The sequence below is a fragment of the Colossoma macropomum genome, unplaced genomic scaffold (genome assembly GCF_904425465.1).
Source record: "Colossoma macropomum unplaced genomic scaffold, Colossoma_macropomum, whole genome shotgun sequence".
NCBI classification, from domain to species: Eukaryota; Metazoa; Chordata; class Actinopteri; order Characiformes; family Serrasalmidae; genus Colossoma; species Colossoma macropomum.
In genome coordinates, this window is record NW_023494807.1 from 31,171,486 (window position 1) to 31,243,574 (window position 72,089).

Here is a 72,089-nt window from a genome sequence, read left to right on the forward strand (position 1 = left end):
ACTGACTATTAATGCCAGTTAATTTCAGAAGAAACTGGCGTCTACAAACTTTTGGACATGATATTTTTTCTCCAGATAAACCTTCTAAATTAAAATGCATTCAGGGTCTCACTTTGCCTTTGAGCCCACCCCTGCAAGTGTTTTATTAGTGACCCAAAGCAGGCCAGTCGGGTTCCTTGACGGCGTCAACTAAAATGATTGATCTATAAATGATTTATCACACGACGTGATACGCTAATCCAGATACTCTCCAACAGAAAAATCTCTCCAAAATAAAATCTTTAGTAACAAAAACATGCGTCTTCATGGCTGCTGGGGACCTAAAGTCCAATGTGTCTCACTTAGTGGATCATTTCTGGAAGCAGTTTTAAACCAGTGCACTCAGAGCATTCGCCAGTCACATTTCTGACTCATATCTCAATGGATAACATGCAAATTTTATTATTTATATTTATTTATGGTCAGAACAGTAATATCACATTTCCGCTCTAGTAAGATCAAATAAAGTTTATGTAAAAAACATTTTAGCAAAGATTTTGACTATTTGGACGAGAAAATACAAGCTAGCTTGCTGAGGCTTCAACCATTCAAGCCTAGATGCTACATTTAAGCACTTCAGTTTAAAGTGCTGTGATTTCCTTCATCGTATCCATTTAATAGAACAGGCTGTGGGAATGTAAAAAAACGTAAAATCCTGAACAAAGACCCAACATCGGTACCTGACCTCCCTGATGCTCTTGTAGATGAATGCAATCAAATCCTCACCGCAATTTAGTGGTCAGGATGCTCATAGGACATTTTAAACACAGTAGTAGATTTCCTTGAACTTAGATATAATTCAGCTGACAAATTAAAAAGTGTGTATATATACAAAATACAAATAATATATAATATATGCATATATACATTTAAATAATATGATACAAATATAAGTAATAAAAAATATGTAAAATCCATCCATCATCTAAACCGCTTATCCTTCTGGGTCGTGGTGGGGTGCTGGAGCCTATCCCAGCTGTCATTGGGCGGAAGGCAGGATACACCCTGGACAGGTCGCCAGTCCATCACAGGGCAATATGTAAAATTGTAAATAATAAAAATAAATAAGATCAGCTGTGTTGTAGTTCACAACGGAAAACTAGTAAACAGAGTTGCACCATTTTAGCTAATCACATTATGACCCGATCCCATTTCTTATTTTTACCCCTTCCCCTTGTTTTTAAGTGTCTTCTTGCCCCTTGGAACTGAGTTACAAGGGGTAGTGGTTGAAATCTTCCCCATGAAATTTAATTTATTTAATATTTATTATTTTTTATATACTAAACATATAAAAATTAATAAATATAAAATAAATTAGATGAGTTTGGGCACTTAGGGAGGGGCAGCAGTGCACACTCAGATGACTGGCATGTGTTCAGAGGTCACTCATACGGTGGCGCAGTGGGTAGCGCTGTCTCCTCACAGCAAGAATGGCCTGGGTTCGATTCCCGGCCAGGTGACCAGGGTCATTTCTGTGTGGAGTTTGTCTGTTCTCCCCGTGTCTGCGTGGGTTTCCTCCAGGTACTCCGGTTTCCTCCCACAGTCCAGACATGCAGTCAGGCTGATTGGACATGCTGAATTGCCCCTAGGTGTGAATGTGTATGTATGTCTGTCTGCCCTGCGATGGACTGGCGACCTGTCCAGGGTGTATCCTGCCTTCTGCCCAATGACAGCTGGGATAGGCTCCAGCACCCCACCGCGACCCAGAAGGATAAGCGGTTTAGATGATGTATGTATGTCTGTATGATCTGTGTAGTGTAGATTTGGAGCTCTGTAGCTATTTAAACACACAAAATGTCCAAATTTGAAACAAGTCTTGACCTCAGAACTGACAATCAGATCAAACATGATTATATGTGGATCATTGCGCCGCTTATGTGTTACGCAGGCCTCGCCTAAACTCTGAGCTCTATTCTGGAGAAAATGGTTCCAGTAAGGAATTTGTAAGACAAAGTATGGCCCTTCGTTTTTAATGGCCCAGAGTGGTTTTTACCTGCTGTACTGGAGGAATTACTCTCAACCTTTGCTCATAAAAAAGTTAGGTAAATCATTGCGGATGATGTAGTGGAGGGGATTATATGGTGGGTCGTAGAATGCAATAAGGTGGTATCACACAGCGCTAATGTTGGCGTGGGAGCTACGCTGAGGTTGTGGTTCTTTTACGTTCCCCATTCATCTTCATTCTCCTTCCTGGGTAACGGCTCCTCCCTGCGATATTGCTGTGCGGGCTTTTGGTTGGGGACCAGCCGAATGTCTAGACGGAGGGATTGAGAGAGGCTAGAAGGAGAAAGGGAGGCTTTAAAACAGTGACAGCGGCCTCTATAAAAGCTCCCTCACAGGCAACCATGATTACCAGTGTAGGGGAGGGGAGAGTGCCAATTTGCGTAATGCTAACCAGCCTGCTGTGTGGTGTTATGCCAGAGGATCTGGGTTGAAGCTTTGGTGGGTTTAGAGAATATATGATCTGTTTACACGTCTGCGTGAGCGCGGCGTATTTTTGCAATAAGGCTAATTCAGTTTTTGGTCCCAAAATATAGTGGGTAGGAGGCTTCTAGCTGTTTTTTTGGAGGGGTGGATCACCCTTCATGCCTTTCTCCTTCAGTAGTTAAACAATCACATTATGACCCGATCCCATTTCTTATTTTTACCCCTTCCTCTTGTTTTCGAGTGTTGCCCTTGGAACTGAGTTACAGGGTAGTGGTTGAAATCTTCCCTCTGAAATGGGACCCTCAAATAAAAAGAGCATCACTTCATTAACAGCTACCAGCGCTGCTCTGTAGGCGACCCTGCCAGTCTGCAGTGACAGCAGAGGAGGGTAAAGTTCAGCTCCTCACTGCTGGGCTTTAGTTACATTTAGGGCATCATATGCCTTCAAAGAGGGGGGTGATTATTTATTATCACCTACCACTAATTCTTCAGTGATATGAAGCTGAAGTCAGATATTCCCCAGCTTCTTGTTCAGATTTTCCTGTTCCACCTTAAATGGAGCAGTAGTTCTGATGCCTGAGGTGCCATTTAAGGTGGAACAGGAAATTTAGCTGGCTAGCTACTGAGACATTAGCAAACGACTAGTGATTTTATATGCTTGTTTTGAGGAAAAGGACCATAAAAGGACATTAAACTAAGATAATACAATGGTTATCATATTTTTAACAGAGAAAATTCTCACATTTGTGTGTTTCTTTGGTCTCTTGTTCTCCATCTTGCCTCCTCATAACTCTCTGTTTGGAGTCTCTGTAAAACCTCCGTTTGGAGGGTCATGTATCCCTAACACTTCGCCCTACCCCCTCTATCTCAACAAGAATCGGGACACCCTACCCCTAGACGTGAATATACAAAACGGAGGGGTAGGGCACAGTGTTAGGGGAGAGGGGTGAAATGGGACTAGGCCTATATGTCCAAGACAGCCCTTCTTCTAAGAGAATTCAGCTTGTATAATCCCCTTAGAAAAGCCAGTAGGATGGGATGCGCTGGAGCAGCACATGAGCCTAAGGTCACCGTGCTCAGTGCCAAGTATAAAGCCCCCCAGCATTGGGCTGAGTGATGGAGCTCCATCCAATACCTTTGGGATGAGTTGGAGTGATCCAGAACTGACCATCCAACGTCAGCACCTGACCTCACTAATGCTCAATCAAATCCTCACAGCAGTGTTCCAACATCTAGTATAAAGCCTTCCCAGAAGAGTAGAGGCTGTTACTGCAGCGAAGGAGGACAAGCTCACTATTATACTCTTCATTTGAGAAGAAACTGGCGTCTACAAACTTTTGGACATCGTTTTTTCTCCAGATAAACCTTCTAAATTAAAATGCATTCAGGGTCTCACTTTGCACTTGAGCCCACCCCTGCAAGTGTTTTATTAGTGACCCAAAGCAGGCCAGTCGGATTCCTTTGCCGTTATAGACGGCGTCAGCCTGCTTCCAGTTGGCCTGTGGGAAAAGTGGGCACCCCCCCACCCCCACCACCCCCCCCACAATTATGCGCGAGCTGCGAGCGCATTTGTATCCCGCATGTTTCACTCTGCGTCCTCCGTTTCAGGAAATAACTCCGGATGAGTTTAGGCAGATGCGACTGTCCTCGCTATATTATCGGCCCATGCTGGATTGGTTGGTCACGCTCCGTGGAGAAAGGGCAGCAGTAACGAGACTCCTCTCATGCCAGGAATTCGCACATGTATTGTAGTGTCCCCTCGACGCAGCTTCACGGATTCCTGTACAGATTTGGACACATTTAGGGGTTTATGCGCCGTGTCCAGTCATCCGCTGGCTCACGACTCTGCCCGAGCGCCAGTCCGCCTCCTGTTTTCGTTGCGGGCTGAGATAGCAAAAGGCATTGTTGATAAAATTCAGTGCATGTTTTCCAAATGTATTGTGGAATCACTGGAAAAGACACAGAGGCTTCAGGAAATGTTGCCATGCTTGATAATATGTAACATTTAATGTGTTGGGAAATCAAAATGCCAAACAAACTAATTTTAATTGAGTTTAAATGGATGATTGAAAGACTGTCAAGTCTTTTAAATGAGAGTGAGTTTCAGATTCTTTGCAGACGCCTGCAGGTTTGCATCCAGAATGCTTTTGTGCTCTTCTGAGTTCCTGATCTATTAATGGACACAAGCTCCAGACTTGCCACCTTTACAGCAGCCTTAGTTCAGTCCAACCAGGTCAATTAACTCACGAACAGTGGGCCCCAAAAGTATATGGACACTTTAACCACAGGTAAACTTTAATCAAGTTTACATGCAGCCTGGTAATCCGTTAATAATCCGACTAATAGCTCATTCGGAATAGAATACGTCCATGTTTACACCTCAGTCGGAATAGGCTAGTCCGATTGAGGCCATTCGGAATACAGTCTCTATCCGACTGATCGAGGTGGGTAATCCTGTAAATAATCTGTTAAATAGAAGAATAATATCCGTGTATCCAGCCACCTCCTCACCAGGATTTCTCCACACAGAGAGTCCACTGTGGATGCAGGACGCTCACAGGACACTGTAAACATATTGTGATTGGTCAGAGGGCTCAGCTTTCTGCAGTAAGAGCTTTGCAAAGACCAATTTTGTAGTAACATTTACAGCTGATGTCAAGGTATAATGAAAGACACATTCTAAGGCCGCTTGATTTAATGCAAAAATCATAATCACGATTATTTTGGTCAATATTGACATCTCGTTTATTTAACGATTACTCACTGGCTGTGTTTACATGCAGAGATTTTTGCCGATCCGATCAAATACAGTCCAATTATAGATTAAGGCTTAGGTGTTTATATTCTCACTCTACTCAACAATGTGATGGAAAGTCTCTGTTTACATGCTGACTGCAACCAGTCCAATCCAAAATTACCACTGAGTGTAGACGTTACCATGACAACCAGCATCACGTGAGTCCAGTCAGAGTGAGATGAGCAGCAGTGAGCAGTGCTTGTGTTTTTAATTGCTTTAAAATGATGTCAGACTCAGGAAAACGTCCTTCACATGTCCTTATTAAAGAAGGCCGAGAGGAAGACGTCGTGTTCTGATCAGATCAGAGCATAAACTTCGTCTCCTCTGCAGACCAGTTTCTGCTCCGCCATGTTGAACGGTATAAACTTTCACTATGACGCGACGAACATGATCAGAACGGACTTAAACCTTCCGATAGGGAATGTAATCAGATACAGGCGTTTACACGGATATTATTCTTCTATTTAACGATTATTTACAGAATTACACACCTCGTTCAGTCGGATAGAGACTGTATTCCGAATGGCCTCAATCAGACTAGACTATTCCGATTGAGGTGTAAACATGAACATATTCTGTTCCGAATTAGCTATTAGTCGGATTATTAACGGATTACCAGGCTGCATGTAAACTTGATTAAAGTTTACCTGTGGTTAAAGTGTCCATATACTTTTGGGGCCCACTGTTCGTGAGTTAATTGAACCCACAATAAAAGAATGTGTTACAAATCTGATATAGCTTATGTTGTTTGGACTGTTTTGTTTTCTTTTCTTAAAATTGCACTAAAAGGAACCATAAACAGCGTAACAAATATCACCCAGTCAGGATTTTTTAGTTTTAGTTAGTTATTTTTTTTGTTTTTTTAACCGATTATTTTCAAACAATCTAAAGCATCCAGCAAATAACAACCAGCAGACTTTATTACCTTTTAATATCGCTAAAATCAAAAATATGACCACAGTTCCCTTATATACAACATATATGATATGCTGCCCAGCAAGATGAGCTAATTTAACTGCTTCCGAGTCGCTTCCTCAGCAACTTTCTGTGTCCCTTCAAATCAAATTGTCGGAGCCTTTTTTGAGCCGGGCTTGGGGGACATATTTAGAGGGCTACACCGTGTGTGGAAACTCTTTACGGTCCCTCAGAGAAAGTGAAAGTGCCTCCTCAGCAGTTACGCCGTCCTTCCAGCATCAGCACTGTCAGCCTATCAGTCAGCAGGTATTTGTGTCAAGCACGAAACCGTGTCAACAGGAAAATAGCCCAGGTGTAGCTCACGCCTATCACTACACTGAGGTTCTATTTTTGGTTCTGAGTTCTGGATTTTTCATTGTTGTTATACTTTTTTTTGCATTATTTATCTTCGGTTCCACAGCGGGGCTGAACGGTCACCACGGCTGTGCTGCGCCATTTATTTTTCCATCTGTTCTGCCGCTAAATCAGGATTAAATCTGAGGAAAAAGCTTCAGTCACAACAGCGGCTCAGTGCTGACATGCTGTATATACACCGGTCAGTCATAACATTCTGACCACCTCCTTGTTTCTGCGCTCATTGTCCATTTTATCAGCTCCACTTACTATATAGGTGCACTTTGTAGTTCTACAGTTACAGACTGTAGTCCATCTGTTTCTCTGATACTTTGTTAGCCCCCTTTTACCCTGTTCTTCAGTGGTCAGGACCCCCATGGACCCTCACAGAGCAGGTACTATTGGGGTGGTGGATCATTCTCAGCACTGCAGTAACACTGACGTGGTGGTGGTGTGTTAGTGTGTGTTGTGCTGGTACGAGTGGGTCAGACACAGCAGTGCTGCTGGAGTTTTTCGAAGTCTTGTTCGAAGTTAGATATTCACGTTCACCAGATTCGAACAAGAAGCTGGTGAATATCTGACCTCAGCTTCATATCACTGAAGAATTTGGGGTGGGTGATAATAAATAATTGCCCCCCTCTTTGAAGGCATATGATGCCCTAAATGTAACTAAAGCCCAGCAGTGAGGAGCTGAACTTTTCCCTCCTCTGCTGTCACTGCAGACTGGCAGGGTCGCCTACAGAGCAGCACTGGTAGCTGTTAATGAAGTGATGCTCTTTTTATTTGAGGGTCCCATTTCAGAGGGAAGATTTCAACCACTACCCTGTAACTCAGTTCTAAGGGGCAAAGAGACACTTGAAAACAGGGGGTAGGGGTCAAATGGGATTGGGCCCATGTCTAAGATTGGTACTCTCCATGCTCCGAACCGCTTGGCCCTCGCTAAAGAGGCTTTTGCCACCGAAGCGCGAGTGCTAACACTGACAGTCATCTAGGTCAGCCGGAACTGTACTGTGGGCTAATTTAGCTATGAAAACCTGTAAGATCGCCTTTCTCACAGGGCCGCGTCGGTCCATGCCGGTTGAGTGGCAGATGAAAGGGACGTCCTGAGGGTGTGTTCTCAGTAGCATGGGTCTCGCTCTGTTTGAGCTCTGCTGAACTGACATTGTTTCTCGCGCTCTCTGGGCCTCCAGTCTCGCTTTGATCTCTCTCATAACCAGGCAGAGGAAGCGTTGTATGTATCTCTTTTTATCCTGTAATATAATCCATCAAATGTGTTTGTCTCAGCATTAAGCAACGTCTCCATCTCGGAGCCGGAGCCGCAGCGAAATATCACCAGCCCCATTTCCTCAAGCTCGCGCTGCTCGAGATGGCGTGAGGATGAGCCTCTGAAGTTGCTAGACTGCATTAATTCAGAAATTGCTTGACCTGCATCTCAAGATGCGGTTTGAGTCAGTGAAGATCTCCCAGAGGCTTTTTAGGCTTTGTACTGAATCTGATTTTGTGTTGTCTGTGTGAAATATTGCATTTGGCCATTTTATTTCCACTTCTGAAACAAAATAGCCTACATTATTGCGCTATGACATATTTAGGCTACCTTGTGCACTGGAGGAGTACAATAACCAGCGTCCTGGTGCTTGAAATTGTTGGACGCAGTGCAGTCTGGGAGTAATTGAACGTTGTCGAAGTGTCTTGTTTTGGCTCCGTATTCCTGTACAATGAAGTCACCCTGTATAGATGTGAATTCTCTGGAATTAAGTCTGACTTTCTGCACTTTTTCCTCAGTCATTTCATTGCTAATCTACATCGCTGGAGGACAGAGCCAACAATAAAAACCGTGTCAGTGTCCAGTCACATATGGACTGCATTTTAAATGCGTGTTAGAAGAGCAGGTGCAGGATGTTCTCAGCTGCACCAGATGTTTGTGTTAATACATCTGTAGACTCCAGCGAAACGAAGGGTATTAATAGTGAGTTTGTCCCTCTTTGCTGCAGTAACAGCCTCTAGTCGTCTGGGAAGGCTTTACTGTAGATCAGCGGTCGCAACCCAAATGTTAAGACAAGCCGTTTTGTCCTTTTAGCAAAAATGAAACCATCTTGGGAGCCACAACATTTAATGTTGATTTTAACATATTGGCTGTAAATATGTCTCAGTATGTGATGATGTCCTAGTATAGGCTAAAAAAATCTAAACAAAAATGCAGAATTATTTTGCTGTGCTTTAAGCTTAGCTCAGCTGTAGCTGCTTTTCTCGCATCTCCAGCAGGAAACTTTCCCGCGGAAGTAGAAAAATTTCTCGTAAAATGTCTCTAAATGTTCGATTTTTTTTTACAAGGCTCAAGTCGGCTTCTCATTCACCAGCTTCTTGTTAGAATTTTGTCACGGTCAACAATTTTTAATGTGGTATATGAAGGTAAAAAGCCATATTTTAAGTGTGGTATATAAAGGCCCCCCTGCGACCTGGAAGGATAAGCGGCTTAGAAAGTGCGTGTGTGTGTGTGTGTGTGTGTGTGTGTGTATATATATATATATATATATATATATATAAAGGCAAAAAGAGAAATATTTAATAAAGACTCACAAGGGTTATCTGAATTTAGTGAAGTACAGTTTGCAAAACATTGAATAAAATCATTGCAGTTGTAGGTTTATTATTATTATTATTATTATTATTATTATTAAGTATCAGTGGCTCTACAGGTTCTATTCGTTCCAACTTATTTAAATCTCTCTAAAACTAAATATTGTGATGCATATTATGTATCATAAAAATGTCTTGGAGTATCACGATATGATATTTTTCATATCGCGCACCTGCATGTAGGCTCATGTGCAGCTGAGCATCCCATTCTGTCAGTCAGTGCTTTTCTATGGAGATTATACAAGCTGTATCAGGAACGAGTGACCATAAAGTAGCTGAATTCACTCTTTAGATGGACTGTATGAACACTGGGGTGGACATTACCAATACGAGTTCATCAAAATATACACGTGTGGCTTTTTACATCTTCATTTGGACAGTTATAAGTGAGCACTAGATGCTGCGGATAGTGGTTAAACAGAGTAAATCACTTCTGTACATTATCCTCTCTGCTAGACGTCCAGCAGTCGAGCCTATTGCTTCAGGCACACCTGGCCTTCTTCAGCCTGTTATTTGTGGCGTCCTGGGAATGAGCTCCAAAGGGCCTGGTGTGCTTATTGGCTCATCCGCTGAATCTGAAAGATGGGGACAGACGGTTAGGCTAGTTAATTGTTAGCGCCTTCCATCAGCGATGCTATGTTTTGCTGGAAAACGGATTCAAGTGAGCTTAAATGTGTTATTTCTCTGGTGAAGCTCTGTAGGCGAACGAATTCCCCTTGGGAAGAGCACGGAGTGGGAGCAGTGTTGTCGCTGTGTTCTTTCTCGTAGAATCTTTCCAGCTCAAAACAATCTTTGCTTTTGATCTCATCATGACTCTGAAATGCCGTTTCGCATCCATCCTTCGTCAGAAGACCTGCTGTTCCTCTCCGGCGTTTAACGGCGCCGTATTAGCGCAGACTCGGTCGCGCTGCTTGAGGTGCAGCGCCGAGACGAGGATGATTTGCCTAAAAAGACGAAGTGAAATATGGTCTGCGGTGATGAAAACGTACACGCTATTGAGTTAAATGTTCTCTCAGGGGCCGGACGGGGGGTGCGGAGGAGGGGGGGACGGCGTTTAGTCATGAAGATGTATGAACTATCACAGCGATTGTCAGTTCTCATTTGTTTATTCCGTGGTAAGCACCCTGTCGTGGGGCGAAATAACTCCCTATCCTTGAGTGTATCCTGTTTGCGTCAGGTTATATTATTAATGCGCCGAGCTGAATGCAGAAGGATCGGCCTCGAGGAGAGAGCTTCCTCCGTCGTCACGTAAGGGTGGGCGATCGGGCGAAGATACATCAATGCCATGCTTAATGTTTTCGTAATGTGTATCACTATATTTAGCTTTTCTCAGGTTTGTGAGCCTTCAGCCCAGCGAGCGCTGGGATAGGCTCCAGCACCCCCCCACCCCCCTCCCCCCAGCCCGTAACCCAGGAGGACAAGCGGCGTAGATGTCGAGTGAGTGACTGCTCGCCAGCCTTCTGGACCATTTCAGCCTTCTGGACCAGTTTGACCTCCATGGAGCTGTCTGGTGTTGACCAGAGGAGGATGGGTTCCCCTTCTGAGTCTTGGTTCCTCTCATGGTTTCTTCCTCTTCCTCTTAGGGAGTTTTTCCTTGCCACTGTCGCCATTGGCGACGCTTATGGGGGCTCGGACCCAGATTTTTCTGTAAAGCTGCTTTGTGACGACACCTGTTGTGACTTGACTTGTTCATATGTTGACCCTCTGGGCTCAAATTAGATGCTTCTCAGTGTTTCAGTTAATATCTTGTCGATAATACAGCGCAGAAATACGGTTCAAACACTTCCTGAATCACAATGCGAGGTCGTACATGGCTCATAACCGGAGTTGAAGGCAAGTTGAGACACGCGCCGTCTGCCTCTCCCTGTTTGTAACTGGGGGATTTGTGAGTCTGTCTATATTTTACGTGAAACTGACCAGTGGACACTCAAGAATCCACTAAGGACTGAACCAGCCTGCCAAACGCTTCATTTTTTGTTCAGTCGCCTTGGACACAGACGCGAGTGGCGTGTAAAATGTTTGCAGCTGCTGAAGCTGCTGCAGCAGTTTTGGGAAACAGCGATGGGGGAAACATTTATCTACTATTTTATGCACACATTTCACGACTTTTGTGAACCTAAGACTTTGTTAAACCCATTTCGAGCACATAAACACTTCATCCACACGAGTTAAGCTGTGTTTTCACAAGCGGTATTAAGAATTTCTAAAACTGGATTTCATTTTTTCAGCTTTTGGCCTTTCTGTCTCTCTTCACAGTGCTCCAGGTCAGAAGGGGCCTCATTGGAGAGAGAGCTGAGGTGGTTCTGAACATTTTGATATATAATATGTGGGTATAGTGTTGTATCTAAGTGCCTTTAAAGGAGAATTTAAGAATATATGTAAAAATTAGGAAAACGCCCCTCAGACGCCAGAGGGTTAATGTTTACTCCAAGTGCTTAGCAAAGGCACATGCATCCGACACGACCTTTCGATTTTGAGTTCAAGATTCGATCTGATTTTCGATATTTTATGCGTTAAAAATGTGTTGATTCTACAAAGCTCTCATTCTGCACTACGCTGATTGATTTGGCTCAGATAAACACAAATTCTCCAGAAGAGATTCGTCGCCTGCCGCGCTCCACTCTGACAAAATAAACCCTAAAAATCAAAACCTCTAGAATTTGGAAGCTCTTGAGAGGAAAAAATCCAGTCATGTGGATCCATTAGCATAAGCCCCGCCCCCTCCCTGCTCGCTTTAATCTCATAGGATGCCTTCAGGGGGCTAGTTTTGATCATTGGCAGTGGATTCCATGGAAAAGAAAGAGAAAGCAGGGAGGGGTGGGCGATATGGCAGAAATGTAATATCACAATACTTCAGAAACTGAAAATAAACATTTAAAACATGCAATTTAATAGGACAATTTAGATTCTCTTGGTGATTAAACATGTAGTTGGGGTTGAAGTACAGATGATACCCATGATATGCCCAGAAAAGTATACTGTGACACATTGTGAGGGGATTTATCCTGATAATGTTGTATTGTCCAGCACTGGAAATGGCAGTATGGGGTTACAGTTCTACAGTTTATGCTTTAAAATAGCTTTTTTTGATACTGTATTGAAATCATTCCACGCTTAGTGGTGCTGCTGGGACTCTGCTACGATCTCTTTGTCGCTGCTCTGCCCCCTCTCTTTCTTTGAAGCTCAACATTGCTCTTTAAAGCACACTGCTCTTCTTTATCCCAGTCCTAGTGTTCATCCCTTGCTCTTTGTGAAAGGTGCCGTATAAACTGACTCTACCGTTATCAGTGAATTGTCAGTCAACCTGAAATAAGTGCTTTATAGGTCTGATCAATTATTAGGCAGAATTCCCGCTCTAAAACACCGTCTACTGATTTTTCATTACATCATTGTGCACCAGTGGGCGGTGCAACGATAATATTAACCAATAATATCATGTTTCCCCTCCTCTACCTGACCACACCCACCTATCATAGAGAGGAAACGCTCAGCTGTCTGAGACCCTGCCTGTACGATTATGATTCCCCATTCAAGGCTGAAAAAGCTGGAGGGCCGCGTCAAAATCAAACAGTAATATATTAGGAATATGTCAAAACAGGCTGCCACCCAATCAGCTGCTTGTTACTATGCTGTTTGTACAGTTACTGCACTGGTTGTTGTTTACAGGCTCGGTATAATTGGACTAAATCGGTCTTTATGATCCATGTTGTTGTTCAGTGTTGTAGAAATACTGACTATACAAAAAGAGGATTTTGGCCCAGTCCCATTTCTTCATTTTACCCCTACCCCTTGTTTTCGAGTGTCTCCTTGCCCCTTAGAACTGAGTTATAAGGGGTAGTGGTTGAAATCTTCCCTCTGAAATGGGACCCTCAAATAAAAAGAGCTTTACTTCATTAACAGCTACCAGCGCTGCTCTGTAGGCGACCCTGCCAGTCTGCAGTGACAGCAGAGGAGGGTAAAGTTCAGCTCCTCACTGCTGGGCTTTAGTTACATTTAGGGCATCATATGCCTTCAAAGAGGGGGGTGATTATTTATTATCACCCACCCCTAATTCTTCAGTGATGTGAAGCTGAAGATATTCACCAGCTTCATGTTGGAATTTTCCCGTTCCACCTTAAATGGTGCAGCAGTTACATTCTGGCGCTCAGAACTGTTGGACTATTTAAGGTGGAACGGGAAAGTTAGCTAGCTAGCTACCGAGACATCAGCATACTATTGGCATTTTTTTTGCCTGTTTTGAAGAAAAGGACTATACAACATTGAAATGAGATTAAACTAAGATAATACAGTGATTATCGTAATTTTAACAGAGAAAATTCTCACATTTGTGTGTTTCTTTGGTCTCTTGTTCTCCATCTTGCTGGTTTTTCTTATTTTTCTCATAACTCTCTGTTTGGAGTGTCTGAAAAGCCTCTGTTTGGAGGGTCATGTAGCCCCAACACTTCGCCCTACCCCTCTATCTCAACAAGAATCGGGACACCCTACCCCTAGACGTGAACGCGCAAGACAGAGGGCTAAGGGCTGAGTGGTAGGGGCGAGGGGTGAAATGGGACTGGGCCTTTGATGTCATTTATCATGATAGAAACACCATATCTCCATATTGTCCACCTGATCAAATTTTAAGACTTATTTTTATTCTCTTGCTTTTAGCAGCTCTTGAGCTTCGTTGGTGGAGATGTTTAGCATTTTTCTGTGTCAGATGTAAAAGGTGAGAACAGTTCTCTTTAAGAACACGTCATGAATCTGATGTGGACTTTTTCTCAGGACCTCTCTCAAAAACGCATTCGGCTTAGGAAGATTTTGGTGAATTTGGCGCATTATTTTTTTTATTTTTGATTTTTTATTTATTTATTTTATTTATTTATTTTTATTTATTTATTTTATTTTTGATTTTTGAAGTGTTATACAAATGAAGATTTACTTACTCACTCACTTTCTTACTCACTCAAGCTGATACAGTGAGTACAGCGGGTTCCTTAGTAGCGCCGTCCGGCCCGACTGAAACGGGACACTCCAGCGGAGCCTGTGGTCCGGCTTTGGCCTCGGCGCAGCTTGGATAACCTGACACTGGGAGATGGATTTCCCAGCCACCCCGGCTGTAATGTAATGTGATCCGACTGCGTAACGAATGGGGATCGAGCCGGGTCGTCACCCAGCCTGGGCACAGGTGGAATCCCACTCAGATCGTGGGCCAATCGCAGACTCATCTGGATGATTTGATGTTCGGCCCGCGGCTCCTTCCAGTTCTAGTTCCTCAACTACATCTTCATCAGGCCAGCGCCTTCTAATATTAACCCTCCTGGGTCCAGCCTGACCTCACACACCTCCTACATTCAGTTTAACCGTTTCAGACTCGCAGCTCATCGAAACAAAGTGTGTGCAGATTCTAATCTTTCTCGAATGTGAATGTCATTTGTGTTATAAGTATGTAATTACATAGAAATAAGTATGTACTGTAAATTAATGTATTGCAGAGCAACAGTAGCAACTCTTTGACTAAGGCAAGAAAAATATACTTCTTTATTTATAAGCTACGCACTTTAAAATGATGGTTCTTCGGGGGTTCTTCAGTAAAGAAAAGGGTTCTATATAGAACCGTGAACTTTCAAAGAACCCTTTCCACGATTAAAGGGTTCTTTGCATGGTGAAATGATTCTTTAGATTGATGGAGAATGTGCTGTAGATGTTTCAGTATAAAACCTTTTTGAAAAGGGTTCTATAGAGCACCAAAAAGGGTTCTTCTATTGTTACGATGTCAGGCTTGTTACATATATAGAGTCATGAACACTGAAAGAACCCTTTGCTTGATTTAAGGGTGCTTTAAAGTGTTCTTCAGATTGATGGAGAATGGGTTTTATATGGTGCTACATAGAATCCTTTTCAAAAAGGTTCTATATAGCACCAAAAAGGGTTCTTCTTTTGGTATAGGACTTGACATCGTAACAATAGAAGAACATTTTTTGGTATTATTATTTGGTATTACATTATTTGGTCTTATACAGAATCATCTACAGCACGTTCTCCATCAATCTGAAGAACCTTTAATGATGCAAAGAACCCTTTAATCATGCAAAGGGTTCTTTGAGTGTTCATGGTTCTATTTAGAACCATTTTCTTTACTAAAGAACCCTTCTGTTTAAAGAGTGTAGTGAATGTCAGGAAGATTTAAGAAAATGGGTTCTAGATAGCATCAAAAATGTTTTATTGTAACAAGTTTGATATTGTAACAATAGAAGAACACTTTTTGATGCCATATAGAACCTTTCTCAAAAAGGTTCTAAATAGAACCATATACAACACATTCTCCATCAATGTGAAGAACCATTTTACCTTGCATGGAACCCCTTAATCATCAAATGGTTCTTTGAGTGTTCATGGTTCTATTTAGAACCATTTTCTTTACTAAAGAACCCTAAGATAACCATCTTATTTAAGAGTGCAGAAGAGTGTAGTGAATGTCAGGAAGACAGAACCTTTTAGTAAAATGGTTCTATATAGCACCAAAAATGGTCCTTCTACTGTAACAAGGTGGACATCGTAACAATAGAGGAACATGTTTTGGTGCTATATAGAACCCCTTTTTTGAAAATAGCTCTAAATAGAACCATATACAACGCATTCTCCATCAACCTGAAGAAACCTTTAATGATGCAAAGAACCCTTTAGTAATTGGAGTGTTCATGGTTCTAACCATTTTCTTTAGTGAAGAACCCTTGAAGCACCATCGTTTTTAAGTGTGTAGTGTTTCAAAATTGAGCAAGTGAAATGAATTAGATACGTAACGTTGAACGATACACTGTTATTAATAAAGGTTCTGTTCAGGTACATTTTTTGTTCATCAAGGTACAAACAGTGTAAATGTTCCCTCAAAGCTCCAACAGGGGTTTTAAGGTCTGATTGTGAACCTTAAATAAGTTTTTCCAGGTGAAAAGTTCGTATTTGTACCTTTTCATAACCGAATGTTTTAAAACAGAACAGTAAAATAAAAGCCTGGAGACGAGACGGGGTGTGTGGAGTCAGTACAGCTTAGAACATATCATTTCAGTGGATTATGGTTCAGTTATGTTCCCTGACTAAAGGTACTGAGATGGACCCTTGAGGGAACCACCCCAGTAGCCACGTTTACGTGCAGCTTAATAATCCGACTAATAGCTCAATCGGAATAGAATTCATCCATGTAAACACTTCAATCGGAATAGTCTAGTCTGATTGAGGCCACTGGGAATACAGTTTCTATCCGATTGATCGAGGTGGGTAATCCTGTAAATAATCCGTTAAATAGAAGAATAATATCCGTGTAAACGCCTGTATCTGATTACATTCCCTATCGGAAAGTTTAAGTCCGTTCTGATCATGTTCGTCACGTCATAGTGAGAGTTTATACCGTCCAACATGGCGGAGCAGAAACTGGTCTGCAGAGGAGACGAAGTTTATGCTCTGATCTTTAAAAGACGGCGGTGGGACGGACGTCCAGCTTATGTGTCTCAGAACACGACGTCTTCCTCTCGGCCTTCTTTAATAAGGACATGTGAAGGACGTTTTCCTGAGTCTGACATCATTTTAAAGCAATTAAAAACACAAGCACTGCTCACTGCTGCTCATCTCACTATGACTGGACTCACGTGATGCTGGTTGTCATGGTAACGTTTACTCTAAGTGGTTCTCTCTTTCTTGTAGTGAGCGTGTAAACAGAGATTTCCATCAGATTGTTGAGTAGAGTGAGAATAAACACCTCAGTCTTAATCTGTGATCGGAATGTGTTCAATCGGATCGGCAAAAATCCTTGCATGTAAACACAGACATTGACAAGAGGGGAACTGCCCCAGTGACAGTTTAGGACCTTTATTTCTGTGTTTCTGACCACTCTCTTCACTGCTGTCACAGTAATGATAACAGAATCCAGTGCAGAGTTTGATTCATTGCTGAAGGGACGCCAGTGTGACTGAGTCGCTGAGCGTGATGTTTTTAATAGCCTGCATTATCTTAATGGGCAGCCGCTCTCTCAGTGTTTTGGTCAATTAGAAAGCAGTTAGGACACAACTAACAGTGCGCTACTCCTAACTCAAATATCAATTAGGTGAGTGCTGACCAGGCTGAAATGACCGCGCTGAGGCTCCAATGAACCACATTTTGTCTTTCTAGTTGTTCTGACGTGTTCAAAGCAAATTGCTTTGTCCTTCATACTTTCAAGGTCACGGAAAGCCAAGTTAGGACTGGGAGGAGAAAGCGTCCCTCCGTTTGACTCAGCTGTGAGAGGACGTGTTACCATTGTGTTGATACATAACCATTAGCACTGGTTCAGTTCCCAGACTGTCCTTTTACCACATGAATGTCTCTATTGTCCAGTTGAGGGCCAGATGGGAAATAAATGCTATCCAACACACCAGCTCTCCATATTTTTCCATTCAAAGCTGCGCTGTTTGGATCGCGCTGTGGCCGACGGCCAAGAGACCATGGACGCAATATCAGTTGCAAAAAAACACAAATTAAACACAGTTTATTATCAAGAGCTTCTCAGAAAGTTTAACACCGCTGTGTTAAACTGTCGTTTATATCACTGCCGTTCACCACGGCAAGTGGAACCCCCAGGAAATAAAAGGCTTTTATTTCAGAACAAGAACGGCTTTTGTTGTTAGGCCCAGTCCCATTTCTTATTTTTACCCCTGCCGCTTGTTTTCGAGTGTCTTCTTGCCCCTTGGAGCTTAAATCTTCCCTCTGAAATGGGACCCTCAAATAAAAAGAGCATCACTTCATTAACAGCTACCAGCGCTGCTCTGTAGGCGACCCTGCCAGTCTGCAGTGACAGCAGAGGAGGGTAAAGTTCAGCTCCTCACTGCTGGGCTTTAGTTACATTTAGGGCATCATATGATCTTCAAAGAGGGGGGCAATTATTTATTATCACCCACCACTAATTCTTCAGTGATATGAAGCTGAAGTCAGATATTCTCCAGATTCTTGTTCGAATTTTCCCGTTCCACCTTAAATAGAGCAGCAGTTACATTCTAGCACAGGTGTCAGAACTGCTGGACTATTTAAGGTGGAACGGGAAAGTTACCTAGCTAACGAGACTTTTTTTTTATGCTTGTTATGAAGAAAAGGACCATAATACACTGAAACGACATTAAACTAAGATAATATGATGGTTTTCGTCATTTTTAACGGAGAAAATTCTCACATTTGTGGGTTTCTTTGATCTGGACATCTTACTTTCTTTTTTTCTCATATCACTCTGTTTGGAGGGTCATGTAGCCCCAACACTTCACCCTACCCCTCTATCTCAACAAGAATCGGGACACCCTACCCCTAGACGTGAATGCTAAAACGGAAAGGGCTAAGAATTGGGACTGGGCCTCAATGTAAGTTTTCTTTCCGGCTCTGTGAACGACGGCGACGTGACCTACAGTGAGCATCAGGCTGTAGTTTTGAATTTAGCAGTGGTGAATAATATCCAGCATACTGTTTACAAAAACTTGAAAATATCAAAAATGCTAAAACATTATTTTATAGTTGTTCACACTTTATTTTGATAGTGCCTTATAGATTTTCTACAGATGCTCAAATTGTGATGAGTTATTTATTAGTGATGATATTGGAATCATCAGCATCGGACAGATGTTTAGATATGACTGATTTTGGATGTAGAGGTGGACGATATGGCAAAAATGTAATATCGCGATACTTTGAGAAGTTTTCTCGATGCACAGTATGTCATGACATTTTTCATGTCATATGATGAATCTGACAAACTGGAAAAAAACAAAGTAGTGCCAAATTTTTAAAATACAATCAAAAACAGGATGCAGTGATTTATATTTAACATTTTGCACATTGTGCTGCGCTAAATCCACTTAAACAGGACTCATTCTACTCTCTCTGTAATTAAACATGCAGATCTGAGTGATGAGCACTGATGATATCCACTCAGAAAAGCATACTGAGACATATTGTGAATGAACGAGCCACATGTTGCCGACCCCTGATTTAGATCAATGAGAGAAGTCTAACCATCCAGAATGATGTCAGAACACATGGAGGTTTGGTTGCCTCTGATTGGTCTAACTTATCTACTGTCAGTTCACAACCTCTCTGTTAAATTAAATCAGGTTAAATTTCACCTCTTAAAACTTAAGACGACGGTTTTTATAATATAGGCTATAATTTCGAAACACTGCAGCTCTTCTGATTTGGAAATTATGCTCTCTTAAATTGCAATTTCGATGTAAGACTGATTCGTCTCTCAGCCCTGTTAATCTAATGTGGGCTGTTTTTGCTTCTCGGTTAAATCCAGCCCTGCTGGAAACAATGAGATCAGATGATGAGACAAAAAAGACTTGGGGCTCTCCAGCTGCTCAGATGTTTCTCCTGAGAAAAAGAGCTTAGTAGTCTCACACGTGTCTCCTCTTGAGTTGTAGTTGAGGTCTCGCTAACGTCTCACGCGCTCAGAACCGAGGAGACAATAACGTTCATGTTTATCTGCAGCTGAATTGAAGACAGGAACCATTTCTCATCCGGGACCGAGAGTCTGCTCAGCTCTGATGCTCTAATGTGTCTGTTATCATTTCTATCCGGGCCAGAAGTATCTCATGTCTCCTTTTTGTCTCGTCTCCCGAGCCATCGAGGATGTTTGAGTGATAAAGCCTTTCTCTGGGATCGGTTAGCCTTTAATGCCTAATGCTGTGTTATCATATAATGGGCTCATTGCTGTTAACATCTGTGGTTCTCCTGAACTCTAAGAAGGCTCTGTGCAGTGAAATCGCAGATGTGGACGCCGAGATTTGTTCACTGCTTTATTATTTTAGGTGATATAACCAGCATGGCAAAACTCATTATCGAGATGTGAGCTGATCTGAGTGTTTTCCTAGTGGGAAGCCCCTTCGGCATCGTTTCGGAGACAACTGGGGGAAATTGCATTACGGCCCGTCTCCCGTTTTGCCCCGGCTGTCTGATGGGATCAGCTACACCGCTGGGCCAAAACGGATCAACAGGGGGAAGCCGAGGAGGGTACAAAGAAAATGAAAGCCACTAGCCTCATGGGTGCAAGAGAGGATTACCCCATGAGGATTTAAATGGGGGACCCAGGCGGCCAACTGACCCACAGTTTGTGCCCGTGAAGAAGGCTTGAGTGATACTGGAGGGAATAAATGTTATAATATTTTAAGTTTTTGCAGTAAATGTGAAGATATTTGACACAAACGCTGTACAGATAAATGATAAACCATTCCCAGATTGAGCTGATTATCACTTTAGCGGTCAAAAAGGTCTTGGATAAGGCTGTTCGTTCTGGTTATATTATATATTATATTATATAATATTATGATTATATTGCATATTGTGATTTGCGAAATACCTTCCGATTGATTGAAAATACACTGATGAGGACTGACCTAAATTATTTACGTTTGTTGGATCAGACTGCCTTCATTTTCTACACTAGAGGTCGACAAGATGCGGCTCCAGTGGCTCTTTTACTGCCCCGTTGAGGCTCCACAGCAGAATTAGATTTAAAATAATCCTCCTTTACAGTAAAATAAAGCTCTGCTGATCGTTCAACACAGTTTAACAATAAATGGTCTTAAACACTGGAGTTAATGTAGAACTGCTGATTCACCCTTTAACCTGGCTTTAGACGTCCATTGCGAAGGTCAGTATTGTGATAACGATTAAAAAATGATGTATCGGGCAGCCCGTGTGTCCATGCAGGGGCACGCTAGTCCTCCATGCTATTCCATCCATCTGTCGTACCCCATCATGACGCCCCGGCCGGAGCGAGTCTGTGCGCGACTCTGCGAGGGGGAGAGAGGCCACAAGAATGTAGCAGCACTAGGCCACACTAATCCCTGTCTGAGCTGAAAGAATGGCCTCTCAGTGTCCACTCTTTGGCGCGCTCTTCGGCGCTGTTTGACCTCAGATGCTTTGGTGAGGATTCCTGTTTCAGGAGGAAAGAAATAGTGTCACAGACCCGCTGGACGTCCAGCGCTGGTCATGTAGTGATGATTTGGATCAGTTTTCCAAGCACAGATCGTCGAGAAACACTCGCTTTCAATGGCGATTCCCCAGTGACCAGGTTAAATCTGTCCAAGGCCAGGCTCAAGCCATGTCTGGAAAATCAGCCCTGTGTTTCCATACCGCCTCATCTAGAGCGAGAAAATTGCCTCTGTTGAAAGGCTGAAGGGTTCAGTGAGTCGGGCTTCTGAGTACAGTGTAGACTCTGTACTGGGTTTGCCATTTAACTCCTCCATAATTCAAGAAGTTTATCATTTCCTCGTCCCAAGAAACAAACTGTGCTGTAGGCTTGTGGAAAAGATTCTGAACCTTCAATCCGTACCACATTCGTGTTTGTAAGTGGAAGAGGAGATGTTTTATACTGGTTTGAATTTGATGAGAAGTTATTGCTCCGTCTTCATTTGCAGAAAAAAAAATGCAATATTTTTGTCATTTTTTGATGTCAGAACAAACAGAAAAACATCATTTCAGACTCAAACTTATCCATATAGAATATAAATCATAGGTAACTGCAAGGTTTATGCAGCTAACACTGTAACTGCTGGCTGATGAGCCCTGAGATGCTGTGCGTTACTGAGATTTTATTAATATAAGTGCCTGAAACTCCCTTTCCTGTGATACAATTGCTGTAACGCACGGCTTATTGCTTTTATAAAATGGCGGCCAACATAAAATATGATAAACACCATTTATCAGGAAAATAATACGTTATTATTAATAATAATGGACATAAACAGGTATTCCTCCAAGAAATGTAGTTCCTTTTAGAGTATGGTATTCTTGCCTAGCGACCATTGACCACCGAATGAGAAGAAGAACGTTCGGTCGCCCATGGCTGTATATTGCGGTCATTTCGTGAATTTTTCAACTTTTTATCGTATAACAGTAAAGATATCATAACACAGCAATGTTTAATGCAAAAACTTTCGCTTTAAAAGCACTTTTTGGTCACCAAATCACCACCGTGAGTCTTATTTAGCACCAATCCAGCGGCGCCCTCTTCTCACGCTGGGGCTGAGTCTCAAACGGCTCCCTGCTCCCTACATAGTGCACTACGTAGGAGTTTAAATACTGGATCCTGCAGCCCAACAGAGCAAAATACAGCTAAGAAACAGTCATTTGTGACTTAAACACATCCACACTCGATACATGATGCACTGTTTGGCTGTAGAGGCTAGAATTTCTAAACTTTCATAGCTAGAACACTATTTAGGAAGTACAGAGCCGTTTGGGATTCAGTCTGGGTTTGACGCGACTTCTGACTGAAACATGGAACATTTGAAGCATTTTAATTCATTCAAGTGACATTTTTAGACTTTTATACTGCAGTTTTACAGTTAATCAGACTGTAAGTGCTTTAATTCAAGCCTGGGATATTAATGATGGAGCTGTTTAGGCTGTTGGCTCTTTTAGTCTGTTAGCTAGCTGACCAGCCCGGTTCTAGTTAAGAACATAAGTCGTCAGCCCCTCAGTTTAAACACAAAACAGGTTGTTACTTCATCAGTACACTCGGTGCTCCATGTGAGCAGCATCAAAGATTATTCCATTAACAGCAGTTGGGTTTGTCATGCCGTGGCGCAGTGATACACAGTTCAGTCACTGTGAGGCGGTCATGGATGTGCGTATCTCATGGATTTTACAGCAGCTTTGAACGCAGCTCAGCCAATCAGATTTTAGGACCAGAACTCTCCATTTTATAATTCACTTTAGACCATTGTGTTCCTGCTGTGCTTCTCTTTTGTGAAACATTAGCAGATGATCTCAGAGATGAGGCCCTGCTTGTCATCTCTCTCTATGAGCGACTTTATATGAGAAGCTTTCTGGTGCTGCCGTCCATCAATACTTGTTTCGCGATGCGGTATAAGCAGGTTTGATTAGTACAGCGCCCAAAAAAACAACTGAAAACTGCATTTTTATTGATTTTAAGATGGATCTCCTTTTATAAACGACAACGACAAGGCGTGCGTTTCTTCCATCCCTTTTTAAATCTCTTTTATCTTCTCCTTGTTTGTGAGTTGACAGGACCTGCCACAGTTGTCAGCAGAGATTCAGTGTTCTCTTTAAGGAGGGATGCACATTTTCGCATCTCTTACAAGAAAAAAGTCTTTGATCTCAAAAGGCTTACGTAGTTAAAAATGTTTAAGTAAAAGCATTCCTGAACGTCTCGCTGTTAACAGTGCATTTGTGGGTGTTTATTTGCTGGGAACAGGCGTTCTCCGCTTAGCTGAGACCTCAGAAGAGAATGTTATAATCTAGAACCTCAAAAATTGAGTTCCAGCAGAGAACGTGCCAAGAAGTCTTCAGATGTGCCTCACACGCCTGAAAACGTGTTTGTAGTTGAACTCTAACTGGCGCTGGCCTGTATTTTGCTTTGACTGCCCTCTTTTCTGATCTAGGATCAGCTCCTCCTTAGTCACCTCCTTAGGTAAAAGTGGCCCAAATCTGATTTTCTCACCAAATCCGATTTTTTGGTTTGGCTGTTCAGATTATCTTTTAAATGAGATCTGTATGCGACATCAGTCTGAACAGATCAGCTCCTAAACTGAGCCGCATGCGCAAAAGAACAGTGCTTCACGTGGCTCGTCCAGCGGTAAACAGTCTCGACAGCCAGCGAACGCCAGTCGCTCCCGGAGCTTCAGTTTCGGCTTCGCCAGCATTACAGGAGCCATTATGAAGTTCCTGTGGTTGACAGCTGGACTCATCACCCAGAATGTGTTCGAGTTCCCTGTAAAAAGGGCTCGTTATTCGGCCACGGCCACTTCTTCAGTTTTTAAACTGGTCTCTGACGCTGCGGCCTCGGGCTCCTCCGGCCGCGTTCGGCCGTTTCGTTCCAAACCTCGTCGAACACGGAGCAGTTTGATGAGTCTCTTCTAATTTTGGTACAGAAACATCAGCCTGAATGTTTTTGAGTCTCAGCAGCGCGAAACTATGACGAATGTGGAGCTGGATTGATGTAAAAGTCGCATGAATTCCGATCTGGCTGTTCAGACTGAGTCGCATTGCCGCAGATCGGATACGTATCAGATTTCAGTACCACATATGAAAGCGTCTCAAATCAGAACTGAAAATGTCTGACTCAGTGTGTTTATCTGTTCACACTGACACACAGACACACATCTGTGTCACATTTGAGGAAGAAGATCGGATTTGGGCCACTTTTCCCTGCTGTGTAAACGTAGCCTCAGACAGTATCAGGTCTTCATTGAGGTCCAGACGTTTCCAAAAGTGGCTTAAAATGAGTCTTTTAGATTTTTTCCTTCTTCTCTGTCGAGTGTGGGTGGGGATATTGCATCATCATTAAAGATCAAATCATTTATGTTGTGACTTGAATAATAATACTAATAATAATACTACTATTACTATTACTATTACTACTAATACTACTAATAATAATAGTAGGTTCTGGAAAAGTAGTGTGCATTTCATAGTTCATTTACCCCACATGGTGTGAGCTTCATATTAAAAAAAGGTTTAAAAAATCAGCCAAAAAAAATTTGCTGAATCGGGTTCGGCCACAAAAGTGTGGTGCATCCTAACATCCCGACGTTTTTGTAGAAGTGCACTAAATAGATTCGTTTGTTGTAACCAAGCAGGTTTTGACTGCTTGTCATCCAGTTACAGGCTTGTTTTTAGGCTTATCGTTGGTCAAATATGCTCTTTTCTTAAATCCATTAAGAAAAATAATAAATGACATCACAATATGCTTTTCTGAGCATATCAGGCATCGTCAGCACCTAAAAACACTGAGCGACTACGTGTATCATTACAATGAGTCACAACACACACTAACACACACCACCACGTCAGTGTTACTGCAGTGCTGAGAATGATCCACCACCCAAATAGTACCTGCTCTGTGAGGGTCCATGGGGGTCCTGACCGCTGAAGAACAGGGTAAAAGGGGGCTAACAAAGTGTCAGAGAAACAGATGGACTACAGTCTGTAACTGTAGAACTACAAAGTGCACCTATATAGTAAGTGGAGCTGATAAAATGGACAATGAGCGTAAAAACAAGGAGGTGGTCAGAATGTTATGCCTGATCTGTGTATAATGTATCAAGAAAGTATCTTAAAGTATTATGATATATTTTGTCACGTCGCCCACCCTTTAGCAGGGGGCCGTCCCGCTTGGTCCTGCGATGGATGGGAGGAGATCAATTTGAATGGAATGTTAGAAAAACTGCAATTAATTATGGTAACATTCAGTCATATTCTGACCAAAAGAAGGTTCGCCGGAGACGTGTGGGACGTGGACATCATATTTATGTCAATCCTGTATTCGACTCCAGCTGAAGTCTGTAGGCCTGTTCAGCCGTGGAGCTTTCAGCTCGGATCTCGGAGACATTCGGAGAAGGATGGAGTAGAGAGGAGGTCAAAGGTCTCACACGACTTTACACCCTCGGCACCCACTGGCTGAGTTCAGAAGGTGCTGGAGGAGCGATGTGTGGACGTGATGTTCACTGACTTGTGTGTGTGTGTGTGTGTGTGTGTGTGGTGTGTGGTGTGTGTGTGTGTGTGGATGGACGTGACTGTGTGTAGTAGAGCTGTGCTCCGTCTCACACACACTGCCTCTTATCTCCTCCCATCCATCACGGCTTTGTTAAAGAGATGGCACCAGCAAATGGCAGCCGTGATGGATTACTCACTCATTTAGCAGCTCGTATGTGTGAACGTGGTTGGGGGGGAGGGGGCGGCAGCGCTTATTGGTTCTTTTGTGTCACCTGTAGCCGTGTTTGCATTTCTTAGACTTCATCTGACGTTAGTTTTACTCACAACTGTGGTTCAATCTCATCTTGGTGATACGTTCAGAGCCCTCATCCCCTTAATTGGCCCCAAATCTTCGTTTTCTTGCACTTATTTCTGTTGTTTTATGCACCAAAAGCAATCATATTTTATTTTTCCATGACCGCCGTCCTTTCTTTATCCTTTAGATTTAGACGTAGAGGTGGGCGATATGATATTTTATCGCTATCTTGATGAATTTTGGTATCGTGAAAACTTTTCTGAGCATATGCTGAATATCGTCAGGGCTTAAATAACACCGAACAACTCATGGTTCGTTACCAAGAGAGCATCATTAGACCTGTTTAGATTAAGATTAATAATTGACCTACTGTACTACATACTACAGTACTACGTTCTACTGTGTCAAACATTTTTAATCTAAGAAAAGTGGGGAAATTTTCCATCATACGGACCCTTTAACTGATGAAAATCTGCCCCAGGAGTAGTTGGTGAGCATGCATGTCCACGTTGGTCAGTAAAATGGATCAGCGTGTGGAGACATTCAGAATGCAGTTCGCATCGCTGTGTAAAGTATTTATTGATTTGCATGATCAACCCTGAGTAACCGTTAATAAATCATATCCACATTTATGTGTTTACTTGACTGAAATGGTAGTTTGTGACACATCTGTACATTTTTGGCTTTGTTTGATCAAATTCTTCACATATCAAAATGAGTTTTACATCAGAAAATCATGTCATTAAAGGAGAAAAACAGGAAGTGGCCACTTGCATCGTCTAGGGTTAAAGGGTTAATGACATTCTTTGTTTTTTCCTCTTTGTCAAGGCCCCTGGTTGCCAGGTATGCCTCCCCTTTTTGTGTCACTGTTTAAACATTCGTGATGGCGGAGCTTAATGCATGTTCCTTTCAGCTCAGTGAATCCTAACATTCAGCACTCAGTGGGATAAGTGAATCTATTAATGCGCAGCTGAAAAAAGAAGCACTATTTCTTCTCTAAGAGTGAAGAAATGCATTTTTGCGTGCTGTAACTTCATGTTTATTTATGGAATCCCTGTATCGTTTTGTTGTTAATTCTCTTTTTTTTTTGTCCGCATTTACCAGAACACGGCTTTAAAGAGGGATTTTGAAGGCGGTTACTTTGATTTGCGCTGCGGTGATGGAGCGCGGTATATGGACTCTGACATGCGCTAATGAGACAAGCTTGCTGTGCCAGTGTTATTTCGCATTCCTTGAGCGCTCGTATGAGTTGTTTTTTTTTTTTTCTCTCCAAATTGTATTGAATTATTTAAAGGTGTGCCCCCCCCATACACCCCCCCACCCCCAGGCAGGTCAGCGAATAGGAACAGAGCAAACCCTGCTGTGATTTATTCCCCAGATACAAAGCAGGAGGTGTCTGTAGTTCATAGGTGTTTGCCCTTGATGTTCTACATCTGGTTATACTTTTATAAAATGAACTGAAGTCATAATCTGAGACCACCTTAAGTCTTTGATAGATAAAAGGAGTTCCACTTATTTTTCAGATCTGCGTAACTCAGTGTGTGAGATGTAAACAGAGTGATTCAGAGTGGTTTGGTGTGAAATGGTTCAGATGTCTTTACAGTGGTGGTGATAGGAACCAGGGGTCGCCATGACTACAACACAGATATAGACGTTTTATTTGCTGTCTAGAACAACTAGTGAACCTACACGAGTCTTCGGAGCTTTGTATGGAATGCTGATGATGGTTTTTGCCTCACAGCACCCTGCATTTACCCCTCCACCGAGAATAGTTTTCAAAAATCTGAGAAGCTTTAGGCCAAAACTTTCTCTAAACACAGAAAACACTCCAATTGCTGGCTTACAGTAGTAGGTAAATAGTTCTGGTGTGTTGACTTACCAAAAATACTTATCAAAAACCAAAAAAAGAGAGAAATCCACACTCATGGATTGTAGTCTTCGATAATTTATTTTCTAAATAAAGCAGCTGGTGAGCCTTTTTGATTCTCAAAACTACCATAAAACAGTGTCTCAGTCATCCGGCAGTGAATTCATAACCGTTTCATGTAGTAACTTTCTGTGAGGGAGCTTTTAGAGGTGGACGTCTGGTTCCTATCACCACCACTGTGAACAGTTCTGACTCTAAGTTTCTCTAGAACAGAGCGTTTCACACCAAACCGCTCTGAACGACTCTGTTTACATCTTAACCATTTAATTATGCAGAGATTGTAGAAAAAATGGTGGAATTTCGCCTTTAACCTTTTCAACTCCTTGGGACCACCGGTGGTTCCAAAACGCACTTCGTCATATTCTTCATAACTCTCATATTTCATAAGCTTCATTCTAAAGGTGGGGGTCGTATGAGAGCTGTAACTGTCTTCTTTCCAGTCAAATAGATGGGTGATGTAATTTTAAACCCTTATAATAGAAGAAGCTCAACTGTAAACTATAAACAGATGGCGTCTCTTCAGTGATCTGCTCTGTAAACATTATTTTTATAAAATAATACAAAGAGTATTGAAGATTTTTGGCTTTCAGCAGTAAATTGTAAGCATGTAGTAATATGTGTGATCATAAAACACATTTCTGTTAATTTGAGAGGAGTTTTTACTAAATAAATAAATAAATAAATAAAATAAAAATTTACATTCATTTCATGCAGTTACTGAATAATTTGCCTTATGATTTGGTCATGTAAATTCAGATGGACAAACCAAAATATACCCTGGAGAATAAGAGGTTAAACACTGTAGATCCATCCATTAATTCATATATCTCGGTTGAGATGAACGTCTCTACACAGTGTGAGGGGAGTGTGAGATGATTTAGGCCTGCATTGAGCACAAATTAGCTTCCTCTACTGTGTTAGCTACATTAGCCTCGTAGCTCCAGTGTGAAACAGGAGCACAAAATGCTGACCGGCTCCATTTGATTCACTTAGAACCGTTGCTGTAAGCTTTTGTATTGTTTCGTGCAGTTTCAGGCTGTTTTCCGATACAGTGAGCATATATCGGTCCACTGGCTTGATAAGGTCGGCACCCCGCCAGCTATTCGCCACTGCTGCTCCACCCTCGGACCACCCAGATTATTGTCCTGCATACAAGCTCTAACTAGTTTTTAATCTCCTCAAACTGATTTTAAATTCACAGAGCTTTTTATTTGGATAAATAAATTAAGACTAATATTACAAACAACTAAGAGAAAAAAAATGACTCGTCTATAAATGATTTTATAGAAAAAAAATGTATAAATAATGATCTACTAAACTAAATTACCATGTGTAACTAAAGAAAACTGGTAAAGTAAATTGGACTATGAGTAGAAAATGAGCGATCAGTGGAATTTTGTCTAACACTCTGCTTAACCACCGGTGGGCTGCCCAGAAAACGCTGAGCAAAACGCCAGTGGACCACCAGCTTTGCCATCAGTGGGCCAACGGTGGTCCACTATCCTCTTGCTATCAGGGTTAGACCCAAAATCTTCCATTTTTATTTAGTATTTATTGTAGTTTTGCTGCCAGTTCTCAGTGTCCTTCCTCCGAGTGAGGTCAGGGGTCAGTATGGGCCTGTTCTGCTGTATACGCCGTTGTTTCTTCACCGACCGCACACTGTTTTCGGCGGCTGGACGCTGCTAACAGAATACTAACAGGCTTCTATTGAACGGGCACCTTCGCTTGGCTCCCGTCCAAAGAAAGCTGGTGGGTCTGTGGGCTTCTGCCAGACAGCAGGTTCTTTGTGAACAGGTTTTATTTTCCGTTTTTTTAAAGAGAAAAGCCGGTTTAACTGTCTGTCTCCTGATCAGTCTTGTCAAAGACTTGGCTGCCTGCAGCGCTGCAGTCAACAGGCTAACTGACCACACCGGCTGACCAGCTAATGCCGTTTGTAGGATGCCAGCATTGATAAATAATTTCTGACATGTTCTTTTCTGCCGTGCTCACAGGCTTGTCGGAAGGAGTGACCGTCATCCCTTGTGTCACCGCATAAGTGTTGGCCGCTTAAAATTTGCATAAAACTGAATCCAGACTGACTTGTTTTACGGAGTCGTTAGCCAGTCCACCCTCACTTCACACTGCATTTTCTTGTTTGACCCCAACGAAAATGAACAGGGTGGCTTTTCAGCACATCTAAAACAGGAATAGAAGGAATGGTTCTGTCAGATATGCTAATGTGGCTAAGAGTGGGTGAGAGTGAATTAGCATTAAGCACATACAGTCGGGGCAGTCGTGAGCTGGAGGTTAGGGAACCAGCCTTGTGACCGGAAGGTCGCCGGTTTGATCCCCTTGGCTGACAGTACGTGACTGAAGTGCCCTTGATTAAGGCACCTAACCCCCAACTGCTCCCCGGGTGCCGTGGATAGGGCTGCCCACCGCTCCGGGCAAGTGTGCTCACTGCCCCCTAGTGAGTGTCTTCACTAGTGTGCATGTATGTGGGTGTTTCACTGCACGGATGGGTTAAATGCGGAGGTCTAATTCCGATGGCTAATGGTTCTGAACTTCAGTCATGGTCACTGTCCACTCACTGTTAGCTATGTTAGCATGTTTGGTTCGGCTACCTTCTACTTTACACGTGTTTTCGACGTTTAAGTTGTGGTCCTCAGTAATAATTCACTACTTACATCTTTATAAATGGTTACTACTGTCATGATTTTGCTATTACACTATTTTTTGTATATAAAGCTGTTAATTTGTCTGTAGAACTGATTCCTTTTAAAAGCCCTGCTGTAAAAAAACACCACAGACCAGCAAGCATTTCATGGTGGTCTAAGCTGGTCTATGCTGGTTATGCTGGTCCAGTGCTGGTCTGGTTCTGGTTTAGCTGGTCACCCTGGTTAACCAGCATAACAGCATCAATAAGACAAAAGATGCTGGTTTTGCTGGTTTATGCTTTTTTCCTAAGGTAGTATCTTAATTTGATCGTCTAATTCTGATTCTGTTTCTGATTCTGATTCTGATACTGAGGCTAATTCATATTCTGACTGTTGATTCTGTTACTGATTCTGATCTGTTTCTGATTTGTATTCGTATTCTGATGCTGATAGTGATTCTGATTTTAATATTGATTATTATTCATATTCTAATTCTGTCTCTGTTACTGAATCTGAAACTGATACTGAATCAAATTCTAATTCATATTCTGATTGTTACTAAATCCAATACTTATTCTGGTAATGATACCGATTCTTATTCTGATCCTGATACTGATGGTAGTTCTGATTCTGATTCTATTTCATATTCTGATTCTGATAATGATCATGATTCTGATTTTAATATATATTGATTCGTATTCAAATTGTAATTCTGACTCTCTTACTGAATCTGAAACTGATACTGATTCAGATTCTAGCGCATATTCTGATTCTCTTTTACTGTATCCGATACTGATTCTTGTGACGCTACCGAGTCCGATTCTGGTCTCGAGATGATGGTTGCTTCTGATTCTGATACTTATTCTAATTCAATTTAATCTGATTCTGACAGTGATACTAATTCTGAGTCATATTCTTGTTCTGACTCTGTTACTGATTCTGATTCTCAGAGTCTGATATTCCGATTCTGAGTACAGCTTGTCCATTGCAACTTAATAAGGCCACTCCATGTGAACAGTTCTGTTCTTTTTATTCACTGAATCATTCTGGACCAAACTAATGCGCCTCCTCTGTACACTCTACTTCCTCGCGCCCAGTAGAGCCCTGATCCCTGTAGCGCTACAGGACAACGCGTTTGGACACAGCCCTGAAGCACTTCTCTGCTGGTCTGAGAGATGAATGTGGAGAGGAAGTGGAATATAGTGGAGAAAAGATGGCGGAGCCTGAAAGACAGGACAGGCAGCACTGTCGGAGTTAAAATGGGACCCGTCCCCTGAAGCATGTGCTAACTGGCCGTGCCACCTACTCATTTTTTAAGCCTGCCTGCAGTAATAAGTCCAGTGGGGAAGTGGAGAAATGTCTTCAGAAGATGAAGCTGTGCATCAGCGTTTCCCATTGAAAAGCAGACGAGGTGCCAGCTGCCTGGGGCTGGGGACGGGGGTGGGCTGAGCGGAGGAACAGAAACCGTCCTGCATATTTCTCTGGCTAGGCAGGGAGCTTTAGCGTTGGCCTAGAGGACGATCACCTGAGAAGGTCTGGGAGAGACGCTGTATGAATTACAGAGTGGCTGATTAATGTGAAACGCCCTGTTCCTTCTTTCTTAAAGGAATAGTTTAGGTGAAAAGTCTAATTTATACAAAACACAATCTGTACAGTTACACGTTGGGCGTCTGACGTTCCATTCTGTGGTTTTAGCACGTAACACATAATTAAGTACGCTGCAAAAATGATGTCTTAGCAAGTAAAAACATCTGAAATGTAGTCAGTATATCTGATATTTCTCATTATGAGATTAATAGGCATATTATAAGATTATTTTGCCTATTTCTAGACTTTTTTACTTGGTTTAAGTCATTTTATCTAGTAAAAGTGTCTTATTTCATTGGCAGATCGTTTTCCTGTTTGAGACATGATGCAGATAATTTGGCTTATTTTAAGAAATCATGCTAGAAACCAGTTAAATGATCTGTCAGTGGAATAAGTAGATAAAATTACTCCAAACAAGTAAAAAATGTCTAGAACTGAGTTAAATAATCCTGCATTTTTTCATAAAACTGTCTCATAATGAGAAATATTAGATATGTTGACTAGATTTATGATTTTTCACTGGCTAAGGTTGAATTTGTTGCGGTGTGCATATCTGACTCACCTCTTATTTTGCTCAAATAGAGTTTCTTACAGGGTAAGGTTGGACAGTGTGAGGGATAGTTATTGTTATCACAGTAAATTATGTCCGGATTCTTGTCAAAAACACTGATTGACTGCTTGTTTGATTACAAAGAGAGCATAATTGGCTCTGTTCGTTTGGATTTAGTGCAGCACAGTGTGTGACATGTTGAATAAACATCGTGGTACTCGGAGGGTCTGTTCACACCTTGCGTTAACATAGGTTTTTGGTGATCGGATCAGGTTCAGGTTTTATTTGAACACATGAAAAGCCAGGACGTACTGTGATCGGATTATGATCAGATCACTTAGGAGGGTCAGGGACGGATCTCGACCACATTTAACACGATGTGTGTTAACGGAATGCAGACTCGTAAACATTTAGGCTGATGTTTCTGTACAACTATTAGAGACTCATCCAAAACGCTCGGTGTCCAAAGAGATTCTTAATGAAGTGGCGAACGCGGCCGCAGGAGAACGAGGCTGCAGCGTCAAAGGACAGTTAAAAGTCTGATCTCAGCAGGTAAAAGTGGCCCAAATCTGATTTTCTCACCAAATCCGATTCTTTTGTTTGGCTGTTCAGATTATCTTTTAAATGTGGTCTGTATGCGACATCAGTCTGAACAGATCAGCTCCTAAACTGACCCACGTGTGTGAAAGATCGATGCTTCACGGCTCATCCAGAGGTAAACAATCACGACCGCCAGCGAACGCCAGTCGCTCAGCTTCATCCTCACCAGCATCACAGGAGCCATCATGAAGCTTCACTGACTGACAGCTGGGCTCATCACCCAGAATGTGTTGGAGCCGTAAAAAGGGCGCGGTCACTTCTTTGGTTCGCGTCCTCGGATTCTTTAAACTTGGCTTTCAGACTTTTACCTGTTCTTTGACGCTGCAGCCTCGTTCTCCTGCGGCCGCGTTCGGACAGTTCTTTAGGAATCTCTTCGAACTCGGAGGGTTTGGATGAAGCTCATCTAACCTTTTTGGTACAGAAACATCAAAATGTTTGAGTCTCAGCAGCGCGAAATTATGACGAATGTGGAGCTGGATTGACGTAAAAGTCGCATGAATTCCGATCTGGCTGTTCAGACTGAGTCGCACTGCTGCAGATCGGATACGTATCGAATCAGAAAGCGTCTCAAATCAGAACTGAAAATGTCAGATTGGGTGTGTTTATCTGTTCACACTGACACATAGAGAACTCAGCTGTGTCAGACATGAAGAAAGAGATCGGATTTCTCTGCACACTTTGAGGGGTGAAAGATGAGCTAAATAGAGATTTCCATATCTCCAAACATGTCTTGGCTGATTGACTCCGTTTGGGATAAAGAGGGAAACTCTGTAAATTAGATATTTCGTTCTGAGTGTCTGAGCTGAAGTGTTAGCGCTGAACGCTTTGGCCGTGCCGTGAGTGTTGGCGTTAAGATCTCCTCTGGCTGTAGCTGTCAGAAAGTGAGGATTAATCAGTGAGATAACCTCACTCACACGCTCCTCTTCATACCCTGGATGCTCTACCTCGGGTTGTTTGGCCTCCAGCGTGTCTCGGACCCTGCAGCGCTCCTTTTCTCCCCCCCTCCGTCGTCAGGTCTGCGGTTTGGAGAGGCCGAGGGAGAGCGGGCGGTTCTGAAGTGGCTCCATGTCGGTTCATTTCCCCGTTTTAATTGGTCTATCTAAATGCATCCCTGGTTTGTCAATACCCACCGGGCGGCCCGATAAAAATGATTTGTCTGCCGCATTCGGCGACACGCGCTGCACGGATCCTGGGAGAGCGGCGCTCCCGCACCTCGCCGGATTAGAGACACACAGTCTTTCATTTTTACAAGGAGCAGGAAGATAGCTCTGTCTCTCCGTCTCTCTGTCTCTCTCTCCATTTCTCTCTCTCTTTGTTCTCTGTTCTCTCTGTTTCTCTCTCTTGCTCTGTCTGTTTCTCGTTTAATGTCTGTTTTTCTCTGTTTTCTCTCTTCTCTCTGTCTGTTTCTGTCTCTCTTTCTCAGTTTCTCTCTCTTGCATTCTTTCTGTTTCTCCTTTTCTCTGTTTCTCTCTCTGTTTCTCTCCCTCTCTCTCTCTGTCTCTGTCTGATGCTCTTTCTATTTCCTTTAATATCTCTCTCTGCTTTTCTCTAACACGCTCTTTCCATTTCTCCTTTCTCTCTGTTTCTCTATTTCTTCTTTCTCTCTATCTCTATTTGTTCTCTAACTCTCTTTCTCTGTATCTTTGATTTTTCTGTTTTTCTCTTTTTACGCTCTGAGTCTCTGTTTCTCTCTTTTTCCTGTCTGTATCTCTGTTTCTCTTTTTCCTCTCTGTATCTCTGTTTTTCTTTTTCCTCTCTGTATCTCTGTTTCTCTTTTTCCTCTCTGTGTCTCTGTTTCTCTTTTTCCTCTCTGTGTCTCTGTTTCTCTTTTTCCTCTCTGTGTCTCTGTTTCTCTTTTTCCTCTCTGTATCTCTATTTCTCTCTTTTTCCTCTCTGTGTCTCTGTTTCTCTTTTTCCTCTCTGTGTCTCTGTTTCTCTCTTTTTCCTCTCTGTGTCTCTGTTTCTCTTTTTCCTCTCTGTGTCTCTGTTTCTCTCTTTTTCCTCTCTGTGTCTCTGTTTCTCTCTTTTTCCTCTCTGTGTCTCTGTTTCTCTCTTTTTCCTCTCTGTGTCTCTGTTTCTCTTTTTCCTCTCTGTGTCTCTGTTTCTCTCTTTTTCCTCTCTGTGTCTCTGTTTCTCTTTTTCCTCTCTGTGTCTCTGTTTCTCTTTTTCCTCTCTGTGTCTCTGTCTCGTTTTCCTCTCTGTGTCTCTGTTTCTCTTTTCTGTCTGTCCTCTCTGTGTCTCTGTTTCTCTTTTTCCTCTCTGTGTCTCTGTTTCTCTCTTTTTCCTCTCTGTATCTCTGTTTCTCTCTCACTGTTTTTTTCTTGCGCTCTTTCTATTTCTCCTTTTGTCTGTTTTCTCTGTCTCTCTTTCTGTTTCCTTTTTTCTGTCTCTGTTACTCTCTCTCTGTCCTTTTGCTCTCTCTATCTTTCTCTCCCTCTCTGTTTACGTATACATATATATACACGTCTGTGTTGTTTTACCTCCCGTTTCTTCCTCACCTGTGCAGTAGATCTATGGACGATACGCTGATATCAGAGTGTTTGTTTACAATGTGCTGTGAGTGTCCTGACCAATCACAGCTCCTGATGAGTTTCTGTGGGTTCTGTGACTTTGTTTTCATTTGTTGCAGACATGTTTAGGTTGTTAGCATAAACAGTGATTAATTGTACTCAATACTCAAATACTAAAGTATCAAGGAAAAACCAGAATGTGTTGGATTGTGTCGTACTCTCACCTATATATGTATATCTGTACAGAATATATGTATGTATGTATGTATAAATATCTCGCTGTTGTTGCAACAAAACCTTGTATCTCCAAAATGGTAACTTTACAGGAGAAGGAAAAAACATACTTTACTTTTAATGTAAGTCAATGGAACCAGACTTTTTTCCAAGTCATACTGGGTCATTTCTCTTAGTCCATTCATCGTGAAACTTACACACAATGTAAAGAGCAACAGTCCCTTTAAAATGATGTCAAAAACTGAACAACGACAAAAATGAAAAATTGTTGTAACAGCAGCAACATATATATATGTATATATATATATATAATGTTTGTGTGTGTGTGTGTGTATATGTATATATATGTGTGTGTTTGTATATATGTGTGTGTATAAAAAACATGTTTCTATAATTTTGGCCACAATTTTCCTAGTTTATTCGGGGACTTGTTGGCTCGGTAGTCTGAGTGACCAGTGCAGTCTTTTATATCTGTCACACAAAACTGTCATATATACACACAGAGCAGTGAGAATGCTGAAGGTCACTGAGCTGAAGTCCGCACTCGTTCTCCTTCCAGACAGTCTGGGACACTAACATACACAAACACAAGGTCAGTTTACTGAGCGCGCTTATCGCCGTGCTGTGTGTGTGTGTGTGTGTGTGTGTGTGTGTGTGTGTGTGTGTGTTTGTGTACTTGGGCTCCAGCACTGTTTTTTTTTCGCACCTCTTTGTCACCCTGACCTCTCCGACTCTGCTGGACGCTCCATTATCTCCAGCTTCCTATAGACGGACAGCTGCTCTGTCACAATCTGAGGACACTGTGCTGGGCCGATTTCAGTAAGTCGGTGGACCTGTCCAGGCTCCGCCCACAAATGAGTTTTTTTTTTAGCTTTCTTGATAAATTGGACAAGTTTTACAGAACACTGAAGAAATCCCATTCAGCCTAATGAGAAACTGTAGAACAGACTCAGTTTATATCACAATACCTACATTTAGAGTCGGTTATTCATTCAGCCTAATGAGAAACTGTAGAACAGACTCAGTTTATATCACAATACCTACATTTAGAGTCAGTTATTCATTCAGCCTAATGAGAAACTGTAGAACAGACTCAGTTTATATCACAATACCTACATTTAGAGTCGGTTATTCATTCAGCCTAATGAGAAACTGTAGAACAGACTCAGTTTATATCACAATACCTACATTTAGAGTCGGTTATTCATTCAGCCTAATGAGAAACTGTAGAACAGACTCAGTTTATATCACAATACCTACATTTAGAGTCGGTTATTCATTCAGCCTAATGAGAAACTGTAGAACAGACTCAGTTTATATCACAATACCTACATTTAGAGTCGGTTATTCATTCAACCTAATGAGAAACTGTAGAACAGACTCAGTTTATATCACAATACCTACATTTAGAGCCGGTTATTCATTCAGCCTAATGAGAAACTGTAGAACAGACTCAGTTTATATCACAATACCTACATTTAGAGTCGGTTATTCATTCAGCCTAATGAGAAACTGTAGAACAGACTCGGTTTATATCACAATACCTACATTTAGAGTCGGTTATTCATTCGTATGTCAGTATAATCTGCCTGTTTTAACGTCTGCCTTGTTGCTCTCATATCGTTCCTGCAGTTCGAGCTGCAGCTGATAAAAACAGCAGACAAGCCAAATAATAATAGTGAAGATCTGTGTTTGATTTCTGGCCGAGCATCAGCGACCTGAGTGGTTAAACTCCCATTGATAATCTGCCGACAAAGAAGCCGAGATCCTGTAAGGTCTGTTCTTATTGTAGATTGCGGTGACGCTGATCCAGAAGCCCACTGAGTTCAGTGAGGTTCAAATGAGGCGCTAAAACCCTCAGAATTACAGCGACATGTCCAGACCAAAGACTGACTCCTGTGGAAAAACCACAGGAGCATTTCAGCAAAAACGTGTTTCTTTTTTCTCTTTCTTTGTTCTCTCTGTTTCTTATTTCTATCTCTCTCTCTGTTCTCTAACTCTCTCTTTCTCTGTATCTTTCTTTTTTCTGTTGCTCTCTTTTTACTCCTTTTTGTCTCTCTGTCTTTCTTTCTCTCGCTTTTTCGTTTTCTCTGTATCTTTCTTTTTTCTCTTTGTCTGTTTCTCTTTCTCTGTTTCTCCCTCACTTTGTTTTTTTCCTTTTTTTTTCTTTTCCCCCTTTTTTTTGGCATCTCTGCAAACATGTCGCTGCTGTCGAAACAAAACCTCGTATCTCCGTTTTTTGTCGTTTTTGATTTTTTGACATAATTTGAAAATGCCTGTTTTCCTTTACATTGTGTGTCAATTTCATGATGAATGGACCAACAGAAACGGCACAAAATGACTTGGAAAAAAGTCTGGTTCCATTGACTTACATTAAAAGTAAAGTAGGTTTTTTCCTTCTCCTGTAAAGTTACCATTTCCTTCCAACAGCAGCAACGTTTTTTTTTACATGTTATGTTTTAAAACACAGCTGCAAATTTTGGTGTCTGTGATAGAACTGAAATGGACGATCTGATCTTTTTCAGGCCCTAATTCACAGATTTTAAGTGTGAGCCGTTAAAAACGAAAAGAAAATTATTTTTAAAAACTTGCTGTCAGTTTTTCTGTGGGCCGCTGTGCTTTATAGTCATAAACAGGTGGGCCTTGGGGTGGAGAAGGTTGAGAACCCCTGTTCTAGTTCACTTCGTCCACATCTGTGCTCGCTTACACAGGTGTTGTCCAGCTGTGTGTGCAAACGGCCACTTGTGAAGTCGCAGAGTCATTTGTGAGGAGCCCCTCAGCTCGGAGAAGCCCGCTCTCCGCAGATCCACTTCACTGTAAACTCACGGCGATGTCCTCCCTCATTACCGCGCTGAATTATGGGCTTTATGCGGCGGAGCGTGGTTCCACTTTCAGCTCACCAAGACGAGTTCTGGTCCACTCAGCGTTTTAAAGTTGCTGAGTAACATGAGGAACATTTAGAAACAGAGCTCTGAGACTTTGAAGGCTGACTGCTGGTTACAGCACATTGGACAGACTTATTCTGCTGTAAACCCTCCAAATTCACTTACAAACATCAGTCAAATCCTCCAGGATGTGAATTCGTTTCGTATTAAATTCTTTCTTATTCGCTCTGCGCATGACTCTGACTCTGATAAGTGTTCGAGGGAACTGAGGCTGATTTAAAGGGGATCAGTTGTGTGTAAGCAGTGCAGGCAGAGTCATTAATGAGTCATAATAACTCATTCATAATAAAGTAACGCGATACATTCTTAATGCGCTTCTCTAGTTGGACCCATCTGTGGTGGTTCAGGCTGAAGCCCAGCTGCAGCGCTGTATGTTGCTCTGATAGATTCTGTGACTGTAGCTTTTTCGTTTAAATACAGCTTTTAAATGGTGGGACACTCGACTGCATTCACACAATAAATCACTAAAAGTAATAAATACATTCTGTTGAAGCCACTTATACAGCGACTCCCTTCGTGGCTAAGGACATTTTTTCGGCCTTCGAGGTGTGCCCGGGACAGCTGCCTGTGTGATGACCATAGTTGTGAGACTTATTTCGGGCTAGCTAAGTGACTCTAGAGTGACCCCTCGCTGGCTTTTGGAAATGTAGAGTTTTGTGTGTGTGAGTGTGTGTGTGTGTGTGTTTGTTCTGTGGTGTTTTATTTATTGTTGATTATGTATTTTGTTATTTTCAGATCTTTTTGTAAAGCATCCTTGAGTTTGAGAAAGGCACTATATAAATTGAAATTATTATTATTATTATTATTATTACTATAACAAAACACGCTGATTTTTGAATGAGAAAAAATCTTTATTTAGGGTCTAATTTGAGCAAATAAGTTTAAAATTAATTGTGATTAAAGGCACAAAATGATGCAATTAATCGAGATTAACTGCACAAAATATGGCTATCATGATAATTAACAGTCCTGATAAATCCATGATGTACTGTCAGGGTATGATTTTGTTTGGAATCAAACAAATATATCGATAAATATATATATATATATAAAAAAATATATATATATATATATATATATATAAACCTTCTATCTCCAAAATGGTAACTTTAAAGGAGAAGGAAAAAACATACTTTACTTTTAATGTAAATCAACGGTACCAGACATTTTGAGCCGTTGCTTTTGGTCCATTCATCATGAAATTTACACACAATGTAAAGGAAAACAGGCATTTTCAGATTATGCCGAAAACTAAAAAACGACAAAAACTAAAAAACAACAAAAAAGGAAAGTTTTTCTTCCCACAGCAGTGATCACAACTTCTAATTTTAATGTAAAAACAATCGCTGTTGACTGCTAATAATTCATCCATAAGAAAACTTTTTCATCTTAATTCAGCCCTTTTTTTAAGCAAAACTGTACTGTATTGCATTAATGCTTAAATAATAAGGCACCAGTACTTGGGCCTGTGTGTACTGATGATGTTTTTTTTCACCCAAAATATCACGATATTTGAATTGTATTGATTTTTTTTTCCCCACCCGTCCTTTGAGCCGTTGATCTAGGCACGTGATTGGCTGTATTGAATGTAATTTAGTTCTCTGGATTATGCTTTTATGAATATAAGCCATTTCCATTCAGTCTATTAGCGCTAAAGTCAGCATAGTGGGGCTGTTACCTTTAGTCATAATTAACGTCAACATGTCAGTTTGTGAATGAAATAACCCTCCTGGAATGCATGATAAGACACAGTGTTACTTTCCTCGGTGTTATAGTTGGATGATCTGTCTAATTCAGCACTGTTATATCTCAGAAGTAACTGATTTGATCCTGTGGAGTGAATATAAGATGTCGTTAAACTGATTTAAATAATGCGACAGGCGCTGGTGGGTATGAATTAACTGACAGCTGCACACGAAACAGCTTAATTACAAAAGCGAAAAGCTGTTTCAGGTGGTTAACTGCAAAGACTTGCAGCTTAACAGAGGCAGTTTTAAACCATATGTGCTGTTTTTCTTCACTGTTTAAATGCAGTTATATATTTACATAATTAAACATAGTTTCATAATTAATTACATTCATGTTGTGTATGGAGAGGTTTGATTCTGCACTTCTGACCTTTTTTTCTGTTTGTTTTAATCAAAGAAATGATGGCAAAAACGTAAAGGATGTTTCTCCATTGTATAAAGCAAGACTACACACAACGGCAGCTTTATATACAATTAAAATCATAATAAAATATCTTCCATTTTATTTTATCTATAGATGTGGTTTGGATTGAAAGGTTATAATTCCACTTTCCACACAATTTCTGTGCTTCTTTAATAAATAAAATAGGCTAATACCCAAATTTTAAAAATAAAAAGAATAAAAATCACAACTTCTCTGTTATTCTCTACAGAACCATTTTTTGCGAGCTCATGATGCAAAAGTGGGGACTAAAACTATTGTAAAACAGTGTCTCAGTCATCAAGCAGTGAATTCATAACCATTTCATGTAGTAACTTTCTGTGAGGGAGCTTTTAGAGGTGGACGTCTGGTTCCTATCACCACCACTGTGCACAGTTCTGGCTGTAAGCTTCTCTAAAATGGAGCATTTCACACCAAACCTCTCTGAATGACTCTGTTTATGTGTTAAGCCATAAAGAATTTAGAAAATTTGGTGGAGTTCCCCTTTAAAAGTGCAAGAGTGAGAAGTGATTAAGTGAACTGCGAGTGTTTTGAAAGCTTTTCTGCCGTGGGGAACCTGCGAGGGTTGAGCGCCGGACTATTTTAGTGCGCGACGTTATTTCTCTCGGAGTGGAAACGCTAAAGAGCCCCCGGAGAAGTCGGGGTCAGAAGGGCAACAGGTGAGCCCAAACGCTCTTGACCTCCGTCCAGCCGTCTCCTGACTTTCTAACCGTCTCCAGGCTGGATGAAAGATGAACGCTTGGCCCTCCTCTCCTGTCTGACGGATGGCTGACGGTGGCGGAGCTGCTGGGGCGTGCAGATGGGCCGAGCGCGGTGTCTTTGGGGGCTGCGGAGGGAACCAGTGTGGATCTGAGAGTGATTATGCCCCAGAAAGCTTTCTCTAATGTTCAACATCTCCACTCTACAGGGACCGGAAACTCTCCGAGTGCTGCCTTGTCCTACTTCACCATCTACATATTTTGTTTAACTGACAAGGAGCAGGAAAAACAGCTGCGTTAGGGAATAGGCCTCACGCTTAGAGGGCTGGAGCTGTTATAACTACATAATTACACAGTTAATTACATAGTAGCGTAGTGTACTGCGTTTACACTCAACTTGTGTTCTTAAGTCTGCACTTCTGACTTTTTATGTTTGTGTTGAAATGTAAAGAGAGTTTTTTTTGTTTCATCAAATTCAAATCATATTAAATTATCTCCTCTTCGACTTGCAGATGCGGTCTGGATCGAAATATTAGGATCTGCACTTTCTGCAGTTTCTCTGTTTGTTTCAACGAGCCTTCGAATTTACGCCCATTAAAACCAGTAAACAATCACCTGTTTGTTTCTGTCTTCTCTTCTCTGTTTCTTCAGTGTGTTAAAATAATTATTTTCTCAAAAATAAGTAATTAAGTAATAAATCAAGGGTCTCTATTTGAAAATAATGATGTTTTCTCAAATTTGACTTTTTATCTCAAAATTCTGTCTTAGTATCTTGAAATAATGACTGATTTTCTTCATTTCGACTTAAAATTCTAAAATAATTTCATAATAGTTCAAAATCCGTCCCCATTTTTTGGAGATACTAGATCGTTTTTTTCAAGAGAACAAGCCGATATTTCAAGAAATAAGTAATTATTGCAATATCTTAAGTCAAAATTAAGAAAATCAGTCAGTATTTCAAGATACTAAGTCAAAAGTTTGAAATAAAGTCAAATTTGAGGAGACAAGTCATTATTTTGAAATAGTAACTCTTTTGAGTTACTATTTGAACATGTTTTTTACTTAATTAATTACTTAATTTTGAGAAAATAAGTCATTAACATAGGTATGGAATTATTAGGAAATATTGACTAACTAAAATAATGGATTATTATCTTAAAACAAGTTCTTTTTGTTTTTTTTTTGGAGACAATAAATAATTATGTTGGTTAATCAATCATTAGAGAAGTACGAAGTAATATAGTAATGTAGACATAACAACTCGATCTTTCTTTTGAGAAAGGAACTCATTATATTGACTTTAAAAGTCGAGATTTCAAGAAAATAACTCATTATTTTCACATAGTTAGGCAATAATTCAATGATATATGTAATTATTTCAGCATATTAAGTCCAAATGTTGGACATTTGCTTCCAAAAAACAGAGAAGGAGAAGAATTTGTGTGTCTGTGTTGTCTGTGTGGTGTGAATGTGCTTCCATGGCTACGAGTCGGAAATCATTCATGTAAATGTACGGCGAGTTTTTGTTATTGCCGGCCGTAACTGCAGCTCGTAAGGCTGGATTTGGTCGACTGAGTCTGCTCTGGCGTTTATTCTGCTTCTCAACAGATCAGTATTTTGTTCTTACACTGCTGCGCTGGACATGCTAGAATGACCACACTATACACTATATTAACTATACAGGGTATAAGATGCTGCAAATGGCCTTTCAGGGCTTTGCGCTCCTGAGGTTTGGGGGGAAACTGCTCCCCTGAGCTCCCCTGAGCTCCTCTGAGCTTCTCTGTAATTCAGTAAGCGTCATTGTGTCAGCTGTTGGCGTTAAGGGGGGGGAGTGGGGGGGGTAGGGGGGGAGCGTTTGAGGAGGAGGATGGGCTTCTCCTCTTTGTAATGCTAAAGGCGGTCTTCTCTGGAATGCAGGGGTGGAAAAACACAAAGAAACTGAGCTTAAGTGAAAGATTGGATAGTGTGTCAGAACCATTCAACAGTGTGGAGTCTAAATTTGGAGTCTAATCATTTGAAACCGATGTAGATTCAGATACATGTATAACATGATTCTGATATGATGCTAATTTTCTATACATAATAATGAAGAAAGCTGTTTAGCATTGAGAGGGAACCGCATAGCTATTATACAAACAGCTACTCACAGTAACCTTCTTAACCAGAATTACTATAAACGGATAATTGCAGTTTAATATTTAGGAACATTTGCTGTATTTTTTGCCATATCTTAACTTCTCATGGTTCCTGAAATGCTTAAAAGAACCCATATCCTACTTTTCCTTGTATTAAAATTTTTACCTGATATCCAATTAGAATATTTCTGTGATTTTATGCACTGAAAGCTGTTGTACTGATTTTTTACGTGACCATTTTCCATCCTGTCTTTATGCCTTTAATTAAACAGGCTGTTTTTGTTACTGTGCTGTGCATATGCAGAAGTTTGAGCACCCCAGTCAGACATGTTTTGTTGATTTTAGTGAAAATAAGGTAACACATCCTCTACAGGGAACCTAAATGTGGCATTTTTCTGCTAATTTTAGCGCCCAAATATTTCAGTATATAGGGAACAAATGAAATATAAAATGTGGCCTGTGCAAATGTTACAGTGTGTTTTATATTAATGATTTATTTCTTTCTAATATGTTAAAATCACAAATAAATGAAAATTGTGCACTCAGATTTGCAGAAAAATGCATATCTCTGCTTTTTTTCTGTAGAGGACTCCTTATAACTATAGTGTGAGTGGGCGGAGCTAAACGGCTGTAGACTGAATTTGGTGAACGTAGGTGAATGTGTTGGTTTTCGTGACATCACAGAAACAGTGAGTTCAGAAAGGGCTGCAGCTTAGCTGTCATACATGGACTGTATGGGCTGGAGAGTAAATGATGGTTTGAAAATTGTTTATATACGACATTAAAGTCTATTATTTAAAAAAAATGAGTAAAAATTCAGTTTCATATAGAATGGCTGCTTTAATATATGGAAAAATTAATACAAACAATATAAGATTTGCACAACTTTCGCACAGGCCATGTTTTATGATTTACTTTTTCTCAGAAACCACATAGCTGGACTTCGTCAGGCCAACTCCAGCTATTCTGAAATTTACAAGGCCCTAAAGGCACAGCAAGCCCCTATTTCACTATTGGCTATTAAGGGAATAGGTCAACGCTTTGAAACAAGTGATGTTGCCAGAAGTGAAGGATCCGGAAAAAAGGCCCAAAGCTTCTTTAAACCGAGATGACAAGCTAAAATATACAGTTCTCAAAGAGGAGAAGAAAAACCTTCAAAAAATGTCAGAAAAATTTATGACCTCACAAAACAAGACTGCTTCGAGAAGAACAATAACCAGGAGGTTGTCTAACGCAGGTTTTGTGTCTAGAAGATGTGTTAAAAAGCCGGTGCTGTCTGATCAATATCGTTTAAATGTGATTTATATGTGACGTTAGTTTGAACAGGTCAGCTCCTAAACTGACCCACATGCGCGAAAGAACAGAGCTTCACGCTGCGTCACGGCTCATCCAGAGGTAAACAATCACGACCGCCAGCGAACGCCAGTCGATCAGCTTCATCCTCACCAGCATCACAGGATTATGAAGCTTCACTGACTGACAGCTGGGCTCATCACCCAGAATGTGTTGGAGCCGTAAAAAGGGCGCGGTCACTTCTTTGGTTCGCGTCCTCGGATTCTTTAAACTCTGCTTTCAGACTTTTAACTGTTCTTTGACGCTGCAGCCTCGTTCTCCTGCGGCCGCGTTCGGACATTTCTTTAGGAATCTCTTCAAACACGGAGGAGTTTAGATGAGTCTCTTCTAATTTTGTACAGAAATATCAGCCTAAATGTTTTTGAGTCTCAGCAGCACGAAATTATGACGAATGTGGAGCTGGATTGGCGTAAAAGTCGCATGAATTCCAATCTGGCTGTTCTGGCTGAGTCATACTGGCTCATATCGGACACATATCGGATTTCAGTACCACATATGAAAGCGTCTCAAATCAGAATTGAAAATGTCAGATTTAGTGTGTTTATCTGTTCACACTGACACACAGACACACATCTGTCACATATGAAGACAAAGATCGGATTTGGGCTGATTTTACCTGCTGTGTGAACACAGACTGAGTGATCCTGGTCAGTTGTTTCAAACCGACATAATCAGTCAGAAGAAGCTGAGGGTTCCCAAACTTTTGATGGGCCGTTTTACAGACTTTAGTCGTGTTTACCGTCTTCCCACAATGAGTCACGATTTCCCCGTAAGCCGACTCCTGATTAAACCTGTCGCCTTTCCCAGTGTGTCAGGACACGCTGGCTCAGACACGTACCTTGCTCACAGGTGAGCTGTTCAAAAAGGAAAAAAAGAAAGTAGCCCCTCCTCGTCCTGCTCCCGTTGAAACAGGAGGAAACCCAACCCCAGTGATGTCACGCCTGCTCTGGCTCCGCCCACCCCAGCCCCCGGGCTCTTTCAGAGTGTGGAGCAGCTTTGTCTCAGAAGGGACTCTGTGAAAACACAGAGGAGCACGAGAGGAGCGCAGAGGAACCCCCGGAGACTCTTTACCGTTTCGGGGGTCTGAAGAAGAGCCGGTCAACTTTAATAACGCTCCTCTAGTGGATTAAGACGCTCAGAGGAAAGTGGAAGGTGGCCTTTTGTCTTTTCTCACTGGAACAACTTCTTGGAGGGATTTCCCCACCTGGATGATATGCGTAAAGGATTTGAAAGCATGCGCTGATCGCCCCTGGGGAATAACTGTAAAGACACTTTAAAAAGGAAAAGAATCAGGATTAACGTTCCTCTGCAATTCCTGTGGATTTCTATTATTATTGTGGTTATTCTGGATTGCATGGCTGTGGGTAAGTTTGCTAATCACCTGCTAAAACCCTGCGAGCCTGTAAGTTTCAGCTGCGTGATTTAAGGCTTTGTGTTCTGACCGGCATGGAGAAAAGTTAAGGACGTGAATAAAACATTGTCCTCTTTTTAAAAAGCTGGTGGTTTGAGATTCCAGATATTCCTTTTGACCAGTGTTGGGAATCGTTCAGCTCTTTTACGCGAGGTTGTGGTATTCAAGGTGAGCAGTGTTGGGAATTGTTTCATCCTTTTGGGGGAAAGTCTGTAAATGTGGAAGAATTGACTTGAAATTGATCTGGATGGAGAAAAGTTTAGAGAAGCGCTAGAAAGACACGTTCCTTCCTTTTAGTCCTACGTTTGTGTTAATCTACTCGAGAAATGTTTACACAGCCTTTCCAAGAACACTTTCACGGGAGGTAGTGAAATTCCAGTTAATCAGCTTTGGGAATCTTTTTAGTCCTTTTTTTAGGTTGTGATGTTTTACTTGGTTGGTAATGTTAGAAATTCTGTGACATTTTTGTCGCCAAAGTTTGGGAATTCTGTCACCTTATTATTGGCAATGTTTAGGAATTTTGGTCAAATTTTTATTGGATATATTTGGGAATTGTGTAATATTTTTATTGACAGTGTTTTTGCAGTCTTTTTTATTGGCAATGTTGGGAGTTTTGCCATGTTTCTACTGGCAGGGTTTGGGCATTTTGCAGTCGTTTTTATTGGAAATGTTGGGAATTTAGTCAACTTTCTACTGGCAAGATTTGGGAATGTAATCATTTTTACTGGAAATCTGTGAGAACTTTGTCGTTTTTGTTGGCAGTGTTTGAGAATTTTGCAGTCTTTTTATTGGCAGTGTTCAGAAATTTTGTCATCTTTTTGTTGGCAATTTTGGGAATTTTGTCATCTTTCTTTTGGCAAAGTTTGGAGTTTTGTCACCTTTTTGTTATGAAAAATTCTATAAAAGTGGAAGAACTGACTTTACTGGATGGAGTAAAGTTAAGCACTAAGTAGGAGAAATGATTTCATCATACACCCAATGCTGTGATATTCTACTTGAGAAAAATTGGAAAAAATTTTACATCCTTTTCCCAGAACACGTTTCCAGGAGGTTGTGATATTCTGCTTGAGCAACTTGTTCAAAAAAATAAACCGTTATTTTATTTTCCATTCAGTCTATTAGAGCAGAGTCAGCATATCTGGAATGCGCAGTGCAACTTTAGGCCTATTTTCCGTTTGTGAGTTTGTGAGTTTGAAAGCTGTTTTTCTTGCGTGGAGGACTTTTCCGTCTTTTCCCAGAGCACTTTTACTGCTTCTTTTGTCCTTGTATTCTGGCTTGTTAAGCCTAAACAATGGTTTAACCTCGTCCTGGCTCTGCTCTGTTGGCTCTTTTGGCCCGTTGCCCTCGTTTGCTTTGCGGGGGGACTTTGAATGGAGGTCTACAGAGCGCTGCGGCGCTAGCGCTAAGGTGAGACACCCTGCCGTGAAGTCGCAGAGGAGGCAGCCTGTTTTTCCAGTTGTCTTCTTTATCTCCTCTGGTGATCTCGTCGAGGTTTCTGAGGACGTCTGAGGCGCTGGAGGTTTCCTAGCGCCGCTTCAGGAAAGGCAGCTCCCTTGATTAGAGGGGACAGCAGAAAATGAGAGGCTTTTTTCCTGCGCGGTGGTGAAACTGTGTAGGTTTTAGCTGCAGCATTCTTTGTAATTCGAGAGTGCTGATTGGAGAACGCCTGTAATTGCCCCCCTGGTTAAATATTGTCTGTTGCCTGAAGAGAACCGGTTCTTTCTCAAACAAGCACATGCTGACATGCTAACTTGTCATTTTCGCTCCTCAGAGGAGAATAGCGGAGCAGGTGTTGCCAAACACGTTTGCTGCTCAACTTTTGGTGTCGCCCCTCACAGACGAAACAAAACGGCAGGACTTGTTGTGTTTTTGTGTTTTCCCTCCATTTGCTCTGTTTTCCTCCTCAGCTGTCTAAAGGTGACAACAGGGTGTAAAGGTAACATGCCTGTCTCACTTTGTTGAGCATGAAAGACTGAGACCTCCTGAGGGAGCGTCTACTTGTGTGAGTTGCGCAAAAAAAAGAAAAAAAAAAAAGAGCTGCTACGCTCCCTCGCTCCCTCGCTCCTGTTAATCATTCACCTCCCGCTCCTGCAACCCTCACGTTTACCCGAGCCTCAGAAAAGGCTTCTCCAAGTTCAACAGCAGATCTGATTTACACAATTTCTCACCTAAATGAAGTCAATCAGACGAGCTGTTCGGTTCTGTGGGTCTGCTACACAGCTAATGCAGCTAACAAGTAGCTTATGACCAGTTAGTATCATGCATAAATCATTACACACTTCGTCTCAAACTGTGGAGCTGTTCAGTATCTCTGATAGACCTGATTATGTGGTTTCTGACACTGTATGACTCACTGTTATCTATAAACATGGACTAAAGTACATTAGCGTAGCTGAAAACAGTAGCAGAAGCGATCGTGAAGCCTGAATATTTGGCCCGTTTTTGTGGATAACATCTCAAATATGTTGATAGTTGTCTGGAGACGGCGCTGATTTTATACGATTTCAGTAGAAAATACCGGAAAAGAGAGTCTTTTTCACTTCTGTAACACAAACTTTTAATCTTGGGGGGCCAAAATCGCTAAATTTGGTGGGCTGGGAGTAGGTAGGTTTCAAATTGACCATTTTTAAACAAAATTTTCAAAAACAACATTCAAAGGAAAATAAGAATTCAAGTTAAGTTAAGGTTTAAATAATATTCAAATATGTTCTCTTGGTTGAGGTCAGTGGGTTTAGAGTAACATTTCTATTTTTATGAGCCCTACTGTAACAAATTTACCCTGAAATAGCAAATATGCAAAGCAGATAATGGTAACTTTACAGTAGAAGGAAAAAACCTACTTTACTTTTAATGTAAGTCAATGGAACCAGACTTTTTCCAAGTCATTTTGGGTCGTTTCTTTTGGTCCATTCACCATGAAATTTACATATAATGTAAAGGGAAACAATCATTTTCATATTATGACAAAAACTGAAGAACGTCAGAAATGGAGATATGAGGTTTTGTTCCCACTACAGTGAAATAGTGCATTTCTTCCTGAAGGATAGTGGAGAGTTTGAGTAGTTTGAGCATTAAAGGGTCCAGATCACTCATTATTCTTGTATTTAATATTTTCTCTGAGGTCCACTGATGAAGTTTGTGTGTTTGTGCCGCCAACGATCATAATTCATTTTTACATAACCGTTTTCCAACCTTTGCTTTATCCCTTAAAATGATATTTTAAAGAATTATAAAGAATTTAAAAATCTGTGTTACTGTGTCTTAAAGACTGATGTATGTTAATGAGCTCTGTTCTTATTGGCTGCCCTGTATTTTCACATCTCATTCAGAAAGCAGTCCTGGATGAAACACACCTTATAGCTTCAGCGTGAGTGGGCGGGGCTGAACCGCTGTAGGCTGAATAGTTTGTTCTGGTGACATCACAACAGTAAATTCATGAATTCATTTTGTTTGCGTATATGGACTGTGTGGTCTGAGGAGCGAATGGTACGATTGGAAACGTTAACAGTGTTTGAATACTACATCAGACTCATAAAGATCAGACTCAGATTAGTTCATAAAAAGGAACTTCTATAATATGAGTCCTTAAAACCATTTTTAGAGAAATATCGGATCGGTATTGGCCATACTCAGTGAATATGTTTACATGCACTTAATAATCTAATAACTGCAGAAAATCAGATTTTATCAGTAATCCGATCAACACGTTTACATGCACTTAAATAATCAGATAATGGGGAAACTCCAGGTCTACATGAGTCAGACAGTAATCGGATTTCTGCTTTGCTACCAGCCAGTAAACTCACAGAAGACGACGTGACGTAAACGTAATGTAAAGCTCAAACTTTATGCTGCAGCTATTTTTTTAAAACATTGAGCCACTTTATCTGAAAATATGAACATACAGAGGTCACTACTAGGTGGACCGTGGTCCGAGTCCAGACCCAGACGCTGTCCTATGTGGACCTGGACCTACAACTGATAAACTCTGGAGAATTATTTAATTTTGATGGGGTGGTCCTATTTTAATCGCCGTAACTTTTCTAGCCTTTACTGTAGCTTTAGCGGCCCGGGAGACTCACAGACCAATCACGTGTCGTAAATATCACACGTGACGCTACTCAGCGAATCAGATCTGTGCATTACGATGAGCACTGAGACTCGAGTGAGTGACGCACACACAGGGGAGGGACGAGGCGAGAAACAGCAGTCAGAGAAGAAAGTGAGCCAGATTATTTCACATGTCGTGATCTAAAAAGAGAAAACTGACAATAAATGATTATTGAAATATGACTGAACTGTACTTTATTTGATTTGACATTCAGTTGTTGACTGTATAAGATGTTGATATACCTACTAGGCTACTTCAGTAAACAGTATATGGGCACTGCGTCATAATGCAAGTTGGACATTATGATGTTCTGGACCTTCGCTTGAGGGACATTTCCTCTAACTGGACCTTATTCAGTTTTAATTAAAGACCCCAGATCTAGATGATTTGAATCAGTCATTTCACAGAGCATGTAGTCGGTTCAGCCACGTGTTTTCACTCATGCGCAGACTGAGAAATCCGAAAGAAATCAGAGTAAGAGTTTACATGCATCTGATTACTGTGCTCAAATCCAGCTCTCTGTATCAGATTTCTGAGTCAGATTTCTAGACCATACTCCGATCTAAGAAATCCGAATGTGCTGTTTAAATGACCATTAGAATAATCAGATAACTGCAGAAATCTGATTATGATCGGACTATTGAGTGCATGTAAACGCACTCACTGTTTCAAAATCCTAAGAGACAGAGTGCCGTCATGCCGTCTCTGTAGATGACATGATAGAGATTTTGACTACTGGAAAAAATTTGATTTTCCACCGAACCGTTCCTTTAAAATGACACTAATCTGTATATGTGCCTGTTCACACCTCTGCAAAGCCTTTATGAGAGAGGGTCAGAGTGAAGTGGTCAACAGGAGCCGGAGCGTTTAGGTTTTTATCTGTTCGAGACGACCCCTCGTCTGTTACTCTTGACCTCCTGTGTATAGGCCATTGACCTAAAATTCCTCCTTTTCATGACTCCCTTCGCCAGCTGCTCCCCTCAGGACAGGCTGGGAGCTCACTGGAGGCTCAAGGCCTTCAAAAATGAGGCTGTTTGGGACATTTTCCACTTTTTCTTTACTGTAGACTGTAGACTGTAGGTTCTTTAACCCTTTAACCTCGAAGGACTGGGTGGGTCCAAACCTTAATTTCTCCCTAATGCATAACAGGAATAATGCATGTCTTCCTGAGGGATGAAGAGTGTTTGAGTAGTTTGAGCATTAAAGGCCCATATATTACATTTTTCCTGCCTTTTCCCACATTAGGTCTAATAATGAAGCGTATGTGAAGCAAGTTTCATGTAACAGCCAATCAGAACACAGATACTGTGTCACATGATCCGGTCAAATGATGCCATTTCATCATATAACGGACAAGAAAATAAAACTAGGGCTTAATAAGGGATTATATGAAAATCATGACTGATAAACGCTCAGTGAATATGAGCGAATGAAGGTAAAGGGCTAACACTTAAAAATTTAAACATGTTTTTAGTCGTTTATGCAGGAACTTTCTTTGATTTTAGAAAATAAAAGGATGTTTTCTATTAAAAATCAAAGAAAATTTACTGGTATTTTTCTGTTTTTCTACAGCAAAAAAGATTTTGGGCAGTAGAATGCTAACATTACTGCTACTGAGTGCTGATTGGTTGGCATTACTGCTACTGAGTGCTGATTGGTTGGCATTACTGCTACTGAGCGCTGATTGGTTAACATTACTGCTACTGAGTGCTGATTGGTTAACATTACTGCTATTGAGCGCTGATTGATTGGCATTACTGCTGCTGAGCGCTGATTGGATGTAATTACTGCTGCTGAGTGCTGATTGGCTAGTATTACTGCTACTGAGTGCTGATTGTTTAGCATTACTGCTGCTGAGTGCTGATTGGATGTAATTACTGCTGCTGAGTGCTGATTGGTCAGCATTACTGCTACTGATCGCTGATTGGTTAGCATTACTCCTGCTGAGTGCTGATTGGATGTAATTACTGCTGCTGAGTGCTGATTGGTCAGCATTACTTCTAGTAGTTAGCATTACTGCTGCTAAGTACTGGTTTTATGTGCCAAAAGTGGTCATAATTCATATTTTCATGACCTCTGTTTATCCCTTAGTATTAAACGGGCTGTTTTGTTACTGTGCTTTTGAGACCGATATATGTAAATGACCTCTGTTCTGATTGGCTGCTCATGCAAAAAGCAGTCCAGGCTAAAACACTGCTCATAACTGAATATGTGGGGCTTAACTGCTGTGGGAGAAACCGAGTGTGAGGATATATGTAAATGTGTTGGATTTTGTGACATCACAACAACAATTAATTCAAATCAGGCTTTCTCTATATAGTATTCTCTATATGTGGACCGTATGGACTGTGGTGTTTACATATACATTTAACTCATTTATTTGAAAAATATCGAGGAATATTCAGTTTTTCCATGATGTGGGCCCTTTAAGATTAACTGACTCCTAAATAAATCTGCAGATTAAGGGGTTAAAATATATGCCCTGACAGTTTGTTGTCTAAGGATCCTAATTTGGGCGTACGCCACACTCCGGTCTGATTATACTTTCAGTTCTGTTTGATTTGGAGTCGTCTGTGGCCCCAATGGAAACCTCCATAGAGGTGAATTTCTCCGAGCTAATTTGCCGTCAGTGGAGATTTGGGTAAATTCCAGTTTAGAGCGCGGTGCGTTTATTTAATCTTTCTCAACTCCAGGTGGAACATAACACACACACTACTTAACATTGCAAATCAGTGTCTTTGAAGGCGCAGCTGCAAGTTAAGTAGCTTTGTTTACTGCCGGGCCCTGTGGCCTCACTTTAATCACACATAGCAGTCAGGCTGGCTGTACGTGGTGAAACTTTCATGCAACTTTAGTCGCTTGAAACCTACATGGAGCGAGGTTTCACTTGAGTTGCGTAATGTGAAGCTTACTGCAGCTCATTCGAAGCTCAGCCGCAGCTGTGTCCACTCTCTGTGAAGCACGTTTTTTGAGACAGCCAATCAGAACGCAAATACTGTATCACATGATGAGGTCATTTCATCATATAATGGACAAGAATTGATTAGCATTACCGCTACTGAGCACTGATTGGTTAGCATTACTGCTACTGAGTGCTGATTAATTAGCATTACTGCTACTGATCGCTGATTGATTAGCATTACTGCTACTGAGCACTGATTGGTTAGCATTACTGCTACTGAGCACTGATTGGTTAGCATTACTGCTACTGAGCGCTGATTGGTTAGCATTACTGCTACTGAGACCTGATTGGTTAGCATTACTGCTACTGAGTGCTGATTGGTTGGCATTACTGCTACTGAGCACTGATTGATTAGCATTACTGCTACTGAGCACTGATTGGTTAGCATTACTGCTACTGAGCGCTGATTGGTTAGCATTACTGCTACTGAGCACTGATTGGTTAGCATTACTGCTACTGAGTGCCGATTAATTAGCATTACTGCTACTGAGCGCTGATTGGTTAGCATAACTGCTACTGAGCGCTGATTGGTTGGCATTACTGCTACTGAGCACTGATTGGTTAGCATTACTGCTACTGAGAGCTGATTGGTTGGCATTACTGCTACTGAGTGCTGGTTGGTTGGCATTACTGCTACTGAGAGCTGATTGGTTGGCATTACTGCTACTGAGCTCTGATTGGTTGGCATTACTGCTACTGAGAGCTGATTGGTTGGCATTACTGCTACTGAGAGCTGAATGGTTAGCATTACTGCTACTGAGTGCTGATTGGTTGGCATTACTGCTACTGAGTGCTGATTGGTTGGCATTACTGCTACTGTGTGCTGATTAATTAGCATTACTGCTACTGAGCACTGATTGGTTAGCATTACTGCTACTGCGTGCTGATTGGTTTGTTTTAGTATCACCTAAACATTTATTTTGTAGTGTCGATGTATTTTCAGTCGGTAAAAGCTGGTTCAGTTTTTCTGAGTGTGTGATGGGAGCTGAAGTTCTTTACTAGAGAAAACTTTTTCATCTTGTTCGTTTGAGCCCAGCAGCTCAGAGAGTCCATTAATTTCAGCTCAAATACAGCTCAAGTTTTTTTATGTTCTATTTTCTTTATCTTTTCGTGTTTCTGAGCACAACTGAATGGCCTGACAGAGAGCATCAGAGTCACACCGAGAGTCAGACTGAGCTCCTGAACTGTGACGGTTCAGAGCGTCAGAGCGGCGAGCGCTGATCCGTTCTGGCAAGTGCTGAGGAACACTGGGGTGATCAGAGAGAGAGAGAGAGAGAGAGAAAAAACAGTGAGGGGAGAGAAAAGAGAAGGAGAGAAAAGAGAAGAAAGAGAGAAAAGAGGAAAAAGTGTGAGAGAACAGGGAGAAGAAGAGAGAGAGAGAAACTAGATGGAGTAAATAGAGCAGAGAGAGGGTGAGGAGAGAAAAGCGGGACAAAAAGATGGAGAGAGAACAGAGGCAGAGCGAAAGAAAAGAAGGGAAGAGAGAGAAAAGGGGCAGAAAAGAGGCAGAGAGAGAAAAGAGAAAACTGATGGGAGAGAGAAAATGGAGAAGGAAGAGAGAAAAGAGGAAAAGGTGAGAGAGAATAGGGAGAAGGGGAGAGAGAGAAACTAGAAAGAGAAAATAGAGCAGGGAGAGAAGAGAGGAACAAAAAGAGGAAGAGAGAACAGATAGAGAGAGAAAAGAGAAGAGAGAGAAAACAGTGAGGACAGAAAGAAGGAGAGAGAAACGAGAAAGAGAACAGAGCAGGGAGAGAGGAGGGGAGAAGTGGGAGAGAGAACAGAGAGGATTCTCTCAGAATCAGAAAAGAGGGAGAGAAAGAAAAGAAAACAGTGAGGGAAGAGAGAGAGAGAATAGAGGAGGAAGAGAAGAAAGAGTGGGAGAGAATAGGGAGAAGGGAAGAGAGAGAAACTTGAAAGAGAGAATGGAGCGAGGGAGGAAGAAGTGGGAGAGATTAAAGGAGGAAAAAGATGAGAAGAAGGAAAGAGAGGAAAAAGAATGAGAGAAAGGGGAAGAAGGAAAGGACAGAAAGAGAGAGAGAACGAGTTTTGTGCCCTCTTAGGGCGGCTGGTGATGACAGAGTGGTGAGTATTGGAGAGCTGACCAGTGTTCCTTTCTCCCAACACACTCAGAGTCCTTTACTACTGACAGTGTTTTCACATACAGCTCGTTTTAAAAGAACCGAACCGAGTTCTGTTAAAGTGAACCTGGAAGGGAACCAACTGCAAATGACCTCAGTTCGTTTTGTGTTCACAATGTAAGTGAACTCTAAAGAGGTCTTCTTTCTGGTCCATTGAGATCTCAGACCACTTCTTGTTCAGACCACAGCTCCATTAGAACTCGGACCCCTTTCACAGCACTCACGGTGTGCACAGCGCTCGCCAAGTGGGCCGCGTTCTCCGATAAATCCGAGCTATCAGGTGACGAGAAGAACCACCAGACCCGCCCGCGGCTCTCCTATTGGCCGCGCTGGAACGGTTGGCCGAAGTCCATCGCGCAAAATTGGAAACACGGCCCTGCGGGTCTGCGGTGGGCTCCGTGTTCGGCTGAATTTTCATTCATTCAGCGTTCAGTGTGAAAGCAGCTGAAACTGCGCTGTGTGACCAGCTCGAGCCTTTAACACGGTATAATCACGCGAGCTCTCGCATCTGATCGCTTTAATAAGTCAGCGCTGCTGTCTGTCTCAGATCACGGACAGACTTGATCCTGAGCAGAACCTCATAAATGATCCTTGGTCTGTTTTACCTGCTGAAGTGAAGACTGTGGCCGTGTGTGCGGCGAGCATCGAGGTCTTCACCGTAAAGCAAAGCTAAAGCGGACTGGGGCCGTTTTGTTTTCACAATGCACAAATTAATCGAACCACAAAACGAACTACAAACGAACCGAACTGAGACCACCTCGAGAGTTTTTGGGGCCGTTTAGGGGGGTCTGAGTTCGTTTGGCGTGTTCACATATGCAGAAGAAACCATGACTCAGCGCTCTGAGTCCAGTTCAGACGCTGAAACGGCCCAAGTGGCCGATACTGATTTCTGAAATGTGTAATTTCATGGATAAAACAGCCGCATGTCGCGCACCACAGATACGGTTCAGGTGAGATGCCCCAGGACCTCATTAGTAAGTGTAGTTTTAGGATAGAGGGGGCGATGGGGGGTCCTGTATTACTGTCTCTACTGACGGCAAATTAGCTCTGAGAAATTCTCCTCTGTGGAGATTTCCATCAGGGCCATGGGCGACTTCAGATCATCAAAATTAAAAGTGTGATCACACTGGAATGTGGCGCAGGTCCAAATGAGCTGTTTTGGCAAACAAAACTGCCCGGTCAGATCTGTCAGCCTGCTAAACGGCACTCTCGCTATTCAGTTTGTAGTGTTAATATCAATCACTTTCAAATATCAGTGTTAGAGTTTAAGAGTTTGGTGTGATATGGAAATATTACACGTTTCAAAACTGGACCTCCCATTCAAATCCATGGGCATTAATATAGATTTGCCCCCCTTTGTGGCTATAACAGCCTCCAGTCTTCTGGGAAGCTTTCCCCAAGATGTTGGAGAGTGTTTGTGGGAATTTGTGTCCATTGAGGCCAAAGAGCTTTTGTGAGGTCAGACAGTGATGTTGGACGAGAGGACTTGGCTCACAATCGACGTTCCAGTTCATCCCAAAAGTGTTCAGTGGAGTTGAGGTCAGGCCACTGGAGTTTCTCCACACCAAACTGGTCACACCTTGTGTTTATGGAGCTGCTTTGTGCACAGGGGCTCAGTCATGCTGGAGCAGGAGTGGGTCTTCCCCAAACTGCCGACACAAATCTGGAAGCGTATCAGCGTCTAAAATGTCTAAAACATCACCCTTCACTGGAACTGAGGGGTCCAAACCGTGAAAAACAGCCCCAGCCCATCATCCCTCCTCCACCAAACTGTACTGTTGGCACAGTGCATTCCGGTAGGTTCTCCTGGCATCCACCAAACCCAGACTCACCAGTTAGACTTAGAGGTAGTGAAGCCTGATTCATCACTCCAGAGAATGTTTCCACTGCTCCAGAGTCCAGTGGCGGTTGCTTTACACCTCTCCAGCCGACGCTTGGCATTGCGCATAGTGATCTTAGGCTTGTGTGCAGCTGCTCAGCCATGGAAACCTCCTCTACTTCACAGCGCTTACAGTTGGCTGGGGCAGCGTATTTCATTGGGATATATCGGAAAATATACCAGTGGAAACAAAGCTATTTCGACTAATCCCTGAAGAGAAACCAGCAGAACACCACAGCGTCTTTCTCAGGCGAAGAAACCACTCATTATGTTTACGATTACCTTTAATTTTCCCCTTTAGACGCTAATGTTAATTAGCCCCCACAAGTTTGTCAGCGCTGTATTTTTCCGTGCGGTAATGTGCCGATAAGTCGATCCAGTCGGCGGAGGCTAGCGCGCCACAAAGAGTGGGAATTGAATTATCCGACGCGTTTAGCCGAACGCATTAAGGCGAGGGGATCCTGAATGACAGCCCAAATCCTCCATATTAAAGAGGACGCCTCCTCCGCACGCAGGCCTCAGTTCACTCCGCAGACCGCCTTCTTTATTGAAAGGGGGTCCGTTCGGAAGCGCCCGGGCGTGCGCAGGGCGACGGCTGGTGTTGCCTGAGAAGAGGAACGCAGATAGCGAGAGATGGAGAGATAAGAAAGTGCCGCCAATGCGTCGAACTCCGATTTGCCTGCGGACGGAGATAAGCTGGAGCTGACGCAGGAGGCAAATTAGGGTTAGACTCGCTGTGTGACTGTGTATCTGTTCCCATAGTCAGAAAGGGGTGAATAACAGTTCTGTCTGACACTGTAACCATAGTTACAGTTGGTTAGTTTATCTGTAATTCAAATGAAAAAAAAACATCCTGTTAAATCTATCTATCATGTACTGACAGCTTCGAAGGGGAACGCCACCAATCTTTCCAAATTTCTGCATAATTAAGTGGTTAAGATGTAAACAGAGTCGTTCAGAGTGGTTTGGTGTGAAACGCTCCGTTCTAGAGAAACTTACCGAGTCAGAACTGTTTACAGTGGTGGTGATAGGAACCAGACGTCCACCTCTAAAAGCTCCCTCACTTTAATTCATTGCATGATGTGGTTATGAATTCACTGCCTGATGACTGAGACGTTGTTTCATGATAGATAAAGAGCTACAGAGTTAAATGCAAAAGTTTGTGCACCCCGGTCAAATTCCATGTATTTGTAAGTAAATATGTTAACACGCTTCTGCACATTAAATTATATCACTGCTGTCGGTACAAAACCTCATCTCCATTTTTGCATTGTATTTAATTGAACTATGTGAATAGATCAACAGAAACGGCCTAAAACTACTTGGGAAAAACGTCTGGTTCCATTGACTTCCATTACAGGTAAAGTATGTTTTTTCCTTCTCCTGTAAAGTTGCCTTTTTGATACGAGGTTTCGGTCCAACAGCAGAGAAATGCAATATATTATTTTCCAATATGTTAACGTAATAGAAATTGTGCACTCAAATTAGCAGGAAATGGCATATTTAAGTGTGCCGTCTGTAGAGGATGTGTTAACTTGTTTTCACTTAGAAAATCATCAGAAGAGTTTTGTGCAGGGATACTTGGGATACATGCAGGGTGTTCAGAGGCAAAATAGTCCCCCCGAAAAAACACAGTTTTTCATGTTTACCACTATTTTACCATCATCAGCATTCTCAATAAAAGCACATGTAAGGACAGCTGTACAATCAAACACCTGTGTCAGCAGTTGGTGACCTTAAAGTAGCTAAATTCACTCGTTACAGGACTGTCTGAATACTTTTGGACAAATAATGTACGTTTTTATGACATGTCCATGATTATTACATAGTTTGTGGTCTGTATGCTTTTGTAGTAGATGACATTGTCCTGTAACGTCATCCTACAAAGCACGGAGAGGTATATAAAGATGAAAACATGGCAGTTGTAATTATTTTGAATGACCATTGTGGTCATTAATTGTGATTGACAGGCTGTACATGTTAATAAACAGTCACTCTACTGTATATGTGTGTGTGTGTGAGCCAGCTGTATTCATCACTCAGTATCCCAGCGTCAACATCGGAGACTGGTCGGAATTCCCTGAATTCATTGGCCCCTTATTTCTGTGAGTGCTGTGTTTATGAATGTGGACGATGCAGTTGGCTGCAGTGGCCGTAGCGCTACATGCAGCGCATTAGCCTAATTGCACACTGAGCTAATTGGTGACACATAAAACTTGATTTTGATTAATATGTGATTAATTGTGCCAAACAAACCAACCGAGTGTATTCGTAATACCACAGATGGCTGAAAACTGCTATGAAGACGTTTCTCCACTTTCATAACGTGAAGCTGTTCTTGTATTTATTATGATGATCCAACAAATCTGAATATTCATAGATTTTTGTTTTGTGTCAGAAATGACTGGAGATTCAAAGTGACGTAGTGGGGCATCGACTCAATGGAGCAAATAATGGAGCTGGATATTTTTGGTTGGTGGACTATTCTCAGTCCAGCAGTGACACTGAGGTGTTTAAAACTCCAGCAGCACTGCTGTGTCTGATCCACTCGTACCAGCACAACACACACTAACACACCACCACCACGTCAGTGTTACTGCAGTGCTGAGAATGATCCACCACCCAAATAGTACCTGCTCTGTGAGGGTCCATGGGGGTCCTATCTAGACAGAAACATCCCTGTTCCCCTCTGCTAATGGATCTGCTAATCCTCAGTTTGTTTCTGTAAGTCTTGTTGATGATGGAGATGGAGCCCTGGCTCTGGTCAACGCGAGTGATTTAGCCTCTTGGCTGGCTTTCAGGGAGCTGATGTGGAAGGAACTATCATATTAAAGATCGTGGGGAGCAAATCAGCAGTAAAACTGAGTGCGGCGATGCTAATGTGGCTCTTAGAGTACAATAACAGTGACGTGACCCGACCACACGTAATGCATTAGCTATGTTTACATGCACACGGTTGTTAGTCTAAGCGACTGGCCTGAAGCAAGTCGTGTAGTAGAGCTGCATAAAAGACCAGTCCATCTATAACCCTGTTTATATGCGCTTTATAACGCGACACTCCGCTTTATGATGCTACGTTTACTCAAGTATGAGTTTCCCTCCATTTCAAAATTCCTGCATTACTTTTCTTTTTTTTCTTCTTTTTCTTTTTTTAGTCCCTGTAATTGAAGTCTGAAGTCCCTTCTTATTTTTACCCCTACCCCTTGTTTGAGTGTCTCCTTGCCCCTTGGAACTGAGTTACAGGGTAGTGGTTGAAATCTTCCCTCTGAAATGGGACCCTCAGATAAAAAGAGCATCACTTCATTAACAGCTACCAGCGCTGCTCTGTAGGCGACCCTGCCAGTCTGCAGTGACAGCAGAGGAGGGTAAAGTTCAGCTCCTCACTGCTGGGCTTTAGTTACATTTAGGGTATCATATGCCTTCAAAGAGGGGGGTGATTATTTATTATCACCCACCCCTAATTCTTCAGTGATATGAAGCTGAAGTCAGATATTCACCAGATTCTTTTTATAAATTTCCTGTTCCACCTTAAATGGAGCAGCAGTTACATTCTGGTGCCTCAGGCATCAGAACTGCTGGACTATTTAAGGTGGAATGGGAAAGTTATCTAGCTAGCTACCAAAACGTCAGCAAACTACTACCAACTTTATATGCTTCTTATGAAGAAAAGGACCATAATACACTGAAACGACACTAAACTAAGATAATACAGTGATTACTGTAATTTTTTAACAGAGAAAATTCTCACATTTGTGGGTTTCTTTGGTCTCTTTTTCTCCATCTTGCCATTTTTTCTCTTTTTCTCATAACTCTCTGTTTGGAGTCTCTGAAAAACCTCTCTTTGAAGGGTCATGTAGCCCCAACACTTCACCCTCCCCCTCTATCTCAACAAGAATCGGGACACCCTACCCCTAGACGTGAATGCTAAAGCGGAGGAGTAGGGCTAAGTGGTAGGGGAGAGGGGTGAAATGGGATTTGGCCTTAGTATGTAATAAGAGATTTTAAGGGATTAATATCCAGAGTTATCATATTTCAATAGTGGAGATCAAATCTCAAGGCAGGAAACTTGACAAAATGTAAAAGAATGTAAATAAATAATTACAGTATATTATTTCCTTTAAAGAAAGCTCCATTTATATGTGATTACACGTTTTTATTATGTGATGTATCTTTATATTCTCTTCTTGTTCACAGACTTTTAATATTGAATAAAACATCTAAAAACACCTAGTTTATCTTAATATTGAACCGCCTAATATTTAAATCCACACCGAAGTTATTATTGCATATAAAAGAACTGTAAACATGGCGAGTGATTGACAGACTTTTGAATGGTAATTGATATTTTTGCCGTATCGCACTTATTAGTGTGAATCCTCCAACTTAAAACAGACCCGGCTGAGCAGCCGTAGCTTAATTAAGAGCCGTTCTGGGCCACAGCGCCGACGCCTCGTTTAGGATGATGACACTTCTTTGTCAGCCGATGCGAGCGTCTCTCTAGGATGGCGTGATATCGTCTTAAATTATTTCGTTTGATATGTTAGCCTGATTGAATGACTCGAGCTGTAGAGATGAGAAATTTAACAGTCTAGTCTCTTTCATTCTCTCTCGCTCTCTGATCTGCATCCATATAACAGGCTTTTTTTCATTTATTATTTTTTTTATTAAGCTGAATCTAACCCACTCCATGCTTGGATCAGAGTGATGTGGGTAGATACACGTTCAGAGCTGTGCTTAAAGCTATAGTTCTGAAAAAAAAAGAAATGCACGCAGTTCCCCCCAAGAAAAGCCCCTCCCTCGCTGTGGAGATGCGCCGTAACCAGAACGACCTGAAAAAAAAAGATGATATTTGATCCGGACGCTGTGAGATTTCTGCCAGATTTTGTCAGTGATTTCGAATATGTTTAGAAGAGATAAGAGCGGGTCTTGTATGAGTGGTAATGGCTGCCTGAGACTTTGATACAGATCTTCCCCCAGTAACGGGACAAAAGTATGGACACAATTCAGGCTACAAGTTGGCTACTACTGCCTTTAGCTACTTCTGTCCATGTTAGATATATAGATAACAGTAGCCACGTTTACATGCAGCCTGATTGTCCATTAATAATCCAATTAATAGCTTAATCAGAATAGAATACGTCCATGTATGCATGGATAGTCTAGTCTGATTGAGGCCGTTCAGAATACAGTCTCTATCTGATTGATCGAGGTGGGTAATCCTGTAAATAATCCATTAAATAGAAGAATAATATCCGTGTAAACGCCTGTATCTGATTACATTCCCTATCGGAAAGTTTAAGTCCGTTCTGATCATGTGCGTCGCGTCATAGTGAAAGTTTATACCGTTCAACATGGCGGAGCAGAAACTGGTCTGCAGAGGAGACGAAGTTTATGCTCTGATCTTTAAAAGACGGCGGTGGGACGGACGTCCAGCTTATGTGTCTCAGAACACGACGTCTTCCTCTCGGCCTTCTTTAATAAGGACATGTGAAGGACGTTTTCCTGAGTCTGACATCATTTTAAAGCAGTTAAAAACACAAGCGCTGCTCACCTCACTCTGATTGGACTCACGTGATGCTGGTTGTCATGGTAACGTTTACTCTAAGCGGTTCTGTACACATGCGCTTGATTTTGGATCTGATTACTTATAGTGAGCATGTAAACAGAGATTTTCATCAGGGTGTTGAGTCGAGTGAGCAGATAAACACCTCAGTCTTGATCTATAATCGGAATGTATTCAGTTAAACTGAGCATCTCCACATGGTGTGGTGATTTAGGCACCATGCTAAAGTTGTGGGGAGTAAGCTGTCATTACCTTTTGGCTAAATTAGCCTCCAGAAATAAACGTTAGACTCCGAACATGTTCTCTCATTGACTGCATTTGATCTAGAGAGGGGAAACAGTGTGAATTTTACTTTTTGCTGAACTATCCCTTTAAAACTGGACTCCAGGCTGTGTGAGTGAGCAGACAGTTACAGTGAGGTTTTGCAGGTGTGTTTCGTGCGAGTGTGTGTTCATGCAGGAACACGTGCAAAGCTGCAGAACCTGCCTGACATCACAAGCAACAGTGTGGAACCGAGCGGTGGGAACGAATGAGGGTCTGAGACCAAAGAGAGAGAGAGAGACGTTAAAAGAAGAGAGCCAGAAAAAGAGGAGGCAGAGTGCGAGAGAGAATGTGAAGAGTGAGAGAGAAAAAAAGACAGAACAAAAGAGAGAGAAATAAGAAAGGAAAGAGCCAGAAGAGAGTCAGAATAAGAAAGGGAGAGAAGAGAGAAAGAGAAAGCTAAGAATGAAAGAGAGAACATGAGAGAAAGAAAAAGAGAAAGTATAGAGAGAGAGAGAAAGGAGGGAAGGAGAGAGGACAGGTGGAGGATGGGAAAGAGAAAGATGAGAATGAGAGAAGTGAAGAGAGTGTGTGAAGGAGAGAAAAGAGGGAGAGACAGAAAGTATAGAGAGAGAGAGAAAGGAGGGAAGGAGAGAGGACAGGTGGAGGATGGGAAAGAGAAAGATGAGAATGTGTGAAGGAGAGAAAAGAGGGAGAGAGAGAAGAGTGAGAGCAAAGACTCAAAGAGGAGAGAGAGAGTGAGGGAAGGGAGAGAGGGAGGATAGAGAAAAGAAAGAAAAAAGAGAAGGAAAGGAGAGAGAGAGAGAAAAGAGGGAAGGAGAGAGGATAGATAGAGGATGAGGAGGAGAAAGATGAGGATGAGAGAAATAAAGAGGGAGTGGGCGACGGAGAGAGCCGGCAGGTGAAGGAGAGATGGGAGGGGAGAGAGAGAGAGAGAGAGAGAGAGAGAGAGAGAGAGAGAAAGAGAGAGAGAGAGGAGGGAAGGAGAGAGGATAGGTGGAGGATGAGGAGGAGAAAGATGACGATGAGAGAAGTAAAGAGGGAGCGTGTGAAGGAGAGAGCCACCAGGTGAAGGAGAGAAGGGAGGGGAGAGAGTGAGAGAAAGGAGGGAAGGAGAGAGGATAGATGGAGGATGAGGAGGAGAAAGATGAGGATGAGAGAAATAAAGAGGGAGCCGGCAGGTGAAGGAGACACGGGAGGAGAGAGAAAGAGAGAGAGAGAGAGAGAGAGAAAGGAGGGAAGGAGAGAGGATAGGTGGAGGATGAGGAGGAGAAAGATGAGGATGAGAGAAGTAAATAGGGAGCGTGCGACGGAGAGAGCCACCAGGTGAGAGAGAGAGAGAGAGAGAGTAAGGAAGATGGATTCTGTGTCAGGTACAGTACAGTCTGTTTCGTGTATCAGAGCCGCTGAGGAACAGGGGGTGTTCCGTGCTCCTTCTCGGTCGGCTGGAGATGGAAAATAATTTTTTTCTGTCAAAATTCAGAAAAATTCCCGACACCAAAACACAGCGTACTCAGCTCAGGCTCTGCTGTAACGGCTGATGGACAGATGGCAGAAATCAGATGTAAACAGCTGGATGGCTGCACGATATGGAAAAATACCAGTATTGTGATTGAGTGATTATACTGTTACGAATTACATAGAACTGGCAAACGATTCAAATGATTAATCAAAAGTAATCATTGTATTTGCTCGAATGTAATGATAAAGAGATTATTATTACGGCTAAATACGTGGACAAAATAAGCTTCATCAAAGTGTATTAATTACTCAAAGTAATTCAGTGATACTGTTTTAAACGCAGAACTTGAACATGAAAGCGAACACAGATTCCAGTTTTCATCACTGACGTCCAGTGAGAGCAACAGTGTCTGCATGTTCCAACCAATGAGTGTATCATATATACATATCATATATACAGTCAACGAGTGTATCATATATACATACAAAAAGTGCTTTGTCTATCCAGAGAAAGCATCTTTGCTAGTTACCAGTAGGTTAGAGAGAAAGCCAGTCCTGAGCTCAGATACTGCTAGAATCAGAAAGTCACCATAGCAAAGCAGACTACAGTCTCACCTAGCTAGTAGCTAACGAAACGGCAAAGAGAGAGATTTAAGACGAACATCGATAATTTGGAGACGAATGGACTTACTTGCGTTTATAATCACTTCAGCTGGTTTCCTGTTACGTTTAATCTGCGACGAGAAACTGACAAACACTCAAAAGTCATGAAGCTGAAGTCAGTTTCTCGTTCGTCAGCTTCTCGTTTAAATTCTCCCGTTCCACCTTAAATGGTGCAGCAGTTACATTCTGGCACATCAGACACCATTTAAGGCGGAACAGGAAAATTCGAACAAGAAGCTGGTGAATGAGAAGCGACTTCAGCTTCGTAAAAAGTCTAACGTTGAGGCATTTTACAAGAAACTGTTCTACTTTTGAGGAAAAGTTTCCTGCCGGAGATGTGAGAAAAGCGGCTATATCATATACAGTCGATGAGTGTCTATATCATATATACATTCAATGACTGTACATATATCATGTACAGTCAATGAGTGTACATCTCATCTATATCATATATGCAGTCAATAAGTGTCTATATCATCAATATCATATATGCAGTCAGTGAGTGTATATATCATGTATCACATATGCATTTACATTTACAGCATTTAGCAGACGCTCTTATCCAGAGCGACTTACAAAAAGTGCTTTGTCTATCCAGAGAAAGCATCTTTGCTGGTTACCAGTAGGTTAGAGAGAAAGCCAGTCCTGAGCTCAGATACTGCTGGAATCAGAAAGTCATTATTGACACCTACAGAAAAAGGAACAGAGTTAAACACAGAGCAGTGCAATACAATACAATACAATACAATACAATACAATACAATACATAAGTGCAGTACAATACTTTACAATCAATACTTAACTCAGTGCTCATTTAAGTGCTGTATAAAGAGACGGTCTTCAGTCTGCGTTTGAAGACCGCGAGAGACTCTGCTGTTCGGACAGCCAGTGGGAGTCCGTTCCACCACCTGGGTGCCAGCACAGAGAACAGTCTTGATGCTTGCCTTCCGCGCGCCTTGAAGGATGGCGGGTCAAGCAGAGCTGTGCTCGAAGCTCGAAGGGCTCGAGGTACAGTTCGAGATTTCACCATGGCCATCAAGTAGGAAGGGGCTGGTCCATTTTTGGCTTTGTAAGCAAGCATAAGGGTTTTAAATCTGATGCAGCTACAGGACGCCAGTGAAGGGAGCGCAGCAGTGGGGTGACGTGGCTGAACTTGGGGAGATTGAAGACGAGCCGTGCTGCTGCATTCTGGATGAGTTGCAGAGGCCTGATGGCCGCATTGGAAGACCAGCCAAGAGCGAGTTGCAGTAGTCAAGCCTTGAGATGACAAGAGACCTGGGTGGCCTCTCAAGTGAGAAAGGGTCAGATCCTCCGGATGTTGTACAGGAGAAATCTGCATGACCGAGTCAGGTTCACAATGTGAGTCGAGAACGATAACTGGCCATCCAGAACCACACAAAGACTTCTTGCCTCTACAGATGGGACAATCAGAGAGTTCTCGAATGAGATGTAGTTGCAGGGATGAACAGCAGCTCAGTCTTGCTAGGATTGAGCTTCAGGTGCTGAGCTGCCATCCATGAAGAGATGTCAGACAGACATGCCGGGATCCGACTGGAAACCTGGGTGTCAGAGGGTGAGAAAGAAAGCATTAGTTGAGTGTCATCAGCATAACAGTGATAAGAGAAGCCATGAGATGATATTACATTGCCGAGAGAGCTAGTGTAAAGAGAAAAGAGAAGAGGACCTAGCACCGAGCCTTGTGGGACACCAGTGGAGAGCCTGCATGGAGAGGATGTGGACCCTCTCCATGTTACCTGGTATGAGCGATCCTCCAGATGGGACTTGAACCACTTCCACGCAGAGCCAGTGATTCCAACGTTGGTGAGGACGTCCAGAAGGACCGTGTGATTGACCGTGTCATATACCGTGTATATACATATACAGTCAGTTTTTTCAGATCTAAGAGCTGATTGGCTCTGTAATGTTCAAAGAATAAAAGTGATGATTATTAACATAATTATTATTATTATTATTATTGTTACTTTATATAATTAATTATATAATAAAGGCCCTAGTAATAATTAATAAAAGCCCTAATAATTCTAATAGAAAGAAAGTGGAAGCACGGTTATAGCAGACCTCGCTCTGTGTGTTTCAGTGAGACGTGGCTTAATGAGTTGTCAGGCTGGACTGGAGCCAGAGCGCCAGTATTACCTCAAATCATACATGTTTATAGCTCTCGTCAGTGCGAGATGGTGGTGTTAATTGTATGCAGGATATTTTAACAGCATCCGTCTAAAAAGCGCAGAGCAGCGCATTTCACGCTGAAGCCGTTCCAGCCGTCGCTGGAGCCATCATAGACATTACCTATGCACAGTTAAGAGCCACATAAAAATGGCTGATGTTCTGCGTTCATTAAATTGTAGTCTTTTCTTGTTTACTTTAAATGCGCCAGTGCGGTTAGTGGGCCTGTAATCAACACATTAAATATAGAATAACTGCTGTGGTTGGTTGTAGAAATAATTGGCGCTTTAAAGTGACATTCAATAAGAAATAAGACCCTCACTAACCTCCCCCCCCCGCTACCTCCCGAGGCAGAACTTCACTTATATTGAAGTCTACGTAAAGCGATAGTCTGGTGAACAATAAAATTCACTCCATTTCTTCATTTTTATTTATTTTATTTTTTTTTTCAGTGCTTACCGAGTCAGAATTGTTCACAGTGGTGGTGATAGGAACCGGATGTCCACCTCTAAAAGCTCCCTCACAGAAAGTTACTACATGAAATGGTTATGAATTCACTGCCTGATGACTGAGACACTGTTTATGGTATTTTTGAAAATCATTATTTTTGGATAGTAAATAAAATGTCTATATTTGTGTTGTAGTCATGGCGACCCCTGGTTCCTATCACCACCACTGTAAAGACGTCTGAACCATTTCACACCAAACCACTCAACTCAAACTCTGATTTGTGCAGAATTTTGGAAACAGTGGTGGAATTTCCCTTTGATCTGGGGGGCCAGATCAGCAATGGGACCAGTTCAGTTTTGATACTGAGTTTTGCCACAAAGTCTAAGTTACACAGTTTTCCCCTCTTATCCCGAATACAGTCAATCAGTCAAGACTTGTTTGGTGTCTGAACTTCTTTTTTTTGCTAGCACTGGAGCTACGAGGCTAATGTCGCTAACGAGTAAGGCTTATTAGCCTCGCCAATTAGCATGGTGCTAACTGCATGCCTGAAGGCCGTTTCACACCAGATGTGTTTCTGAGTTATTTTTTTTGTAGTCCGTCTGTCTGGACAGATACGCTTCCAGTGTGATCAGTGTTTCGATACACACTGGCTGGTCTTGTGTCCACCAAAACGCACGCTCTTCCAGCCAGGTGCCCTTTTTTTCATTGAGATCCTGTTTCTTTTCAATTTGGTCCTGAGAGTAAAGCGTCACACACTCCCACTTTCTGTAGTGTATATTTACAGTATTCGTTTACCAAAATGTGGTGATCTTAATGGCCTAGTTCAGGGGTCGGCAACATGCGGCTCTCTTACTGCCCTGTTGTGGCTCCACGGCAGAATCAGATTAGTAGGTAAAAATAAAATAATCCTCCTTTACAGTAAAATAAAGCTCTGCTGATCGTTCAACACAGTTTAACAATAAATGGTCTTAAACTCTGGAGTTAATGTAGAACTGCTAATTCACCCTTTAACACTGAAGATCAGCGCAGACTGCTGGTCACCATAGCAACGCAGACAACAGTCTCACCTAGCTAGTAGCTAACGAAACGGCAAAGAGAGAGATTTAAGACCAACATCGATAATTTGGAGACGAATGGACTTACTTGCGTTTATAATCACTCCAGCTGGTTTCCTGTTACGTTTAATCTGCAACGAGAAACTGACAAACACTCAGAAGTCACGAGGCTAAAGTCAGTTTCTCATTCGCCAGCTTCTTGTTTAAATTTTCCCGTTCCGCCTTAAATGGTGCAGCAGTTACATTCTGGCACATCAGACACCATTTAAGGTGGAACAGGAAAATTCGAACAAGAAGCTGGTGAATGAGAAGCGACTTCAGCTTCGTAAAAAGTCTAACGTTGAGGCATTTTACAAGAAACTGTTCTACTTTTGAGGAAAAGTTTCCTGCCGGAGATGTGAGAAAAGTGGCTATAGATGCGCTAAAGCTTACAGCAAAGTAAAGTAAGTCTGTGTTTTTGTTTATATTATATTTTTTACTCAATACTAGTTCATCATATTGAGACATATAGCCAAGATAGTAAAATGGACATAAAGTGTTGTGGCTCCCAAGGTGGTTTGATTTTTGTTGAAAGGACAAAATGGCTCTTCTTAACATTTTGGTTGTGACCCCTGACCTAGTAGATGCCGAGCAGCTCCTGTGCTGTCGTGACGTTGTGTGGAAGCTGCTGTTAGGATGAAGCTTTTGTTTGACACCAAACAGCGAATGAAGCGAAAGAAGGTGCCTGATGTGTTTCTGTGTGACAGTGTGGGTTGACGCTCGTGCTTTCCGTGACATTCTTGGTGTGAATTCGGTGTTTCCTCACTCACTTTGCTGTGTGGAGTTGTTCCGCAATCTCTGATAGACTCGATTATGTGGTTTCAAACAAAAGTTTGGGCAAAACTTTCAAGGCTGCGACTGTTTTCATTGTGCTAACGTACTTTCGTCCATGTGTTCTGATGTATTGCTTACATAATTACAGCAATAGAACCGTGAACACTCAAAGAACCCTTTCCATGGTTAAATGCTTCTTTGCATGGTGAAAGTGTTCTTCAGATTGATGGAGAACGTGTTGTACATGGTTCTATACAGAACCTTTTAGAAAAGGGTTCTACGTAGCACCAAAAGGGGTTCTTCTATTGTTACAAGGTCAAGCTTGTAATGAGAGAAGAACGCATGTCATGAAAGGGTGAAAACTCCAGCAGCACTGCTGTGTCTGATCCTCTCAGACCAGCACAACACACACTAACACACCACAGTGTTACTGCAGTGCTGAGAATGACCCACCACCCAAATAGTACCTGCTCTGTGAGGGTCCATGGGGGTCCTGACCACTGAAGAACAGGGTAAAAGGGGGCTAACAAAGTATCAGAGAAACAGATGGACTACAGTCTGTAACTGTAGAACTACAAAGTGCACCTATATAGTAAGTGGAGCTGATAAAATGGACAGTGAGCCTAGAAACAAGGAGGTGGTCATAATGTTATGCCTGGTCAGTGTATATTATTATTATTGTTGTTAATTATTATTATCTGAAACTGGTGGTGTTTAAGCAGTGTATTCACGCCTTAGGTTCAGATAATACTGGAGTAGGTTATTGTTTTCTGTAAGAATGGTATTTCAGTCGTACGCCAGCCTCTTTACTCTGTACACCGGTCGTCTCTCCTGCATTTAATGTTTGTACTTCAAAAGCGCTGCACTTTAAAGAAGTTTCACCCTGTTTGCCTTCATTTCTGACTCTCTTTTTGTCTTGATGGGTCCTCCGACTGTTATATGTCACCATTCTGAGTGCAAAAACTCGCTGGCAATCTACAGCCTAAATCCCCCCCCCCTCCTTTTTTTTCACAGCAAAGCACATTGGCTGTGCTTTTGGGGACGGAGGCCACGGTGGCTCTTTTGATCTCACTCCTTTCAAGTGAAACCCTGGGTAATTTGCCTGTCGCGGTCAAAGTGAGTCACAAGCTGTCAGAGAAACCCTTTATGCTCTGGAGCATTCCACCAGCAAAGCCGCCAGCTGTCTAAACCCACCCCAATCCCCCCGTATCTTTATCTTATTCTGCCCTGTTACTTAAAACCATCCCTGAGTCAGAGAGAAAAGTGCTAATGACCTCATACCTGTGAAATAATAGGAGACGGACTACGTGCGCGCTTTACTGCTTGCTACTGGAACCGGTTAGTCACCGGGCCTAGCTGTCCGAGTTCATGACTGTTCATTAAAGTGATAGTTCAGTGGAAAATCAAGTTTATAGAGTTTTCTTCCTCCTGAGTGTAGAACGACGTTGCTAGGACGTGCTTGGCATCCAGAGTTTGCTTCTTTAGATTTGCACCAGAGCCACGAGGCCTAGCTAACAAGAAATGGCAGTTTACACCTGGACGATTAGCATTAGGGATTAGCTTTAGCCGAATCACCGCACTCTTGTCTCAGAGTCCAGAGCCTGTTTTTGCAGGATTTTCCAACCTCTGTTTTTGTCACTGTGCCTTTAAGACTGATTTATGTAAATGAGCTATGTTCTGATTGGTTTGCCTGTATTGTGCCTCATTCATTAGGCTATAACACTCTATAACTTGATGAGTGGACGGTGCTAAACTGCTGTAGGCTGAACAGGAGGATATATGTAAATGTGTTTGTTT